Source organism: Hordeum vulgare, chromosome 7H (genome assembly GCF_904849725.1).
Source record: "Hordeum vulgare subsp. vulgare chromosome 7H, MorexV3_pseudomolecules_assembly, whole genome shotgun sequence".
NCBI lineage: Eukaryota > Viridiplantae > Streptophyta > Magnoliopsida > Poales > Poaceae > Hordeum > Hordeum vulgare.
Window position 1 is genome coordinate 85008261 of NC_058524.1, and position 70618 is coordinate 85078878.

Consider the following 70618-nt stretch of genomic DNA (forward strand, 5'->3'; position numbering starts at 1 on the left):
AAACATGTTGCCATGAGCACATTTGGAATGATCACCCAATAATTTTTCAAGGCCTCAAGTCTATTGCAACTTACAATTTCGGTAATTATAAAATCAACTTGAAGTTGAGATCTCATGATCTGACATTTTCATATGCAGATCGGGTTGAAAAGCCCTTGATGCACTTTACATCTTCTTATAATGGCATTACCATTTTCATGGTAAAGAAACATATTATTTCTCAAAATCATCATATTCACCCAATGGGTGCTATACCATTATTTCAAATATTTGCTAGTATTGAGTAGCAAGTCACTGTTCATAAAATAGAACCATGAGGAATTCAAAGTAAAGTGGAGGCTAAAGACAATCGATGACAAAATTATCTTTTAGTTGGGAATTGATCATTTCCAAATGATAACAAAGACAACTCTTAAGGTTGTCAAATGTGTGGTTACATAAATATCGTACATATGATTACCAAACCCTCAAACATATGGTCAAACCACACCATGAGTTTATTAAAAGGCAAATAAGGTCATTGTGGTATTTGAAAATTTGCAAACATACGACCAGAAACTATTCTGGTAAATGATGTTCTTGAATCTTCATCAGAAGGAGAACCAAAAATATAGTGCAATAAAAGAATGATCAATTCGTTTGTGCCTATGATATGTTTGCATAACTCATTTTTCCGTAATATGGGAGACCTCATGTAATATCCCGATTATTCCCAAAATATTGTTTGCCTATAGTCGTACTACTACATGTAGTATAAATGTCAAATATCCTATTTCTTGGACATTATATTTGATAATTTTTGCATGTATGAATCAATTAATACTCAGTTTTGTTGCGTACACAATAATTTTCTAAATCTTACAAAATATTTGGTTTTAAGCCTTACAATCCAGGTTTGGGGTTGTTTAGAAAATTATTGATAATTCTATTGGTCACAACTTAACAAGTTGCAAAATTTCCCAAATTATCAGATTTTATGTGCACCACATGTGCCATAAGGAAAATTAATTGAAGGAACTCTCACCTTACAATTCTAAATGAGCCAACTCATTCTTCCTTGAACACATTCAGAAGATATGTGCATTCTCAACCATTGTGTGGTATTATATAGATACGTCAAGGTACTCATGGAAATATTTATAAAATGATTTCTGGTGTGTCTCTTGTCACACAAACCATGAATGATATAACTAAATTAATTGCTCAAATTCTCAAAGTAAGAGCAAGCTAGTTATCCTAAACAAGGGATAAATCCATTCGAATGGACAACTTCGTTGAACTCATTTCACAAGCAATGTCTGATTATACCTAATACTTTATGTACATAGACATAATGGTTTAGTTCAATATCTTATCAAAGATAGTGAAATTAATAATATGACCAAACTTATAGAATCGTAATTTACTAGCCTCATGCTAGACAAATACGGCATTACACACCGTAAGTATGATCTACATCATACCAACTACATAGCATACTACTTTCCCCTTGTAGTAATTACGTGGAAATCAACAAAGTATTTCCTATCTGCGATAATTCGGTTACATATCGATATCACCACTCCAGCATACATCAATGGGCTCTCACAGAAATTTAGGGAACTATGTGAGGAATAATAATCTATCCGTCAATCAAAATTATTCATAGCCTGTATGTTGATTGCATTAGCAATAAGGATATTTCTGGCATTAGGGGGAGATAAGTACCACAAAGAATGCCAAGAAATAAATTAGGAACGTTATTCACATTCAGTCCTTATATCCATGTACTCAAAGAATCTGAACAAGAAGTTTAGAATCACATATTTGCAACACATTGCAAATCTGCCACATACATTTACTGATGACAAAGGTGTCACTCAATTTTATATTCCTGCAGTAAAGTGTCAGAAAGAGTGGAGGTACCTGATAAACCACTCTTCTCCCAAAATGAGAGCAAGAGGGGGAGAAATCTGACCACACGAGATATAATCTCGCATATGCTTCCGCGGAAATAGAGGAAATCAAATCCTCAACTAGTAAATGTAATTCAACATCAAGTTGAAAGACACCTCACTCGATGCTCATCATCCAAATCCTGACATAAATGTGCACAAATGTTTTGGTGTCGGGACATCGAAACACCTTGACTCCATTCTTGTAGGAAATCACAAGGAGTTAAAAGGAATAAATACATTTCCACAAATTTCATTGATTTCTCCAGAATCATATAACATAAGTCTACTTTGTCGACATATATTTCTTCTCCAAATTGCTAAAACCTTTTTGGGCCCTGAACCAAAATCCATGGTAGAGTGCCTCTTGTACTCATATTGGTTCACATAAAAGGAAGCAAGTAATGAAGAATAGCCTCGCTCTACAAACGAGTGGTATTTACCACAGTAATACCAACTCCTCATAAGTATCTTCCATATGGAATACTAAAAACTTCTCATTCATAGACAAATTCAATGAGGTGGTGAGAAAGCGAGGCTTGTAGCAAAAGGGTTCACGCAGAGACCCGACATCAAATTATGATGTAACATACCCTATTGGTATGAGTGGAATTAAGTTTCGATAACAAATATCATTGGCAGTACAAATAATATTATCCATGTAGTTAATGGATGAAGTGACTACATACTCATATGGGTTACTCATTTCGGAAATCTATATTAAAGTCCCTGAAGGGCTTACATTTCCGAATCCAAAATAAATCGCAACTTATTTGTGTAAAATTTCAGAAGTCACTCTATGACTAGAAATAGTCGTGAATCATATGGTACTATCGACTAGACGAGTTCCTTCTTCAGAGGATTACTCAAAGGATGATGATTGTTTATGTGTTAATAAAGGAATACCAAAATTTTATTTCCTTACATCACCTCAGTGTATATGACGATTTCATCATCAATGTCTCTACAAGACCTAAACATACATAAAATCATCTCAAGACGGAAAATTTGGATTCAACCAAATTTAGCTTAAGTTTACAACTTGAGCATTCTCTCAAGAATACATATGAGTCTACATATATCCAAACATATACGAGAAGTTCAATTTGGATATATCATATCAACAAAAGACATGTATGGTCATACTACCTTTGATAAGGTACAAATCCATTCATACCTAGGGGTGATAATGAAGTGATACTAGGACCTGAAGTTCTATATCTCACTAATGTCAAAGCACTCATATACTTGCAAACTACGTCAGGCCTGACACTGTATTTGCTATCTTTATTCAGAGTGCAACCCCCAACAAAAGGTATATGGTTGATATAAGTAATATCATCTTATATCTGAAGATTACAGTAAATCTTGGATATTTCCATCAAGAAATAGAAGATACGACCATGATATGATGTAATGATATTGGCTCTTTATTTTATCCCAACGATGCCATATCAATGACTGAATTTGCTGGAATAGCCTTCACATGGAAGTCATATAAATGGATTTTAGTGGTTATTTCCAATTATCATTCTAACATAATTGCTTTACCTAAAGGCATTGAAAAATATGCATAACTTAGTAGAATGGTTAACCACACTCAAAATCGTGTGGTTGAGATTCATCAGAATCACATAACTTGATTTATCAAGATACTTCCACTTGTGTTACTCAATACCTATAGGTTATATGAAGAGCAATATCATAAATCACATTGCTCGGAAATTACTTAGCCTCACGGATTACAGAAAAGTGAGGAAATAATTTGCAAACAAACTACTGTTATAATCCAACATATTATACACAATCTCATGTTCATGTCAATGGAATTGGTATGAGACATCCTTCATATTTACAAAGTTCAGGGGGAGTAATCTCCCAAACTATAACCTATTAACAATCATCAGATTGCATATATTGTACTCTTTTTCCCTTGATGAGTTTTCCCTATTGGTTTCTCATAAAAGGTTTTTAACGAGACAATATAAACACAAGTATCTTTATATGCCATATCATTTTCTCCTTGTATTTTTTCCACTGGGTTTTAAAGGAGTTTTCAATGGCATGTACGATTGCACTCTTTTCCCTTATGAGTTTTCTCTCAAGTTTCTCATAATGGTTTTTAGTGAGGCAATACTTCTCAAAGATCATATGTCATACTTTCTATTTTCCCTACCAGGGTTTTTAAAGGAAGTACTCAAGACATATTAATTGTTCTCTAAACTTATCAATGAGTTTTCTCCTTCTTCAAAGGTTTTCTCATATGAGTTATCAAGAGGCAATAATCATTATATGTTGCATCATTTTCTCCTTATTATTTTTCCCACTGGGTTTAAAGGAGTTTTAGCAACATGTCTGCACAATTCTCCTCATATTTTTTCCAGAGGGTTTTTGCAGGAGACTTTCAAGAATATTCAAAGAATTTATGAAGATGATGCATATACTCAAGAAGAGGCGTTGTACAAGGGGGAGTGTTAAGAATAGATTAGTTGCTTATTAATTAAGCTGATTAGGATTAAGTTAATTCTTAGATAGGTTACTTAGTCCTCAAGCAACCATGCACTTCCTTGACTCTCAAGGAAACTGTGTAATAACTTGGCCCTTAAGTAACTTCAAGTTACTTGACTCCCAAGCAACATGTGTACTTCCGCCCGGGTATAAATACCCCATTGCTATCATCAATAAAGACTAATGAATCCATCTCTCTCGTTCTTTACTTTCTATTTCAAACATGAACAAGCCCATCATCGGCACCTCCGGGGCCGTGCCTTTCCTCGTGCACGCGTTCGAGGCTGCGGCCACCAAGCATGTCCGGCACGATGCCCTGCGCTTCTCAACCTCTCCATCACGGCCGGCGAGCGCGACGCACCTGCTGTCCGCGGGGCTCGGGCCGTCGCTCGTTGCCGCCATCGAGGACATGTCAGCGTCGGATTGCCCGCTCCCCGTGCGCAGCAACATTGTGGTCGCCTGCCCAGCCGCACTGTACCTGCTCCTCAACATGGACTTTCGGTTGCAGGTGTGGCTTTCGGCCTTGTCACAGCCGCAGCCGAAAGCCACAGTTGCAGCTGGAAGCCCCTAAATAGAAGCTTTTGGCTTCGAAGCCGGAAGCGGGAAGCTGGTGAAAGCCCAACCAAACACCCGAGATGCAGTGGCGGCGGCGACTTCAATGAGTGGCCTTCATGCCGGTGTCTATCATGGTGATTTATGTGGCCTCTGTAATCACTCAGTTAAAAGCATCTGGAGCCGGAACTTGCAAATCCGGTCCCTCAAATGTGTACGGATGCGCCCGACCAGTGACCGGGCGTGTCCCCTATTTGTCCGTTCGTGCAGCCACACTCCTGATTTTCTTCCTCATATGTCCGTTCACTTACACGCGATTGATAGAGAGGAAGAGAGAGAGAAAAAGAAATAACTGAATAAAGAAAAGAAAAAGGTGGTCCGGAGTAGGGTCGCATCCTATGTGGCGGACTGACCAGGCGCGACCGGGCACGTCCACGAGCCATCATATTCTCCCCATATTTGAGACGGATATGAGGGTTCGCGGACAGCCCGGGCATATAGGGACGATATGAAGGGTCCGGTTGGATCACTTTTTTCCTTCCCTCTCCTATCCGGTCACTTGGTCACTGACCGGGCGCGTCCACAAGCATATGAGGGGTCCGGCTGTAGATGCTCTTAGAGTAGTTATCTTCTAATCACTCATGCAGGCATGCAACCAAACACGAGGTGAAAATTGTTTTTCGATGACAAGACCTCATATGCAGGGACCTAACAACACGCAAATGTTGCATTTTACCCTGTATTTCCTCAAACAGACCCCGTTGAGTCTGTCTCGTTTTTCGATGCAACCACCCCAAAATCGGTGCGACAACCAAACGAGCGTGATAAAATCATCAACGCGCATGACGTAGGGCCATTTCTTTTGGAGTTTCTAGAAGCTTATTGCAGAAATAAGCTAGAAGCCAAAAATAACTCGTTTTGGAGAAGCTAGCTCACCTTATTTGCAACCCTCTTTTCTTCACAATGGGAACAAAGCTGGGGAGAGTAGCTTACATCAGCTTATGACTTAAAATCGAAGGGGTATAGCAAAAGGGCACCGTTCCTCGCTGATATTACAGAGAAAATGCCCCTCCTAGCCCCCCACACACAAAGGAAGAAAAAAACTCCATGACCTGGCCGCGCCTCGATCCCCCTCGCTCTCGCACTAGACCTCGCGCCTAGGTTTCGCCATCGCCTAGCGACGTCGCCGCTCCCAGGCCTTTCGCTCCAGGGCCGCCGCTCCCTTCACTTCCCTTGGTCGCTCTCACCCCCGCCATGGACGGTCTTAGCTAGCCGCCATCCATCATGGTGCTCCACTCGTCCTGCGTCGCCGCTCCTCGCCCTTCCCTCCGGCATCGCTGCTCAAGGCCCTTCAATCTGACGTCACCGCTCCCCGCCCTTCCCTCCGACGCCCCCGGTCATCTTGTCCTAGTTCGCCGCCTCCCAATTCGCTCTCCTCATCCAGGATGCCGCCTCCAAGGTCGAGCTAACCCTGGTCAAGCTCGTGCACTGTATTGATTGAGACTGATCATCGATGACAGGCTGCATTTTTTTGTTGAGATTAAACAGTTTTGATAGTGTGTGATTGTGTGTGCTATGTGAGAATTCTATTATTCTTTTGTGTGCTATGTGAGACAGTGAGCATATTTGAGATGATAACTGCAACTGAACATATTTGATAGTTGTACACAATGAGCATTTCGTTCGTGAACATAGTATTTAACAGCAAATAGTGAGCATTTCGTTTATACGCGAGACAATGACCGCTGCTGATATTTGTTAGTCTAAATTTTGCTATGTGGTGCTTTGGGCAGATTGTGTAACTTCGATTATAACATATTGTGGTGTTTGGAAGTCAAATTTATATTCATATGAACAACAAAATGATCACACACAATTTAATCGGATCAATGATATAGTCAAAGGGCGTTATAGACTTTTCACATACCATATCACACACAAGTTGAGAAAACAGACATTGAAAAACGCTGACTAGCTTATTATTTGAAGTTTATTTTCGTCGAAGCTTATTCACAGCTTATATTTTTATAGAAGGTTATTTTCACAACATGCCTAGTAAGAACTGGCCGTTACCACCCACCATGTTCGTCACTGCCTTGTGGGCCCCGCGGAAATTCACGGGGGTACCCCCACAGCTGGCCCTCAGAAAGGGCGAGAGATTTCGAACGTTTGAACTTTCGAATCCCGCGGCTCTTCGCCTGGGACGCCCACCATCCCAGGACCCAGCCCATGCGCCCGTCCACACCCAACGAACACACCAGAGACCAGATCCCTCGTCGAACGGTCCAGACGCCCGCGGTCCATACACCAGGTCCTCGCACAATCTTCCGCTGGCACCCACAAGCCACAAGTCTAATTTATAGGCCGCCGCAGCTTTCCCCTCCCAATCCCATCCATTCTCTGTTTCCTCCGCCTCCCCCAGCAGTTCAAACCACGAGAGAGAGCGAGAGAGAGAGAATCGAGGGGAGGGAGGAGATGGCCGGAGCGATCGCGTACGAGGAGCAGCGGCGGAGGCAGGTGGAGGAGAACAAGCGGAAGCTGGAGGAGCTCAAGCTGCACCACCTCTCCGCCGCCGTCAGGGAGGCCGCCACCCCCAAGCCCTCGCCGGTCAGATCCGCCGCCCCCCTCCGCTTCGAGTCGTATCCTCGGCCGTTTCTTTGTTGACTCGCCTGGTACTGGGTCGGTGTCGCAGGCCAAGTCGGTGAAGCGGAAGCGGGTGCCGCGTGAGGACGGCGAGGACGCCCCGGTCCGGCGGTCCGGCCGCGTCGCCAGCCTCCCCGAGCAGCCCAAGTACCGATTCGAGGTGAGGCCGCGGAGCTTGTTTCCTTCTTTTTTCTTTGCCTTCATTCGACTGCTAACTGAAGGATGCATCTTTCATGTGATCTGTGCAGGATGTCTTTCATGTCCTCGAGAAGAAGATCAGGAGGTAATGTCTCGCCCAATTCTCCCTCTCCCGCGATAAACCCAATGCATATTCAGTAATCCCCATTTCTTGATTTGCTTCGAGCAGGGGGAGCAGGAAGACGACCAGCACAAGGAGTGATTTGATTAATCGAGTGTACGCTACAGACGTGGCCAGAGAATATGCCATTGCCAAGGCCAAAGAGCTGCAGGCCAAGCTAGAATCCGCCAGTTTTGTCAGGCCCATGACGCAGTCACATGTCACCGGAGGGTTCTGGCTGGTAAGCGAAAGGCTCCCGCCATTTCGTTCAGTTCACTCGCTGATCTTAACCGACGACGTGTTGGTAATTGTGTGGGGTTGTTCATTTGGATTGCTGGCAGAGCCTCCCGATGCCCTTCTGCCGGAAGCATCTCCCGAAGCGTGACGAGAGACTCATTTTGGAGGATGAGCAGGGTGTCGAGTCCGAAACGCTCTACCTTGCGCCTAAGAACGGCCTCAGTGCCGGATGGAGAGGGTTCGCCATCCAGCACGACCTGGTTGATGGTGATTGTCTGGTTTTCGAGCTGATCGACCGGACAAAGTTCAAGGTGAGATTCCGAATATCTACCTATGGAACGCTGTGTCTGGTGAGAATGGATGTGCATTTCATACAATTTCTGCAGAATTCCGTTCCAGCTGCATCTTACAATTCCAGAATTTTTTGAAGCTTTCATGTTTGGTGGTTTGCTGTTGCCATTATCATGAATCTTCCACAATATTTGTACACCTAATGGTGTGAAGTTGATCGAGTTAATTCATGAGAAATTCTTGTTATGATGTTGAGCTGCAGATCTATTTACAAATGAATAAGAACCTTGCGTACGATGTCTAATTATTTAAACAGAATGACAAATTGGATCTGTTTATTGCTGGAAACATTACGATTCAACATCCCTACATCATTCCTTCATTCTAAAAGCAGATCGTAGAATGCTTATAATTACACGCTTCCTTGCATCTTGCCTCTGATTGGAAGTACTTTTTGAAAAGATTACCAGCTGGGAAATCATGTGTGTCACTGCTAACAATGCTGCCTTTGTTATGTAAATGATGCAGGTCTACATTATCAGACAAAGTTCCTACTATGAACCATGACTTATGGGGTGTTAGATACTGAAATTTGAATACGCACTTAGAGCAGGTAAATTGTTCATATCATTGTCCCAGCATTGGTTGAATATTTGAACTGAGTATTTTAAAAGTTCATTCATAGACATTTTTTTCTGTTGGTAGTTCACATGGCTCAAATAATTGTGGAACTTGTTTTATTACCAGTCTGCCTTAACTCTGTTTCCTGCATTGCAGTTAGTTGTGAACATGGAAAAACACAGCTGGCCAATTTTTTTATTTCCGCCATACTACTCCCTTCATTTCAGTTTATAAGTCCGGCACATGTATCTAGGTCGTCAGTTTGACCAACTTAATGAGAGGCATATATTACAAAAAATATATCATTAGAAACTTTAGATGTTCTATTTTTCAATGATATCATTTTTATGTTAACCAATATATTTTATATAAGTCAAATTGACGACCTAGGTACACGTACATGCCTTATAAACTGTTATGGAGGGAGTAGTTAATTACATGCTAAGCATTTATGGAATTTCTATTGGATTTTTTATGATTATGTGGTAGTTCATGTGGTTGAAGTAATTGCGAATCTTGTTTTATTATGATTTAGTTTGCATTAACTCTGTTGCTGCATCGCAGTTAGTTGTATAAACATGGCCAAAATTTTGATTTTCTCTAAACTAGTTGATTACATGCTAGGCATTTATGAATTGCTATTGGGGTTTTTGGGTGGTAGAAGCAGCATGTGTAGGTGCTCTATGCAAGATTATGCTTGTCTTGCCCTCCCCAATAAGGGAGGCATTAATTATACTTTTGCATGTGTACCTGCAGTTCTGTGTAGCAAAATTTATTTTCACAGTTCTTAAGGAAAGGCACACTCTTCGCTGAGAATGACAAAACCACGTCTGTTCAACAAAATCATTTCTGCATTCTAAGTTTTGATATCATGAACGTGCAAGCTCACTTTCTGTGTGCATGGCCAGGGCCTCACAATGTTACCTATGTAGTACTCTCTCTGTCCCAAAATAACTGTCTCAACTTTGTACTAGAGCTGTACTAAGCTTAAGACACTTATTTTGGGACGGAGGGAGTATGTCTTTCGTTTTCATCGGGGTTTTGGTGTGTTCCCCTTGAAGACATGCTGACTCGTACATACTTTGTTCTCTCTTCTATCTTGATGAAAAGGCAGCGTTCCTGATGGTTGCTTGCAAAATAAATTTTATATACATGGCAATGACCACCAGAACTCCTATTTCTACTTCTCCACATATATTTACTATTGTCTAACCTTAACCTTAATTCCCTTTTACAAAAAAATTCAGGTCTTTTGGTCAATTAGGTCTACCTGGAGGAATTGGACAAGTTTGCAAATGGAGACCGTGAACCGTCTTCAGCCTTTCGGGTGACAGACAATGTTCAAAAAATGAGCTTCATGGATTCTCCTAGTAGTAATGTTTGGACTTATATATGGGAACTGACGACGCTTGTAAATTTTGCCTGTGATGCCCCATCCTTATTCCCATCAAACTTCCTGTGATGTCCAATTCAATGTACTATGCAAGCATGCGTAATTTGTGAGACTCCTTTCGTTTCTATGATCATATATGCATGTTGGCTTGAGGCACATTTGACATTATCTTTATGGTTCACAAGTAGTATGGTGTTTGTTTGTTGGAGTGGGCACAATCCCTCTCTCGCTGCTGCCACAGATTCCAACGTAGGTTCAGATTTGTGCTATAGCACTACATAAGGTGAGAGGGAGATGATGATTCTTCAACCTTGATTTGACGGCTGTGAAGGGGTGACAGCAATTTTATGCTTGCCCTATCACTGAGCCAAAAGCTCATCAGTGATCATGGTTAGAAAATAGGTGTTGATGTTCCATTATTGAGACAAGCACAACTAGGGCTGTGGTGGCCTTCGATTGGTTCCATCTATAGAAGACTAGACACGGATATATATAGACATATTTTAGAGCGTATATTCATTCATTTTGTTTCGTATGTAGTCTTCCAGTAAAATCTAGTTGTGGAGCTTCTAGTAAAATCTTTAAAAAGACTTATATTTTAGACCAAGACCCTGTTTGGAATCAGTTGTGGAGCTTGGTTTTGCCGCTCTGTGAAAGTGAGCTGTAGCCCTGGTCTGCTCCGGGAGCGCAGTTGAGGAGCGGAGAGGAAAAAGCCTGGCAGTTTTACCAATTGAACTGTTCGCCACTTTTAGTTTGACCCTGATCCGCTGAGCTGCTCATCCGAGGTTTGCAGTGCATGGAAACCTTTGTTTTGAGAGTGACTATCGAACATAACTAGGAGAGGGCACTCCCCCATCATGTCTGTTAAAACGCTAATGTGATGAAAGATTATATGACGAGCTAACTATCTTTGACTATGTCACTGTTAAAACATGGACGCGGATGTACTAATTTGGTTTGCCTGTCGGGACAAGATCCTTTGCTATGAGATGTGTCGATATGATATTCCCTCCATAAACTAATATAGGACGTTTTAGAGGTGTCTAATATAGGACGCTTTAGATGTGTCTCTAAAATGTCATGTACTCGTATTAGTTTACACTAGCAAAACGGCCCGTGCGTTGCAATGGAAGAAAAAAAATGCAAAAATATATAAAGATGTAATAAACAAAAAAAAAATCGAATCTAGACGTTCGTCAGCTTGTCTTTCGGTGTGACGGTCTGTGACACCTTCAGATTGCCTCGTGTAATTGTTCTTATTCCTTTGTGATTAATTGTATGTGCCTTTGAATGAGAACATATTCTCGTGAGAAGGTATTGGGTACCGCGCCAAGATAGAAGAGAAGGTATTGTCAACTTTTTTTCATTATCTTCTTCCTTCATTCAGTAAGTCCATCTCTTGATCTTCTCAATCCAAGATCTCCACAGCTATCAATGCACATCCGACTCACAATCTATCACACAGATAAAATAAAACAATAAATAAAAATGCCTTTACGTACTCCCTATATCTGCAGTTGTAACACTGCTACTTATTTCTTCTCTCGTGTGATCAACATTTTAAGTGTAATATGTCAATATAGATGTCGATAAAACATGGTCCATGCATGAAACTATGCTCTCAACTATATCTGCACCTCCTACTGCATCATCGGCGCCAAAAGATAAAAAGGAAAAAAGAGGACGCTGGCAGGATTCGAACCCAGGCCTCCCTCTAAGAAGAGAGGAGACTGAAACCACCAGGCTAGTTGATTGTTTTTGACCAGAGAGGTAAGACTACCGTACTCCTCCCAGATATGTACCGGAGTCGATACAGTAATATGTTTCAACAGATCCATCAGCCTGTCCAAATACAATAGTTTCTATAAAAATTAGTGATATACGGTATTTTAGAAGATTCTCTTCTTCCTTAATAATCCCTTCTTCTTACTCTCATGAGACAATTTTTCAGGTAAGACGTAGTGTCAACTTTACTGAAACATCAAACTCCAAGGAGACGACACGACAGAACAGGAGAACATCTGCATTCAGTAGCGCATTTTTTCAGTGGAGACCAGCACATAAATACAGCCGTTACAATGTACAGGTCAAATTCTACAGAAACAATAATCTATTCTGCATAATCACTAACTGAACTAATATATGTACACGAGCTGAAATGGCTACAAAATTTCATTGGCCCTCCTTTGAGGCGCTCCAACTAAGTTCACTCCTGGCTCCTGGCAGATCATTCATTTGGTAGAAGCAGCAATAGCTAATGAGGAAACTGCCCCGGTGTTTGTTCAGAATCATCTGCAATCATTTCTGAATAACGTTCGGTACAACGGTATTGTGATTGGCATATCTTATTACCATTGACTCATGAGATCATCTCTTCTTCACATTGTACAGACCATCATTCAGAAGCAAAGCGAGAAGACCATGAAATCAGATGACAATGACTCACAGTTGATGGGGAGAAACAAAATAAGAACAAGTGTATATAGATATTGTGTGGCCGCGCGAACCAGTTTGAGATATTTCAAACGCGCTCAAGGATAAGCAATGAGATATTTGAAAGATATGTAGATCAAGAAAGAGTACACAATACCGTTGTCAGTAGGTGCAACCATGCAGAAATAGCTAACCTCCAGTTCTACCCCCTCGATTTTGACCTTTGTAAAGAAAAGATCTTCGCCACAACGGTTACAATCATTAGCTCCTTTAGTCTTCATAGTGAAATTGATATGATAGTACCTACGACCATTGCCCCCAGCAACTGATTCCAAGCACACAACATTTTTTAGTCCATATACAAGATCCCGAAATTAAGAAACATCAATCTGATCAGCAACCAACTGTTATATGAATATATGACAACACAATGCAATCTTCTAGAAAAGAAGAAGAAAAATGAGTGCAGGAGAGATGGGCAGAGATCAAACCCCTGAAAGATGGTGCTAATCATTATACTTGTCCACCAAAGTTTGAACCAACTGGCGCTTCCAATCACGCCTTTCATCCATTTGTTGCGATTCTGAAAGTTTCTTCCTTGTGCCATCAGGACAGTAAAGAGATAGTCTTACCACCCTTTCCAGCCGAGAAACGGCTACAACTCTAGGACTGCACCTTATGGAATAGACAGCTGATCTGAACTTCATTGAATGAACATAACCATGGTCCTTGAGCGAATAAAAGCGAACGATGGTAGGCAGTTTTGCACTCCGATCTGGGACGCTTGGCGCCAGAACCGCTCGCCAGCGCCCCGCCGCCGCCCCTGGGTGCAGCGGCGTCGGCGGTAGCGGTGCTCCTGGCCCGGTTCCTGACGAAGGCGCGCTGGAAGCGCCACGGCATGAGCGCCTTGTACCTCCGGCCGCTGGTCGCCCGGTGCCGCCTCCCCGGTCTCCATCTCGCGCCGCGGCCGCCCTCCCGTCGCCTCGCGCATCTTCTCGGACGGGCCCCTCTATTCGGAGGAAAACAAATCTCGTCGGGTCTCAGCACAGATCGAACGGAAGGTGCCAAAGAGGGGGAGAGAGAGAGAGGAGATGGGGTCAGGAGAGGAGGGGGGCGTACCTGAGCGAGGGGCCGGCGGCGGCGGCGGCGGCCTCACCTTCCCACCTCGACGCCGGTGACCGTCGGTGAGGATCTCCTCCAATCCGCCGACAAGGGCGCCGCCACTCACCTTCTCGTGCTCCGATGCGGCTAGAAGAGGATAAGATCAAACAAAGGATCGTGACTGAAAATTTTACAGATGCAGGGGCTTTCTTGCAAATCTGAAACGTTTTTCCACATATCCACTTAATCAGGGACTGCGGGTTGAATCCTCGAAAACGGAGGGGCTTTTTCGCAAAATTTCCACGACGGACGACCAGAAACCGTATTTGCTTTATTATTAGGGAGAGATAGGGACTAGTAGATAAGTGAAGATCTTGGGATAACCGGTTCTATTTTTTGCAGAAAAAAAATGCAAAATACAGGTCCATAGTCAATACATAATGGGGAACTTGCAAACTAAAAATTGTGGATAACCTTTTCTTCCTGCGAAGTTGGGTGCAAAGCAGTTAGGAAAAACTGGGGGCAACCAACCTGCCTTTTTGCAAGTTGTCAACAGGGATCAGGGAGTGGAGTTAGACCTGCAGGCTGCTGCTGATTCTAGTCTTTAGAGAATAATGTTGGATTTAATTGGCTATATACTCCCCCGTCGCTAGGGCAAGCCTCTGACCAACAAGTATCAACATTACATTTTATGTGAGCATGAAATTAACGGTCACTAGGTTCATACTCAAAAATAAGTGTGTCCGTTGGTCAAAGGTTTGTCCAAACAAAACTTAATATGCCATGTAGAGTATTTTGGAAGGGAGGCAGTATACGAATAATCACTTCCATTACATGCCAGAAAAACATTTGTCAATTTAGTATGCATAGTTAAAAAACAAATGGTACACAACAAAGAATTTCCATATGAAAAATAGAGAAAAGAAAACACTGGTCAGTTGTAGGTGTGTAATAAAGAACAACAATGAACATTTGAGAATGGAGGTTCGAGTGGTCAGGTTTGCTATAGCATAGTATTGCATACCCAGATACACAGGAGCGACGCCCCTGCAACAGTTCACAAACATTACAAGATTTAACAAAGGCGGTTAGTTGATGGTGGCTGCTTCTTCTGGATCGACAAAGGACGACGATGTTTCTCATTGGAAGCAGATGTACCTAAACTAATTGGATAACTCCAGCTTCCAGGTGCTACTGGTGCCCACTTGCCTGCACCAACTTTTGTTTTCCTGCACACATGTCAAAGGCTGGTGTCATTGATGCCATCATCTTGTGTTGAACATGAATATTCAGGTACAGGTCTTCTCTTCCACAACCTGTACTTGCAAGTCCTAGGCTTCTGACCGTGGTATATAGCTGAATTGCCGCATTCATGCACTTGTCATGCGACACATACCTGAATGTGTGGATGTTTGACCGTCTAACGATACAGTAGAAGTACCCAAAACGATTTAGTCAAATGATCCCAATCATAATTGTGTTAAAATATAAATATCGTGTTCGTACTATACCGTCAAATGTGTCATATATTCCCGTGTTCAATCATCTAAACCAATTATTTGTTCATGTACCAATCATTTGCAGCACTTCATGGCAAATTTGGAATTGGATAAGATCCTAGCATTGGTACACAAACTCATCAGTAGGTCACCTGTTCTCCCTGAAAATGGATGACAGAGCCTTACGAATGAGAATAGCCTTCTTCTTCAACAGTACTGCAAAACATATATCCAAAGAAAAATCAGTATTTTTCACTTGATTTTTCTATCCGTCAGGTACAAGACATCAGCAAAGTTCTTGGCAGATTATGTATTACAAATGGAACCTACAAGAAGAAGGCAGTTGATGAGAGTTTCAACCTGTTGGAGTGCTAAGTCATGACATATACATGTAGAATATTTATCTTCCATACTTCAAGCTTTTAAGAAGAGTAAAATTTCCCTTCCAATGTGCATTGAGATGACAAACATGATTGCCTTTGCGGCTTTGACTATTCTACATGCTAATTCACATTGATATTTCAGAATGACAAGGATTGTTAGATGTAATGACTAATGAGATCATCGAGGAGATAGGCTCAACCAATTTTGACTGGGACAGTGGGATTCGCTATTTAAAAAAAAACTCAAAACAGAGAATATAATGATCTAACTCTGCAAGTAAACACAGAGACCAAATTGGAATCAGTAACCCAGACTACTTCAAATGAAGCATTCAAATTTATCTCCAGTATGAACCATTTTATATGATCAGACCAGTCCTAATCCTAACTAAGTATATAGTTACCAGGCACAGTTTCTGTTTAATCTACAAAAGTTTTAGAGATGTCCAGAATACCCTAGACACATAACAACCTAGTTAGACAAATTAACCAATAACATACTACTCCCTCTGCACCTAAATAATTGTAGTTGGGGAGAACTAGTCTAGTTCTCCCCAACTACAATTATTTAGGTACAGAGGGAGTGGATGATATAATTCCAGGAGTCAAGGGACATCAGAAAACAAACAACATAAATATATGAACAGAAAGCATTTGTACACGCAGTGAGTTGCGTTGGCCTATATTTCTCAGAGCATCATGCTTCTGTCCAGTGGTGGACATACCTGATTCTGCATTTGTTTATGGACCCAAATAACAGGACAGAAGGAAGACAGACAAGGTGACGAGAGCTCCATGGCTGCTTTCTTCTCACGTTGCGTGCATGGATGGATTTCAGAAATATAAAATCTGAACCCACACCTGGTAAAGCACGTGGAGTGATGCATACCACATGCACGCAAGTAGATAGTAATACCTGGAGTCGGTAGTTACGACTAATCAAGAAGAGACAAGAAAGCGGATTCTCATATTGAGTGTTTTCCCAGTGCCCTCATGTTGTCTCATGGATCCCATGAATCTGAAATTTAGATTTCCATTTTTGTTTAAATTCAAGTTGAAGAGTGATGTGATTTATTGTTTTATCCCCGTGCAATTGTTGGAACTCAGAGCGAACAAGTGACATGATCTGGGCTTCACCTTTTCTCAGAACTTGGTGTTGTCCAGCAAACCTTGTTCAGCTGTTTGCCCAATCCTGTATCCTGCTGATACTCTGATGTAGCTTCACTCAATAATCTGAAGCATTATACGCCACTACGCCAGGCTAGTAGCTAGCAGCCACAAAGTTTCTTGGTTACTTGTTATATTCCGTGTCTTGAACACGGATCCTTCACTTGCTTCATTCAGAGTTTCATTCGCCTTTCCATGTCCCCTATCCTGTGCAATTTCAGCAAGGAAACATAGAGTAAGCATACAAGCACAACAAATGCAAATTTTCAAGTCAAAGCATACTGAAACGAAAGCTCTATCATCCGGTTACCTTCCGCTCCATAAAACCGTACAGGCTCAGATGAAAGGAAATAACCGTGGACCATCAATTATACAATTTGGTGATCGTTCAGAAGCAAACTATCTCATGGAACTATTGTTAAATATCTGCATCTAACAGAACCAAGCGCAAGGTTACAGACATAAAACAACTAGTAGCACAGGACAAAGGTAGGAGGAAAGAAGCAGGTGAGATTTCTGTCGCCATCACATTGTGGTCATAGTGATTGCCCAAATGACCAGCATACTCAAGTCAACAGAACCAAGTGCCATGTTTTTCCTATTGTATCTGTATGGACACAGACAAGACTCCAGCCCAAGACCATGCACATGCAATTGCATGCACCAGCAACAATCTATCTACCATAAAGTGAACTCAAATGCTAAGGGCATATCAGTCTTTTCCATTTGAATGATTATGTCTCTAGCATGGTGTTGTTCCTCTAGGAAGCAGGGATCAGCAAGCCATTATATATAGGAAGGTCTGTTCAGATGACCAGCAACCCGGAGGACAGGAACGCTAAGGTGTGAAGGGGCAGGCAGATCGTCTCGTCTCCCCCATCCTGCCGGCATTGATCTGTCCTATTCTTATCATCCATCAATGGGGAGGCCACCTTCTAGTGATGAGAATGGCCTCAAGAAGGGCCCCTGGACTAGTGAGGAAGACGAGAAGCTCATGAGCTACATCCAGAAGCATGGCCATGGAAGCTGGAGAGCCCTTCCTCAACTTGCAGGTACACATACATGATGGAACTCTCTCTCTTTCTCTGCCTCACGCACATTTCCTTCACCAAGAATGTTTTTCACCATACTTTTCGTGCAGGCCTGAACAGGTGTGGTAAGAGCTGCAGGCTAAGATGGACCAACTACCTGAAGCCGGACATCAAGAGAGGGAAGTTCTCCCAGGAGGAAGAGCAAACCATCCTCCAGCTGCACACCGTCCTTGGCAACAAGTACTAACTGCACCTGCATTCCATTGCATAAATTCCACATGAAAGGTTTTAGCTAATATGTATGTAACCATACCAGGTGGTCGGCTATCGCAAAGCACCTCCCTGGACGGACAGACAACGAGATCAAGAACTTCTGGAACACCCACCTCAGGAAGAAGCTCATCAAGATGGGCATCGATCCAATGACCCACCGTCCGAGAACAGACTTCTTTGCTGCTCTCCCGCAGCTCATCGCACTCGCCAACCTTCGCCAGTTCATCAATCAGCAGCCGTGGGATGACCACACTGCCGGGCTGCAAGAGCAGACAGCCCAGGCTGCCAACCTCCAGTACATGCAGTCACTGCTTCACTCTGCAGCCTCCATTGCCGCCAGCCCCACCACCACCAGCAGCCTCAACAGTCTCAACATGGACCTGGAGCAGATAAACTTCCTGAGCCCTCCGCAGATACTTTCTCCAAGTGCACTTGAGGGTATTGGTGGCATAGACTTAGCAGGGCAGATGTCTCAGAACCAAATGCCTACCTTCGACCACACAATTGGCAACATCAACACGGGTTCACATAACAATATTGAAACCAGTGAGCGGCATTGCAGTGAGGGAGAGAACAGTAGCCAGAAAAGGTCGTTTCTCTATGAAAACTCCCTTCCACCTCTCACTGACATGGCGATAGCGGCCTCCAACATTTGTGCTACCATCAGCACCTCAAACTGCAACGGCGTCAGTAGTCCGTTTCCTAGTTGGTCGGAAATCCTACTTGATGAAGAGCTGCTGAATGAGTTTGCATGATGTAACCTGAATTCCCTAGCTTGAATGGCATACTAGCCTGTGGCTTGCATTTTTGGAATTTAGGCTTATCGTTTACCACTTTTTTATATAGTTTCTTTAGATTTTGTTAATGCTTGCACTTGTAGACTCGGAAAGGAGTCCGTAGATAAGCCTACAAGTATGAGATGTTTTTTTTCTGACAAGTATGGTATGTATGTGTACATATAATATACATGTAAGGTTGCTTTGGTTGTTCTTCCTTTCTCTCTGCCACTATATCTTAGTTCCTGGAGTATTGTTTTGTCCTAGTTGCCCGAAAATAGGTCGTTTTGAATTTTGATACAAATGGCGCGATGATATAGCTTGAGTGACAACACGCGTGAAGGAAAAAATACCGCTCACTGCTACCACACCAGAGGTCATCTATCATATACCAGAAGTAACATAAAGAAAAGCTTGCCTGATTGCACTTTAGGCAGCTTCTAAATGTTTTTCCTGAAGTAACTGTTTGGTGATCTAGAATGACTGAAGCCATCTAGATGCAATTACAGATAGTGTGAAAAATAGAACTAAAAACACGAGCATGCAGAAGAAGTTTGTTGAGTCAGGTAGCAAGAGGATTGACTAAATTCTGTCATGTCAACCAACAGTGACTAAAAACTGGTAGGAATTACAGGAAAATCCCAAACAGCTAGCTGAAAAAACATGCGGAAATATTTAATTGTCATAAACATAAGCTTCTACTCCGTATGAAGGATTGCTAGCGTTTTTTTCTTCCTGTCAGGGTCAGCGTGTCCTTGCTTTAGAGCAGGTAAAAGTTTGCCCACTTTTCCTCCAAGAAATTGACTCCGAAAACATGTATTAAAGAGGTAGCAACCTAACATCAACATCAACACTAAGATGTGTGCTTATATGCTTCCCGAAAATGCGAAAGTGCAAATGTTAAATCATGGTGCATATCTTAATTGCAACCACCAATTACTCCACTTGCAAAATACTTCTTTAAGAGTATAACAGATTCATCGCTACTTTAAGAGAGGGCATACTTATTTAGAAGAGCAAAAGGTCATATGCATTTACATCACCGTATGTTGGACAGAGCAATACGTTCCATGCGCCACTAATAAAAATGAAAATTGAAGTCTAATCATAGGTTTCAACTACTACACCACACCTAGACTTGCGTGTTTGGTAGAACCGGGAAAGAAAAATAGACATGTCATGACCAATCTTATCAGATAAATAGCTTCCACTGGTAAGGAGTAACTAGGCAGTCGGTCAGTCCATATGACACAGAGATAAATAGTTATACAGTAACTTCTTAGTTATGGTCAAATATAGATAATCACAACAGTTTTGCTGTTCCCTTGACACATGCCAACTCTTACCCTCATACTACTTTTGAAGTTGCAAGTATACTCTTTAAGCTGGAGCAAATAGATATAGTATTTTTCTAACTTCTATTTACGCGTCTGAAGTTTAACACGATACAGATAAGAGATAACAATAGCATCTTCAATTTTCAAGCATAGAGCGGATCAGTGGACATGTCGATTCAACGCTCTCTGCAACCGCCAAAGAATCGTGTTACAGACTTCGGCTCAAGTTGTTTAGTCTGGCATATTTTAAGTTTCTCCAGGACACAAAGGTTAACCTATGTGGAACAGAAAATGGTGGGCACACAGAAACATGAGGCATTCTTCTCTTTCAACCTAAGGAGCTAGGATGCTTACATGATACATCAGCAATGGTGGAAAGTGGAAGGACAATCAAATCACAGTGCACATCACCTTGCATTTCCTCCCTACCCAACCAACCAATGCAACCAAATTAAACTGTACACTTCCTCTCTACCCAAATCAATGGACGGAGGCACCAGTCAACTGAATCGAGGTAACCTGGAGGTAATTTTCGAGTGGATTACATCAAGAAAGCACCAGTTTTGGACATAAACACAATGTTCACGAGCTCAATAAATAATATGATTTGCGGAATCTAGAGGAGTGATGAAGTAATTAGAAAGCTCTCCCTCGCCGGTCGTTGACAAAAAGGACATTGTGCCGTATCGTACCATTCAATGCATTCGGAGGGACTCGCCGGACTTGAACTCTTGGTACCGCCATGGATGGGGAGAGCTCGAGGTCCGCCGCCACCTCCACCTGCCCAGCCTCCGTCCGTAGGTTCCGCCGCCAACCTAACAATCTTCGCCCTCCGGTGACCCCTACGAGTGGAGAGGAGGGGGGCCGGAGAGAGGAGGAGGCACGTATAGGCTTGAGAAAAATGGGCCAGTTAGATGGGCTCCGTGTTTTGAACCCAGTATCAAAACTACCCTGAAAGGCTGAAACAGATGTGTCCCCTAAAAAAGATGATGTGTGGAAAATCATCTCTTCTGCCAGTCGCCTGTCTTTGCTAAAAAAAAATGCAACTCGGCTGTCAAAATATAGTGAGGCTGTAGACATAGCATTTCCTGTTCAATACTCCCTCCGTCCCAAAATAATTGTCTCAAGCTTAGTACAACTTTGTACTAGAGCTAGTACAAAGTTAAGACACTTATTTTAGAACGGAGTACTTATTAATTAAAGCATACACGAATGAATGTCATATTATGAACTTGTACTACCCCCTCCGATCCAAAATAATTGTCTCAGTTTTAAGTGTATAATTTTGATAAGTGTTGCTTTTGAATGTTTTGTGAGAAAATAACACATAAATCATGGAGAGACTCAGGGAAAAATGCAAGATATGATTCACGGGATTTCTCAAAAACAAAATAAGGGCTCTTCAGACAATTTTCATAGGAACTTTGGAGGATTATAATCCTTAGAATTATTTTCTATGTTGGTTGTTTGATTAATTGGACTGAATTTCTCTAACCTCTTTAAAGGAATCCTTTCATTTCCTTAAAAACGAATCCTTTTTTATTTTATTTTATTATGCAACCAAACTAACCAAAATAATGTAGGATTGAGATGAGAATGACATTCCAAATTTCCAATCCTATGCCTATTTCCATGTTTTTAAAATCCTGCAAATGAAAGAGGTCCTTAAGTTTTGAGATCATGTGGAGTTTTATATGAAATTGGGGAAAACTTCTTAGAAATTCATAAACTCTAATCCTTTGACCGAATAGTTGTATAGCGGAATTCCCTAAAACTAAATAATTGCCCATATGTTGCAATGGGATATAAGTATTCTTGCCTGTTAGCATGTGATTTACCTTAATGTGATTGTGTAAGTAAATGTTTATCAACCCCTACCCGTGATTTAACCACTAAAATAATTTTAGAATTTTATATGATAAGAACTTATAGGCCTATAAAAAACATAATTTTATTTGGTAAGTCAATAAAAGATGAAACAATTAAAACATTTTTAATAAAAATATGTGAAAAAACCAGAGATAGGAGAAGATAAATCAAAATAAAGAAAGGAAGGCGAGACATACCTATCAGTTAAACTAAGCGCTCTGCCCGGCAGGAAGAGAAACATTGTTCTTTCTAAGAAATAAAATACTTCCTCCTGTCCATATTAACTGTCACTGATTTAGTATGTACTAGTACTAAATTGAGACAATTAATATGGACCAGATGGAGCAGTAAAGATTGAATTATCCGAAGTTTCTATAGAAATTACCGTGCAACTCAATTCTTCCATAGTCACAAAAATAGTTTTTTTTTCTTCTTCTAAAAGACACATAACAAGGATGCTAGACACAGTTTTGGAAAGGACCGACATCAGCTAAGGTCACTTGAACACCAAAGGTAACAAAAAAGAATCGGGTTCATCGACCACATAGTGATGAATACAAACACTGAAGCGAACCCAGCATCCCTTTCTCAATAGAGCTGGATAAATCTTATTGTAGTAGATAGTCGAAAAGTCGTCATGTTAAGATCCCCATTCAAAAGTTTCGCGATGTCATGTTAAGATCCCCATTCAAAAGTTTCGCGATGTCATCTTCCAACTGCTTCCTTTCCGGGAGGGCGCATAAGTGTGATTTTCTCGATGTTATCTTCTTCCTCCTTCCATTCCTCAAGCACACAGGTGGAGGTGTTCAGAGCAACGTAAATCAATTGATATATTCCCCGTACTATATTACTTGTTATTGTTCTCAGAAGGATTGCACCAGGTGTGCATTCTCATATGACATCGGCACAGCGATTCTAGTGTATTATTGGTAAGATAAGCGGAACATGGGGGATGTATACTGGTACATATCTAAATGCTTAGAATTCCAGTACTCTACAATATTTACAAGCACGATCAGGGAGTTGCTCCAGTCAAGTCAGAGAGTTGATGTTGTTTCACCTCCACCTTTTACTTTACCACTTCCAGTCAAACTCTACGAGGCCTATATACTTACAAAACTGTACAAGCCATCAGCATAACACCTGGCATCCAGTCTCAACGGTTCCGAAAAGCTGTGAACAGTCACAGATTCCAAATCCCAGGTTTCTCGGTGCGGCAGACGGTGAGCATCTCATCATACCTGGAAGCATTGACGAAGCCCCACAACTGCATTGGAAAACGTTGTTACTCTCATGTTTCATCATGAGGAAACAGGGATGCTGAGTATTGATCATGTACCTCAACATGTTTGACTTCAAAGTCCTGGGAAAGTGACAGGCATGGGTTGTTAAACGTTTCTGAGGTGGAACTTGAACCATTCAGGCTGCACAGATCAAACCGCAAAAGTGAACATGTGACACATGATCAACAAGATGCTAAGCTGATGACACTTGCAAAGAAGGGCGTAAAATACAGCTTGTGACTGAAAGTTGGCATACTGACACATTAACATCAGAACGAAACAAAACTATGCGTGACAAGGTGGGAGAGTGGGATAGAGATTAGTAGATTACAGGTCTTCACCGAGATAAAGTGCAAAGTGACCACCACCCCCCATGGCCAAATACTCAGGGGAGCAAAACGTGAAATAGTTATTAGCACCTGCAATTGGAAAATTAACAGTAATCCTAAGGAAGCAGGAAAATTAGGAGCACAAGATTGATATTCACTTCTAGAAATACGAGAGGTCCCAACAGTAAGGCAATAAAGTCATCACAACATTTTCTCTAAAGAAACATCAATTACTATAGGATCTACAACAACATATAAAAATGTATTAATCTTCTGATCCTATGTAAAGGCGCATCTCATGGTTTGTACCAGGGAGCCACCTTAGTGCCAATAGCACGTTCGCCCGTATGGTTGTTATAAGATGGAAACAAATGCAGAAAAGAGTTTATTTCCCTTATGCAATGCAAATCCTGTCAAAGTAACAGATAAGTACCCGTTGGACGATATATAACAGGGCGACCAGCTACATTGGTGAACACGAAGCAGTTCTTGGTCCCCTGAAAGATGGCGTAAACTACAATCAGTGTAATCCTGTAAGGTAGAATACACATCCAAGAAACACCATAAGAATATGTGAAGAAGTGAAACCTGATACTTCCTTTGCATGATCGGCCGCAAAGGAGCCTCTACTAATCCACCAAAAACTGCTCCCTTTTTATCCCCAATTATCTGCCAAAGCACGAATAGGGAGATGGAAGCGAGCAACTAAAATATACAAAAATCAAGAGAAGCATTGTTCTAACCAAAACAAAAACAGTACCTACAGTACTCTCTATATAGGAATTTCTATAGCTCCCCCCCCCTCCCCCGCCCCCCGGGTTGCAGTGTCTAAGCCTATAAGGACCAAATCAAACGGCACAAAAGAGCGAAATTGTTTGCTCAGAAAGTCAGAAGCTAAAAATATGTATGTACACAAATCATCTTTTCTTCTGGTGATCCACACAGTAACTTAACTTACCGACCTCAATACTGCTCAAATTGGAACTAGACAATGAGCTCCCCTTGTGTTCATGACTACATAATGTTTTCATGTTCTAAGTTTCCAAACAACCTGCTCCTTCACTCCAGGGGATTATGTAGACAGAAATTAGGAAAATGCATATAGTAAATTATAACAACAATGTAGCATCACCAAAGTCAGCTAAATTTTAAGATGCATGTATGATCCAGGTTCTATAGAACATGGTAGAAGGTGAAGTACGCAAACAAAGCAAGTTTGGTGCTCAGAGCCTCGGACCAAAGACATATTGTTGGGAAAGTTTCGTATGCACCAGCATGTCCTAAAAATTCTAACGGAATAGCTTAGGAATGCGAAATTAACTGGGTGAATGAGAAGGTTATATAAACCTGCCAGTGCTACTTGACAAGCATGTATCTTTCGATACTGTATTGAGATGACATTATATTTGCACATGAGGGCATGAAAATGGAAGTTATACAAAAGCACAGTATCGACTATGAAGCATACCAGAAGTGAATCACCAGCACAAAGCATGCTCCTTCTGTACAGAGTAGATAGAGATGTCCCGTGCCTCCAGGTACTGCATAATTATGAACATAGACATGAGATAATCAATTGCATTGGCAAACTGATAATAATCAGTACATGTTTGGATTCAAAAGATAACCTGTAAACCAGCATCCAGTTCTTTCCTTGAACAAGAACAGGAAGAGATGGATAAAGAACATTTCGCATCATTTCTGATAAAAGCATTGATGGTTCAGACATAGCTGGCAACTTATGGTTTGAAGCAGACTCCTTTGATACCTTGGGTCTGAAACCGGACGAAACTGACTCTATTTGACTTGCTATTTCACCATCAATGATGTGGCTGGGTTTTTGCCTGAAACCACCAAGTCTACCGGCCTTGTTAATAATCTTTCCAATGGAATGCTTGCCTCTACTAAGCAACCCCTTCCTTTCCTTGTTTCCCCTGCCAACGGGTGTTAAAGTTGGGTATTCCATGTCCACATCCTGCTCAGGTATGATCTCCATCGAATCATCGCTAGAACTTGATGCGGACATAAATGACATCAGAAATGCTCTAAACGAAGATGTGTCAGGGCCATTAGGAATTTCAGATTCTTCGTCATCATACATATTTTCCTGTCCTTCCGCGGCCTCCTACAAGATAGATATGAAATGTAAGCTTCTAGCCCAAGCATGGTTAATAAAATGATAAGCAGTGGATGCCATTCTAGTTGCCAATTACTCCTAAACAAGTTATCATAATTGACAGGACCAGTTTATTTTCCTTCCACGAAACTAACAGACAAACAGGACCTCAAAGTGAATGTGCACTAGCGTGAGGCCCTTGTCAGGTCTCCACCCAAGCCCTCACGCAGTAGGAGAAAATATCCATTCTCCAATCCCAGAAGGAGAAGGTTCCATCTGAATCTTTGCCTTTGGCACTTGACAAATTGCCAGTAGCCAGCCGTGCATCTCAACAGAAAGGGGAAATAACTGTAAACACCACAAACCAAACATCACATCACCCTAAGTTTGATAGTATTTAAACCAATTAACCTTTCTTGTCAGGGTTCTCTGAAGTCCAAATACACACATGATAACTGGAATAGGCAGCAATTCATCGGTCGAAACTACATATTGGTTGGTCAACCGCGGAATACTACTCTGGTTTGCTTGTGTAGCTCTACTCCAAACTGATCGACATGCTCCCGCAATTTACATTTCACCAACAGCAACCTCAAAACATTCAGAAGAAGCCAACAGTGATCCTGGTTTTACCGGGTCAGCCAATCCCAATTAGCAGCACGTACAACAGCAAAGGATGCCACAAGCCGTAGGAATTGTGCACCGCGTAGTCCCAAAACATGCAGATACCATCTCTAAGTCGAAGCCGTTGGCCGATCGAGCGGATTACGAGTGACAGGCGCAGAAATGGGACCAGGGAGGAGGGGGGGTGCTCACGGGGAGGTGGTGGGAGGAGCGCTCCCGCTCGTGGCCGGAGACGGGGTTGAGGATGACGGTGGCGAGGTCGGACACGAGGTGCGCCGCCTTGCCGCCCAGCGACGGCAGGTACCCCATCCCCGCGACGCGCGCGTCCTTGAACAGAGCCTAGGGGCCGGCCGAGGCGGCCACCATGGGCGGGCGGCTCGTCCTCGTCCTGCTCCGGCCGCTGGCCGCTGTGGTAGATCGAGGGCGGGCGAGTGGACGTCGGGGCGGCGTCGGAGGCGGGGGCGCGAGGAGTGAGGAGCGGCGCGTGCCGGGGTGGATTTGGGGGCGACGACGAGGAGGGCACGTGAGGCGAGGTGCGGTGCCCCGTCTGGTTTGCTCTCTTGGCTCGGCGGTTGCTGCCACGCGGCAGGGCGGCAGCCGAGCAGGGCACTGCTTTTTTTCTTTTCTTGAGGGGTGGCAGTGGTGACTGGTGAGTGTTTTTTTTTTTTAGAAAAGGGCAGTGGGCAGTGGTGACTGGGGAAGGCGCTGCGCGGGTGCGGCGCCGTGCGAGGTGTTAGGAATTAATTAATTATGTTAATTAAACGGTTAATCCCTGCTTATGTCCGTTTCATTTTTGGGAACCGCTCCTTTGTAACCGCCTTTGTACCAGGGTATATATACCCACAAATTCATCAATGAAAGCAACCGTTCCATCATTTGCTCTCTCTCTTTCCTTTTGCTTTTTACACGTTATCAGCACGCTCACCACTGGGCGATTCCTTCGGTTGCACGACCCCGCCGCCGCTGGGATGGTGCGTGGTCCATGTGTGGGGACCATGTCTCCGTGGTTTGCTTGCGACCGTCGTTGTCGATCCCGTCGGCCCTGTTAAGGCGGCGCCGTCGTCTTTAGAAGACAAAATCGATGACGACAACGGCGATTTCCATCCCGGGCCACCGCGCCGTTGGACACGGCCACCACGCTGCCCCCGTGCAGCGGTGCGCCTCACCCCCGGTCGGGCGCCATGGCCTCGCCGCCCGCGCCCGCTCCTGGCCATGGTCGTGCCAGATCTTGGCCGCGCAGGACCGTGGTTGTCCGTGCCAGGATGGGCCCGCGCCCGTCAGCGCCTGGCCATGGCCGCGCTCCGCCCGGCCCCGCATGCAGTTGTCGATGTCGTTGCGCCGCCGCGCCTGTGTCCTCGACGCCCGGCCCCGCATGCAGTTGTCGATGTCATTGCGCCGCCGCGCCTGTGTCCTCGACGCCCGACACTCAGCCCCTTCACCGCAGTAGGCGGCACCTCATGGCCTCTACCTTCGCAGCGTTGAGCAGCCGCTCTTCCCGCAAGAGAACTTGGAACCGGCCGCGCTCGGGCTCGCAGCCTCTCCAATGACGCCGCACCTGGCATCCGCTTCCCCGACAGGGAAGAGCGCGGTGGGAGCTCCTCTCGTCACTAGTATTGTGGGTGGACGGCCATGGGGGGCTCCGCCTGTGTTGGTCTCAGGCATGTGGATTGGGGATCGAAGGTACTGTGGTGTGTGGTCAATTCTATCCCTGGATTGCTCTCGGCATCTCCCTTATCCGATTGCTTGATGCGGCTGGCTGGCTGCCTAATTTGTCGCATCTGCATGCGTATTGGGCTATCAGCAGCCCTTTGCTGATTTGCACCATAACTACTTCTATATTTCAACATTTTCAACACATAAGTCATCTAGCAATAGTTCTAGCAATGATTTTATTCGTGTGTTAGACCTGTTGAATTCAGTACATATATTTCAGTATTGTTTTTTGTTGAGTACCGATGTATTTTAGATCCTAAGGTGATGTAATATATTTTCACGTTTTTCACGTGTCAAGATTAATTATGTCTATTTGCAAGAGTACTGGTTTGCGATTGAGAATTTTTTTCTCTCACAAAACAATCTCATTGCGATTGAGATTAATTTTCTCTCACAAAATATTAATTCACTTTGCTGAATTATCTTGCAACTTGATACAATATCATCTCATTTAATTTGAGGTCCTTACAATTCAAGTTTTCACTTGAACATCACGTTTGCAACACCATTACTATTTATTACAATAGTAGTGTATTTCTCTTGAGTACGATGTATTCCGAAGTATATGTATCTCCATGTTCGCTACATGTCGAGATTAATACGTTTATTTGCAATTGGGATTTTTGTTTTCTTGCAAATGAAAATCAATTCATTTTAATTAAGCATTTGGCTTGATACAAGCAAGGATTGATATGCAAAATTCTAAGTGTTGTTTTTCAAATTGATGTTTTGGGATCACAAGGTAGTGTGTAGATCTACTGCACCATTTGCAGATTATTCACCATTACTGTGAGGTCTACATCTTGTCAATTTTACAAGATGATTACCTTCAAAGTGCTCTTCCAAATATTAATATGTGACTACCTCTAGATATCATAGGGTAATATTGGCATCGATTGTAAAAATTTACAAACTATCCACTATTACTGCAAGGTCTACATCATGTCACTTTGACAAATGATTACCTTCAAAGTGATTTCATACATTTAGCATAACATAAGATAATAGAATTATAAACATCTAATGACAATAGTCATACTATGCTTTCTATTACTCTGAGATCTACACCATATTGGTGATTATCTTCAAAGTGTTATCGTACATAAATTGAGGTCTACACATATGGCTATAAGGCATCAGCCGTACTAGAACTTGCTCCTCCGAAGCATTCATTGTTGTTGTTCACTAAAATATTTTACTCTCATAGTAAATATTGTTCTTGCACATTTTGCTTGAATATATCATAGGAAACCATGAAAATATTTGCAAATACATGTGATTACCTTCTATTACATTCGTAAAATGCATGGTAATGGAGCCTACATCACTATTTCTAATTATAGTGTCATCCATCCATCAAGATGGATACCATAATTTATAAGGAGTGTCTCAAACACTATTGCAAGATCCACATCACATTCTGATTGTTATTTTCATAGTGACTAGGCAATGTTAAAATTGCAAAGTCTATGTTTTGGCCGTGACTCTAAAGTCATACTTTTCTCACGAATGAAGCCCAAAACATTAGCAACGATTTATCGCATGCACTATATTGAAGGTTTACACCCATGTTCACCAAGCATCACCTTGGCGGATTTTGCTCAACAGAATCATTTCATCCATATATCTTATTTTACTCCAAGAAGTAAATTAAATAATGCATGATCATTTCATGTAACACATGGCTATTCTATTGATGCACATATGCATTTTATATGTCACCAACTTCACTTGGTTCTCAAACTAAGTACATAATGGATGAATATAGATTCACCTTGAATATTCGCTTAAGAGAAACATCCTGCCATGAGCACATCGCGAATGATCTCCCATTTGTTTTTCAAAGACATCAAGTCTTATCGCGGCTCACAATTCTGTCACCTTAACCAACTTCAAGTTGAGATTTCATGATCAAGATCTTCATATGCAGATCCGATTAAAAATTCATTAATACACTTTACATCCTCTAATGATGGTACTACCATTTTCCATGATGAAGGAACATGGAATTTCTTAAAATCATCAGACTCACCCCACAGGTGCTATATCATCATTTGAAAATCTTGCTGGTAGTGAATACCAAGTCAGTGGCGACGAAATATATCCATGAGGACTTCAAAGTAAAATGGTGGCTAAAAGACAATCAAAGACATAATTACCTCTTAATACGAATAGATCATTTTCAAATGATCACAAAGACAACTCTCAAGTTTGTCAAATGTGTGGTTACATAAATATCGTACATATGATTACCAAACCCTCAAACATATGGTCAAACCACATTGCAAATTTATTAAAAGGCAAATAAGTTCATTGGTATATTTGAAAAATTGCAAACATACAACCAGAAAATATTTTGGTAAATGATGTTCTCAAATCTTCATAACAAGGAGAACCAAAAATATAGTGCAATAAAAGAATGATCAATTCTTTTGTGCCTATGATATGTTTGCGTAATTCATTTTCAGTAATATGGAAGACCTCATGTAATATCCCGATTATTCTCAAAATATTGTTTGCCTATTGAAAAGGACGTGGATGTCGCCTAGAGGGGGGGGTGAATAGGCGCTTTAAAATAGTTAAGGTTTAGGCTTGAATAAATGCGGAATAAAACTAACGTTTAATATGTCAAGCACAAAACCTACAAACAACTAGGCTCACCTATGTGCACCAACAACTTATGCTAAGCAAGATAAACAACTAAGTGATAGCAAGATATATTACAATAAACAATATGTCTATCACAAAGTAAAGTGCATAAGTAAAGGGTTCGGGTAAGAGATAACCGAGGCACGGGGAGACGATGATGTATCCCGAAGTTCACACCCTTGCGGATGCTAATCTCCGTTAGAGCGGTGTGGAGGCACAATGCTCCCCAAGATGCCACTAAGGCCACCGTAATCTCCTCACGCCCTCGCACAATGCAAGATGCCGTGATTCCACTAAGGGACCCTTGAGGGCGGTCACCGAACCCGTACAAATGGCAACCCTTGGGGGCGGTCACCGAACCCGTACAAATGGCAACCCTTGGGGGCGGTCACCGAACCCGTACAAATGGCAACCCTTGGGGGCGGTCACCGAACCCGTACAAATGGCAACCCTTGGGGGCGGTCACCGAACCCGTACACGTGGCAACCCTTGGGGGCGGTTACCGGTACCCGTACAAATTGCTCGGGGCAATCTCCACAACCTTATTGGAGACCCCGACGCTTCTCGGAGCTTCACACCACAATGATTGAGCTCCGAGACACCACCAAGCTTCTAGGACGCCAAAACATCCACGAAGAACAATATCAAGGGTACTAAGTACCAAAGGTAGTAAGCTTCTCAACTTCTCACTTCCACGTATCACCGTGGAGAACTCAAACCGATGCAACTAATGCAATGGCAAGAACACACGAAGTGGTCAAGTCCCTCACACTCAAATCCCTCCACAACAACAAAAGCTATGGAGAAATATGAGAGGAAGAACAAGGAGCTCACAAAGAACTCCAAGATCAAGATCCAAGGGGTTCCCCTCACATAGAGGAGAAAGTGATTGGTGGAGATGTGGATCTAGATCTCCTCTCTCTTTTCCCTCAAGAACAAGCAAGAATCATTGGAGGGATAGAGAGTAATCAAGCTCTAAGAATGTCAACAATGGAGATAGAACAAGAGCTCAACCGATGGATAAGGCAAGGGGGAAGAAGACCCCCTTTATATAGTGGGGGGAAGAATCAGACCGTTACCCCCACTCTCTGCCCGAGCTCCAGCGGTACTACCGCTGGCTGCAGCGGTACTACCGCTGTCACTCCAGCGGTACTACCGCCAACTAGCGGTACTACCGCTAGCTGCAGCGGTACTACCGCTGGCACTCCAGCGGTACTACCGCTGGCCCCTGGTAGTGCAAAGGCACTACCACCGCCAAGAAAGTCTTCGCAAAAAGGTCCGTCCACGAACAACCGCTAGGCAGGCGGTACTAAGCTCCTGGAGCGGTACTACCGCTGACCAGGGGCGGTACTACCGCTAGGGCCAGCGGTACTACCGCCAACTCTAGCGGTACTACCGCTAGGTCGAGCGGTACCACCGCTAGGTCCAGCGGTACCACCGCTAGGTCCAGCGGTACTACCGCTCGCCACTGAAACAGCCATAACTTTCGCATACGAGCTCCGAATCGAGCAAACCCAAGCTTGTTGGATTCATGACGACAAGGGCTATCCAAACAGCGACTGGAAATCTTAAGACCATGCGGTTATGAATATGCCAAAGATATAGAGATGTGAGATCTCTATGAATGAAGAACCGGCAAAAACTCCAACATCGAAAACATCATAGTAGATGCATATGGACTCCGTTTTCGATGAACTCGAGCTTGTCATGAAGATGACCATAAGCTCTAAAACTCACAAAGAGAAACACCAACTAAGAACCAAGAAGTATGATGCAAGGATGCAAATGGTTTGAGCTCTCAACGAACGATACGATCAAGCTACTCACTTGAGAGCCCCCCTTGATAGAACAACAATCTATCCTAACCAGAAAACCTATCAAGGGCAAACCTATACCTTGCACCTCATCCTCTTGAGCTAGATGATGATGATCTTGGCTTCCTCAAGATGGACCACCTTTCTTGATTGTGTTGGCTTGATGAATACTAGTTGATTGCTCCCCCATACTCACTATGGGTGAGCCACTCTTCAGCATATCTTCACAAGTCCATTGCCACCATAATGGACGGCAAGCTTCAAGCATGCTATCTTCGTGCTGATCCACTTGAACTTGCACGTCTCAATCTTGATGACGATCACAACTTGACGTCATACTCCATGGGTTGTATGAGATCTTCCCTTTGACGCAAGCTCATGGAAACACACCTAACCCCCCCATAGAACTCTCACGAAGACCATGGGTTAGTACACAAACACGTAATGGACAATGCTTACCATACCATGGGATCACTTGATCCCTCTCGGTACATCTTGTACGCTTTGTGTGTTGATCATCTTGGTTTACTCTTTGTCTGAGATCTTGATCAACCATTGATGATGATCACAACTTGACGTCATACTCCATGGGTTGTATGAGATCTTCCTTTTGACGCAAGCCCATGTAAACACACCTAACCCCCACATAGAACTCTCACGAAGATCATGGGTTAGTACACAAACACGTAATGGACAATGCTTACCATACCATGGGATCACTTGATCCTTCTCGGTACATCTTGTACGCTTTGTGTGTTGATCATCTTGATTTACTCTTTGTCTGAGATCTTGATCAACCATGTCTCTCTATGACCATTCTTTGGATAATACCTTGGATACCATCTTGGTCATCATATAAACTCCTTGAACCCAACAGATGGACTTCAAGAAGTGCCTATGGACAAATCCATACCATGGGATCACTTGATCCCTCTCGGTACATCTTGTAGGCTTTGTGTGTTGATCATCTTGATTTACTCTTTGTCTGAGATCTTGATCAACCATGCGTCTCTATGACCATTCTTTGGATAATACCTTGAATACCATCTTGGTCATCATATAAACTCCTTGAACCCAACTGATGGACTTCAAGAAGTGCCTATGGACAAATCCTATAAATGTAACTTAAGGCAACCATTAGTCCATAGGAATTGTCATCAAGTACCAAAACCACATATGGAGATATATGCTCAATATATGCTCCAACACCTATACTTGTACTACTGCATGTAGTGCAATATCCAATATCCTACTTCTTGGACGTTATATTTGATAAATTTTTGAATGTTTGAATCAAATCGTACTCAGTTTTGTTGCATACAAAATATTTTTCTAAATCTTACAAAATATTTGGCTTTAAGCCTTACAATCCTGGTTTGGGATTGATTAGAAACATTATTGACAATTCTATTGGTCATAACGTTTTAAGTTATTATATTTTCCAAATCAACAAATTTTATGTGCACTGCATGTGCCATAGGGGAAATAAGTTTTAAGGCTCTCTCACCTTAAAAATTCAAATGAGCCACTCATTCTTACTCGAACACATTCATAAGATATGTGGATTACTCAACCATTATGTGGTATTATATAGATACTTCATGGTACTCATGGAAACATTTATAAAATGATTTCTAGTGTGTCTCTTGTCACACAAAACCATGAATGATATAACTAAATTAGTTGCTCAAATTCTCAAAGTAAGAGCAAGTTATCCTGAACAAGGGATAAATCCATTCGAATGGACAACTTCGTTGAACTCATTTCGCAAGCAATGTCATATTATATATAATATTTTATGTACATACCGAGAATGATTTAGTTAAATATCTTATCAAAGATAGTGAAATTAATAAACATGACCAAACTGATAGAATTGTAAATTTACCAGCCTCTTGCTGGACAACTACGACCTTACACACCTTAAGTATGATCTAAATCATACCAACTGCATATCATCCTACTTTCCCCTTGTAGTAATTACGTGGAAATCAACAAAGTATTTTCTATCTGCGATAATTCGGTTACATACCGATATCACCACTCCAGCATGCATCAATGGGCCCTCACAGAAAATTAGGGATCTATGTGAGGAATATTTTTTTTCATCAATCAAAATTATTCATAGCCTGTATGCTGATTGCATCAGCAATAAGGACATTTCTGGCATTAGGGGGAGATTAGTACCACAAAGAATGCCGAAAAATAAAATAGAAATGTTATTTACATTCAGTCCTTATATCCACGTACTCAAAGAATCTGAACAAGAAGTTTAGAATCACATATTTGCAACACATTGCAAATCTGCCACATACATTTACTGATGACAAAGGTGTCACTCAAATTTATATTCCTGCAGTAAAGTGTCAGAAAGAGTGGAGGTACCTGATAAATCACTCTTCTCCCCAAATGAGATAAAGAGGGGGAGAAATCTGAACACATGAGATATAATCTCGCATATGCTTCCGCGGAAACAAAGGAAATCAAATCCTCAACCAGTAAATGTAATTCAACATCAAGTTGAAAGACACCTCACTGGATGTTCATCATCCAAAGCCCGATATAAATGTGCACAAATGTTTTGGTGTCGGGACATCGAAACACCTTGACTCTATTGTTGTAGGAAATCACAAGGAGTTAAAAGAAATAAATATATTTCCACAAATTTCAACGATTCCACCAGAATCATATAAAATAAAGACTACATTTGTCGACATACATTTCTTCTAAAAATTGCTAAAACCTTTTGGGCCCTGAACCAAAATCCATGGTAGAGCGCCTCTTGCACTCATATTGGTTCACATAAGAGGAAGCAAGTAATGAAGAATAGTACTCGCTCATCAAAGAGTGGTATTTACCACAGTAATACCTACTCCTCATAAGTATATCTTCCATATGGAATACTAAAAACTTCTCATGCATAGACAAAGTCAATGAGGTGGTGAGAAAGCGAGGCTTGTAGCAAAAGGGTTCACGTAGAGACCCGACATCAAATTATGATATAACATACACTCTTGGTATGAGTGGAATTCAGTTTCGATAATAAATATCATTGGTAGTACAAATAATATTATCCATGCAGTTAATGGATGCAGTAACTACATACTCATATGAGTTACTCGTTTTGGAAATTTATAACGAAGCCATATGAGTTACTCATTTTGGAAATTTATAACGAAGTCCATGATGGCTTATAATTCCATATCCAAAATAAATCGCAACATATTAGTGTAAAAATTTAGAAGTCACTCTATGGCTTGAAATAGTCGGAAATCATATGACTACCGACTAAATGATTTTCTTCTTCTGAAGGATTACTCAAAGAATGATGATTGTTTATGTGTAACAAAGGAATCCCAAATTTGAATTCCTTATATCACCTCAGTGTATATCGATGATTTCATCATCAATGTCTCTACAAGACCTAAACATACATAAAATCATCTCAAGACGAAAAATTTGGATTTAACCAAATTTAGCTTAAGTTTACAACTTGAGCATTCTCTCAAGAATACATATCAGTCTACATATATCCAAAACATATACGAGAAGTTCTATTTGGATATATCATATCAATAAATGATATGTATGTTCATACAACCCTAATAGGATACAAATCCATCCATACCTAGGGGTGATAATGAAGTGATATCAGGACCTAAAGTTCTATATCTCACTAATGTCAAAGCACTCATATACTTGCAAACTACGTCAGGCCTGACACTATATTTGCTATCTTTATTCGGAGTGCAACCCCAAACAAAAGGTATATGGTTGATATAAGTACTATCATCTTATATCTAAAGATTACAGTAAATCTTGAATATTCACATCAAGAAATAGAAGATATGACCATGATATGATGTAATGATATTGGCTCTTTATTTGATCCAAACAACGCCATATCAATGACTGAATTTGCTATAGTAGCCTACATATGGAAGTCATGTAAATAGGACTTTAATGGTTATTCCCACTTATCATTCTAACAAAATTGCTTTATCTAAAAGCATTGCAAGATATGTATGGTTCGGCAGAATGATTAACCACACTCAAAATCATGTGGTTGAGATTCATCAGAATCACATAACTTGATTTATCAAGATACTTCCACTTGTGTTACTCAAATACCTATAGGTTATATGAAGACCAATATCATAAATCACATTGCTCGGAAATTACTTATCCTCACGGATTATAGAAAAGTGAGGAAATAATTTGCAAACAAAATATTGTTATAATTCAACAGATTATACACAATCTCATGTTCATGTCCATGAAATTGGTATGAGACATCCTTCATATTTGCAAAGTTCAGGGGAAGTAATCTCCCAAACTATAACCTATTAACAATCATGAGATTGCATATATTGTACTCTTTTCCCCTTGATGAGTTTTCCCTAATGGTTTTTCATAAAAGGTTTTTAACGAGACAATATAAACACAAGTGTCTTTATATGTCATATCATTTTCTCCTTATATTTTTCCCACTGGGTTTTAAAGGAGTTTTCAATGGCATGTCAGATACACTTTTTTCCTTTATGAGTTTTCTCTCAAAATTTCTCATAATGGTTTTAGTTGAGGAAATATGTTATCAAACATCATATGTTATACTTTCTATTTTCCCTACCGGGGTTTTTAAAGGAAGTACTCAAGACATATTTATTGTTCTCTAAACTCAAAGATGAGTTTTATCCTTCTACAAAGGTTTTATCAAATGAGTTATCACGAGACAATAATCATTATATGTTGTATCATTTTCTTCTTATTTTTCCCACAGGGTTTAAAGGAGTTTTAGCAACATATCTACATTATTCTCCTCATATTTTTCCCACAGGGTTTTTGGGGGAGACTCAAGATTATACAAAGGCTTTCACAAGATGAAGATGATGAACATTCTCAAAGGCGCATACAAAGAGAAGTCTTTATCAAGATGATATATATTGATAGAGAAGCATTGATTAGGGGGAGTGTTAGGAATTAATTAATTATGTTAATTAAAGGGTTAATCCCTGCTTATGTCGGTTCTACGTTTGAGAACCGCTCCTCTGTAACCGTCTTTGTACCAGGGTATATATACCCACAAATTTATCAATGAAAGCAACCGTTTCATCATTTGCTCTCTCTTTTTCCTTTTGCTTTTTACACGAGGTAGGCCGGGGAAGTGGAAGAAGAAGGCTCGGTCGCTCTCGGTCGGCCTCGCTCGCGGCGACGGCCCAGCAGGCGAGCCCACGACGTTAACGGCTTCTGCTGGTCGCCCAGAGTAGCCTTCAGCCCAGCCAGCGTGTACGATGGCTACCACTTCACCAGGAGCTTGTCTCAAAAAAAAAGGAGCGACAAAACGGTCGCGACCATTCATACGTGTTCATGGTGTACCGGCGACCCACCAACCTCCAAGCGAGTGCAGTCCAAATGACAAAAACAGGGTGAAGCACACATGGCTGCCCCTCAGACCTCGGCCTCCCACGCCCAAAATGAGCTGTCGTCTTTATTCACCCCCATCATTTTCTTATTCACCACGAGCTGTTTGCCTCAGCCAACTCCACGCTAAACTAAATCACACATTTCCATTAATCATCATCCCATCTCTGCTGCAGACTTAGCGCCTAAGAAAGACTCCGACCCCGCGAGAGATGTTTCCAGGACAGCAGGCCGGCCCCGTGGATCACGCGCCCGTGCACTGCTGTAATCCAGATCGGGCAATCAGTCAGTGGCACCCCACTAATTACACGGCAGATGGCACCCCACCCCACCCACCCACGCAGTCGCATTCCTTAAACCCCTCTTCTCCCCGTCCATTTTAATAGCCCCGGCCCCGCGGAAACGCGCAATCCATCGTCCATCCATCCCTTCCCCCGCCCGACCTCGAGATCCCGCATCGCGTCGCGCGTCCGACCCCCCGGCACCGGCAGGCAGGCACCCGGTCCCGATGGCGACGCTCAAGGTCCCCTCCAACGTCCCCGCCCTCGCCGACGACTGCGACAACCTCCGCAAGGCCTTCCAAGGTACTCTACTCCCACCCGCCGCTAGCTCTCACCCCCGCGCGCTTCCGCCGTGCTCCGTGTGGCGCGGCACGACCGTCTGATCTGTCTGTCGGTTTTTTCTCTCTGTCCGTGCGCGCGTGCAGGGTGGGGCACGAACGAGGCGCTCATCATCTCCATCCTGGGCCACCGCGACGCCGCGCAGCGCCGCGCCATCCGCAAGCACTACGCCGACACCTACGGCGAGGAGCTGCTCCGGAGCATCACCGACGAGATCTCAGGCGACTTCGAGGTACGCCTCTGACCAGCATGCCTTTTTTTTGTTCCCTCGCGCGTGTCCCCGGGCCTTTCCAGATCCCTGACCGATCGGGTCGTTGGGAGCAGAGGGCTGTGATCCTGTGGACGCTGGACCCCGCGGAGCGGGACGCGGTGCTCGCCAACGAGACCGCCAAGAAGTGGCACCCCGGGAACCCCGTGCTCGTCGAGATCGCCTGCTCGCGCGGCTCCGCGCAGCTCTTCGCCGTCAGGCAGGCCTACCATGACCGCTTCAAGCGCTCGCTCGAGGAGGACGTCGCTGCGCACGTCACCGGCGACTTCCGCAAGGTACAGCGTGTTGTCCGCTTCGTAGATGCCATGCTCTGCTACTATTATATACCAGCGCGTTCCTAATAAAATTGGGCTGCAATTACCCTGTGATAAAAAAATCACTCCGCTGTCATTTACAATGGATCTGCTCAATGGCAGTAAAAGGTTTATGGATCCAAATATTCACTGGTGTGAAAGGAAATTACTGCGGATCCTTTTGTTGAAGGCTATGATCTGCTCTTCTAGTGCAAAAACGATATGATAGTGCTCCTTCTGTTTTGCATGCTGTTAGTGTTAAATCATGAACCCTGAAATTTGAAAATTCAAAATGCATTATCCTATCCCTTTGGGCTATTCGGATCAAATTCAATTGCGATGGTGACTTTGCTTACCTTGTTCCTGGACATTTGTGGAGATGGAAATTTGTGCAGATGTAGATAATTTTGGCGAATTGAGGCCTGAAATTTCTTTATTCCTTTCCAGCTCTTGGTGCCACTTGTAAGCTCATACCGCTATGAGGGACCAGAGGTCAACACAAGGTTGGCACATTCAGAGGCCAAAATACTGCATGAGAAGATCGAGCATAAGGCTTACGGTGATGATGAGATCATCAGAATCCTCACCACCAGGAGCAAAGCTCAGCTGCTTGCAACACTCAATAACTACAATGACACATTTGGTCACCCAATCACCAAGGTGCATACATATCTTATGCCCTGTTTTTTTTTTTACCTCTGTTAACTCTTCATTTCATTCTTCTATAGTTAAGTTAAGTCAACCAATAATGAAGATTAGCCTTGACCTGCTCTGCCAGTTAAGAGCATGTGTATTCAGGAATACTTATTCTGCTGTTAGTCCTCAGCTGAATTTTTGATAAATTTTCGTGTGAATGCTGTTTGGTTGGGCCGCTGTTGGTTTCGTTCTTCAAGACGGATGCATAATGTCGGTCCATGTTTAATCTTGTTAAACTTGAATATATTTTCCCGCAAAAAACTTGAATATATTCACATTCATCGCTAGAGTTTCTGCCAGTTGTTGCTATTAGATTTATACCGTCATTCTGCTGTCTTGTATAGTTTGGGAAGTTGGAACTTAATAGTGTGTGCCTGATGATTTGGCATATTTTACCAAAGAGAGTAGCCAATCTTGTAAAGCTTCAATATCATGTGACTGGCCCAATCATTTGTATAGATGTTCTTTTGTGCTATCTCAGTTCTTCTGTTTTGTTCTTACAGTTGGTGATATTTAGCCAAATTGCACCTATGACTTGTGTCAATATCTTGTTTAACCAATTGTTTCTAGTTTTGATTTATCTACCAAAGGCCTGCTTTCATACAATCTCTACAATGTATCTTGCTTAACCAAAGACCTGCTTTCTTACAGTTTCTGCAATATATGTTGCTTAACCAATCATTTATAGGTCTGTTTCATCCACCGAAACCCTGCTTCTTACAGCCTCTGCTATTTACAGGATCTGAAGGCTGACCCCAAGGATGAGTTCCTCAAAACCCTCCGGGCGGTTATCCGGTGCTTCACCTGCCCTGATAGGTACTTTGAGAAGGTTGCCAGGTTGGCCATTGCAGGGAATGGAACCGATGAGAACTCCCTCACTAGGGTCATAACGACCCGCGCCGAGGTGGACCTGAAGCTGATCAAAGAGGCGTACCAGAAGAGGAACAGTGTCCCCCTGGAGAAGGCCGTCGCAGGCGACACCTCCGGCGACTACGAGACCATGCTCCTTGCCCTCCTGGGGAAGGAGTGAGCCTTGCCTCTGTATCCACCCCCTGTTATCCTTTTCATATCTCAAATCAGAGAATAAACCCTGGTATGCAAGGCCGTTTTCAACGCTGGTTATGATCTGCTGCGCCTTGCATAACGGTGAGAATAAGATAGAGAGAGGTGTGCTTTACGATGAGTCATGCATGGTGATACGTTTTTGTACTAGCTTAGATGTTCATTCGCGTGTGAAATGCAGTGGAGATGTTAAAAAAGTGAGTTTTCTGTAAGCCTGAAAAATCTGAATTGCATCTGTATTTTGCTTGAATTGAATCGAGTACATCAGTTCCTAAATCTTTTAAAGAGGGAGAAGGTTATACTCCATCTGTTCCTAAATATAAGTCTTTTCAGAAGTTTCATTAAAAGACTACATGCGGATGTATATAGACATACTTTAGAGTATAGATTCACTTATTTTGTTTCGTATGTAGTCCTCTAATGAAATATCTCTCATTTGGGAGATGGAGCGAGTACGCAACATTTTGTCGCCGCTTCCAACCACCCATGATTGTCTGAATTAGTTATGCTTGAATTTGATGGAACTATTTTTTTTTGTAACGTAGACGCAGATGCTCATATGTATGCACATACACTCATCACTATGAACACACTCATCACTATGAACGTAACGCATGCATGCCCTACCCTTTCAGTAAGCATTTCCCAAAGACTGAACTAGTGCATCATCTTGAAATTGAAGAAGTCGTCACATACGCTTTTGTAGTCGACGAAAACATTTTCTTCCACTGAACACATCGCTGAAAGGATTGAAATAAATCCAGAAATATATAAGCACCATTGTCAAGTTTAGGATTTGAAATTGGCGGGTTGGAACTAGTTTAGCTTGTACTTCTTCTAGAATGTAGTAGGCTCAAGACTAATGTAGTTTTAATTAGCAAAGCCGATCAAAATCCTTTGTAACACTAAGCTCTTTATATTTAAAGAGCCCACATTTAATTGGGGTAATTGAAATCGGGTTATCGGATTTTGATCGGGTCAACAATTTCTTAAAGCTCTGTCATTCAACGAAAATCCATTTCTGAGCCCAGGCTCATCTGCACCCGCGTTGAATAAAAACATCAAATCAAGTATTAAAAGAATTTTAAAAAATCCATTTTTGCATGGTAAATAATTTGATGTGTAAGGTCCACTCCAACTGTTGCATCATTTGGACTTCTGAGAAGCTCTCGACAAAAAAGACAAATTCACGACCTCTAAGAATGTTCAGTGTTCATGCATTTTTTGATATGATTTGTTTTTTTTTTAGTTGAGAGCTGCTCAGATGTCCTTGTCAAGCTGGTAGTTGGGGACTTAGTCCTCAATGTTATCAGCGCGTATGCCCCGCAAGTAGGCCACAATAAGAGCACCAAGAGAGAGTTCTGGGAAGGCCTGGAGGACTTGGTTAGGAGGGTACCTATTGGTGAGAAGTTCTTCATAGGAGGAGATCTCAATGGCCATGTGGGTACATCTAACACAGGTTTTGAAAGGGTGCATGGGGGCTTTGGCTATGGCATCAGGAACCAAGAAGGAGAAGATGTCATGAGCTTCGCTCTAGCCTACGACATGGTTGTAGCTAACACCCTCTTTAGAAAGTGAGAATCCCATCTAGTGACGTTCAGTAGTGGTCTACACTCTAGCCAGATTGATTTTGTCCTCTCTAGAAAAGAAGACAGACGCGCTTGCATTGATTGTAAAGCGATACCTGGAGAGAGTGTTGTCCCTCAACATAAGCTTGTGGTAGCTGACTTCCGCTTTAGGATTCGTGTCCAACGGGATAAGCGTGCCAAAGTCGCTAGAACGAAGTGGTGGAAGCTCAAGGGGGAGGCATCCCAGGCTTTTAGGGAGAGGGTCATTAAGGAGGGCCCTTGGGAGGAAGGAGGCGATGCAAACTTGATGTGGACGAGTATGGCGACCTTCTTGCGGAAGGTCGCTGTAGAGGAGTTTGGGATGACCAAGGGAAGTAGAAGGGAAGCTAAGGACACCTGGTGGTGGAACGATGAGGTCCAGAAGGTTATTAGGGAGAAGAAGGACTGTTTCAGATGCCTATATCTGGACAGGAGTGCAGCTAACATGGAGAAGTATAAGGTGGCGAAGAAGGCAGCAAAGCGGGCGGTGAGTGAAGCGAGAGGTCGGGCGTATGAGGACCTCTACCAACGTTTAAACACTAAGGAAGGCGAAAGGGACATCTATAAGATGGCCAAGATTAGGGAGAGGAAGACGAGGGATGTCGGCAAAGTCAAATGCATCAAGGATGGAGATGATCAGCTTCTTGTGAAGGATGAGGCGATCAAGCGTAGATGGCGGGAGTACTTTGACAACCTTTACAATGGAGAGGTTGATAGCTCTACCATTGAGCTAGACGACTCCTTTGATGATACCAGTATGTGCTTTGTGCGACGTATCCAGGAGTGTGAGGTTAAGGAGGCGTTAAAAAGGATGAAAGTAGGCAAAGCGATGGGTCCTGATGGTATCCCCATCGAGGTGTGGAGAGGCCTTGGAAACATAGCGATAGTATGGCTAACTAAGCTTTTAAACCTCATTTTTCGGTCAAACAAGATGCCCGAAGAATGGAGGCGGAGTATTTTAGTACCAATCTTTAAGAACAAGGGGGATGTTCAAAGTTGTACTAATTACCGTGGAATCAAGCTGATGAGCCATACTATGAAGCTATGGGAGAGAGTCATTGAACACCGCTTAAGAAGGTTAACAAGCGTGACCAAAAACCAATTTGGTTTCATGCCTGGGAGGTCTACCATGGAAGCCATCTTCTTGGTACGACAGCTGATGGAGAGATACAGGGAGCAAAATAAGGACCTTCATATGGTGTTCATTGATTTGGAGAAGGCCTATGATAAGATACCTCGGAATGTCATGTGGTGGGCCTTGGAGAAACACAAAGTCCCAATAAAGTACATTACCCTCATCAAGGATATGTATGATAATGTTGTGACAAGTGTTCGAACAAGTGATGGCGACACCGATGACTTTCCGATTAGAATAGGGCTACATCAAGGGTCAGCTTTGAGCCCTTATCTTTTTGATTTGGTGATGGATGGGGTCACAAGGGATATACAAGGAGATATCCCATGGTGTATGCTCTTTGCGGATGATGTGGTGCTAGTCGATGATAGCCGAACGGGGGTTAACAGAAAGTTAGAGTTATGGAGGCGGACTCTAGAATCGAAAGGTTTTAGGCTTAGTAGAACTAAAACTGAATACATGAGGTGCGGTTTTAGTGCTACTAGGCACGAGGATGGAGAGGTTAGCCTTGGTGGGCAGGTGGTACCGGAGAGAGACACATTTCGATATTTGGGGTCCATGTTGCAGAAGGATGGCGATATCGATGAAGACGTGGGCCACCGAATCAAGGCTGGGTGGATGAAGTGGCGCCAAGCTTCTGACGTACTCTATGACAAGAGAGTGCCACAAAAGCTAAAAGGCAGGTTTTATAGGACAGCTATCCGACCTGCGATGTTGTATGGCGCGGAGTGTTGGCCAACCAAGAGATGACATATCCAACAGTTAGGTGTAGCAGAGATGCGCATGTTGAGATGGATATGTGGCCACACAAGGAAGGATCGGGTACGGAATGACGATATACGAGAGAGACTTGGGGTAGCACCGATTGAAGAGAAGCTGGTCCAGCATCGTCTCAGATGGTTTGGACATATTCAACGGAGGCCATCGAAAGCGCCGGTGCATAGCGGACGGGTGCATAGCGGACGGATAAAGCGTGCTGAGAATGTTAAGAGGGGTCGTGGTAGACCAAACTTGACATGGGAGGAGTCCGTTAAGAGAGACCTGAAGGTTTGGAATATCGACAAATACTTAGCCATGGACAGGGGTGCGTGGAAGTTAGCTATCCATGTTCCAGAGCCATGACTTGGTTTCGAGATCTTATGGGTTTCAACTCTAGCCTACCCCAACTTGTTTGGGACTGAAAGGCTTGGTTGTTGTTGTTGTTGTTGTAGAGTTGCTCAGATGTCTAAACGATCGGAAAATTGGAGAGGAACTCACGCAAGAACTTCTCCACCATGAGAAAAAAATGATTTTTTTATTTCTTTTAGTATTTGTTTTAAAAAAAATTCTGATCGGGTGCAGATGGGCCTGGGCCCCGAAACGCTCACTACTCACTCAATCCTTTTATACTATATAATATGCTTTCAAATTTTAAGGCCTCACAATTAGTTGAGGTATTCAATTTAGAATTGGGTCATCCGATTTTGATTGGGCCAACAATTTTTCAAGCTCTGTCATTCAATTCTTTTAATTCATTGTGTTTCCCTAATTTTGAAGCTTTTCGATTCAATATAGGTATTCAATTTTGGATTTGGTTTACAGTTTTGACTGGCCAATGATTTTTCAATCAATCAGGAGCATCCGACCTATAAAAACATATCAATTCTACGCACCCTACCACCACCTAGAAAAAAGAAGCGCCATCATGTGATATTGTAAGACCAATATAGTACATGCAACAGCCAACACTAAAAGTTTTCCACATAAATATACGTCGATTAGCGGATAACAAAGACCCATCAAATCACCGCACTATAAATAAAATAAAACACACTCTATCATCTCCCCATCCATCAAACTAAGTATTCTACAAGTTCCAAAATACAAGGGGTATTACCTTTTAGGAAAGTCGAATTTCTTTTGACCAAGTTCACTACTCAACCGTAATTGCTTTCAGTAAACAGTAACTTTGAACATAGTTCAGTTTCGTAAAAGAAAAATGACATTATCTCTTGGTGTACAGAATGGAATATAGATGCACAACTACCCAAAAAGTGTCTATTAGAAAGGAGATGCGATGTCAGCTTTGATTGTGATGCTTGAGTCACTCCAAAACACAAAAATGGTGTAGATGTCGTCTCCGACGGCATGGTGTTTCCTTCTTCTCACTTCTGATCTTCTCACTCCCTCTATTATAACTCAGGGGAGAAAACTCACCAGCAGCTAGTGGTGTCAAAAATTCAGCAGTAGCCACCCCCCCGAGACCTCATCAGACTACAACATCAACCATCTAATTATCAATCAATAACTGTATAGCAAATGGGCAAACATGCCACATTAGCGCGCACAATGATTCCAATTTCAATGGGGTGTATATCTAAAGGATAGTGTTACGATGCCGTCTTGCATGGCCGCATGGGAAGGAGCTGCTTGAGGGGTTCCGGGAGCGCGACAACGAGCACATTCTGGTGGCCCCGTCCAGGCCGACGCCAATAGCACAACATAGGAATACCATACCAATTAAAGTAGCCACACACCCCTTGAATATAGCATTAAAAAACCCAGGAAATTTCAACTCTGGAATTTTGGGATTTCAAACCTGGGTGCTCATTGTACACCCATGTTCAGTTTTAGAATGGGTGCCCGTGGTAATCTCGTTAAAAAACTCAAAAAAAAATCCAATGTATAGAAAAAACTATTTGGATGAATCGTATGCCGGACCGTATTTCCTTCGCCACGGATACCATGGGCACCCATTCCCCACAAAACTGAAACCGGGTGTACAATGGGCACCCAGGCTTAATATCCCAAAATTTCAGATTTTTTTGAAATTTCCTGGTATGTTTTAAAGTCTATATTCATATAGGTGTGTGTGATACCTCGGAGCTCCAATGCATTTCCCCTACTAACTACTGCTTGTTGTACTCTACGTTGCTACATTAGGTCAACAGTTGTAAACATGGGAATGTCAGACTGCAAGTTGAGTACAGGGATGATCTAGATACAGTTATATATGTTACAGCTTAGTTGCAACTGACTGGGTTAAGCATCTCCGACAGTTGCAGCGCAAGAAAAAAATACCTTGACCAATACAAATGGAAGGCGGATGCCATTGACGTTCTCTGCTGAGCTTTGCAGTGTTTCGTTATGTAACTTGATGTTCTGCAGATCATCAAACTTTAAATGAACAAGAAAGAATCATCAGGAGATATCAAATACAACGGTATATATAATAGTAGGAGGCAGCAAAACCACAGAAAAGTGCTGCATAGTGTAAACAACTTACCTGTTTTTCGATTTCCTGGAGGAGTGCCTTCTTGTGCCTAATCTTGTTGACGAGTTCTTTGCGAACTTCCTTTTAAAAAGAAGATGGTAGCAATCAAATAATAGTCATATAGGAATGGATTACTGTCCATCTAGCCTGAAAACCAAGCACGAATACCGACCTCCAACTTCTTTAGCTTTTCATATCTGTAATTTGAAAGGCCCATCCACCGTATCTCCTTTTTTTCTTTTGCAATAACACGAAGTGCAATGAGAACGTTGAAAGCATCATACACTCCCCGCCTAATATTCTTCTCATCAAACTACAAAAATAAATTTATTTTTTGTTAGCACGTAAGTTTTGCACATATGATTCTGTTTTTTACAGTTTGATGAGAAATGAACTTGAAAGTTCTCGGAGTGATGTCGACATTTAGGTTTGGTCCCGATCTTCTATGTTTGATGTTTGCTGTAACTTACTTGTCCAGTTTTCTGTTAGGTTGGTGTGTTCTGCCGTCGTAGTTGCAAAGACAGTAAGGTGACGGTGCTGGTTAGAGGTTCTACAACGTATGCATGTTTGTAATAAGGTGTCTGGACCCATGACATTTGGCGGCCGACACTCTTTGTACTAATTCCATGCCAAATGAAATTGGGAGCGATGCTTCTTAATTCGAAAATAGATAAATAAATGCAGAAAGGGATCAGAGAAATCCATATTATACAAATAATAGGAACAAACCCCTTGACCAATATGTGCCATGGATTTCAGCTCTGAATAAATTTCATCCGCAACCTGTAATAGACAGTAGCTTGTTGAGGTAGTTAATGACTCAAACGGGGAGAAAATAAATCAGTTCCCAAGCATATATCTTTGAAAGGCATGTTATGTATCGAAAAAATGGCCATGGCAGCAATGTAATAGAAGTATTGACTTTTATGCCTTTCAACATATAAATGACAGGATAATTATTTTTCGTTGGCATTCAGGATACCCTTTGTGCTTCGTAAGCAGACTGCACAATTACAGTTTAGATAAAGACATCCAAAATTACAGCAAAACTTCATTGATATTTAAACGTAGCATTCAAGGGTGATGTATCATGGCCAATCAATGAAGGGTACACGTGTTTGGACTTTAGAGAATACCTCATTGTATGTTGTTCTTCCTTTGGCTTCAACTTTCTCACAAACTACAAAATCATGTCAAATGCACATCAGATAAAAGTACAAGTGTGTTAGTAATTTAACTTTACATTCTCGCAGAAAAAAAAACTCACATGAAAAAGGTTATAGCGAAACATCTAGTACAAGGTATAACCCTCTATTGCACAAATATGACGTCGATGACCTCGAACCCACGTACCGACCCGTTGTTGGACGTCGCCATCTTCTCCCCCTGGAAGCTCGCAGTGTCGTCCAGGAGCAGCGACCCGTCGCAGCCCTGGACGAAGCAGTCGTGGAAGAAGAGGCGGAGGATGGATGCGCCCATGCACGACTCGTTCGCCACGACCGACTGCACCACCGACGCGACTGCGCCCAGCGCGCCCGGGACGAGCTCAAGTAGAACCCCGTGGACAGCTGCGCCGACGCCCCGCCGTCCGCCATGACGGTTCGGAACAGATCAGATCGGGGCACGAGGCGACGGTTCTAAGGCGGGGGGGGGGGGGCTCCGCCCGAAACTTACGACGTTGCCGAGGACGACGGCGTTGAGGAAGTTGGACGGGCGCCTGGGCACGAAGTCGTCGGAGGGGCCATCGGCGGCGAGGAGCGAGGCCGCCTCGCGTATCGACTCGGAGAGCTGCGACAGCTCCTCCATGGCCTCCATGGTGGGTCTGTACCGCGCCGGCGGGGGGCGGATCTCGCGGGATCAGGCGCGGCCGATGGATCGAGGGGAGCGGCGGCGGCGGAGACCTGGCCCTCGTCGACCTGACGCGGGTTTGAACCGCCGTCGATACGGGAGAGGCGAGGCGAGGCAGAGAGACGGGGTGGGGTGGGGGGGGGGGAAGAGAGGGACGAGGCGGTCAGCGGTTTTTTCTGTATTTAATCGATCGGTTTATTGAGGGATGGAAAAAAATCGATGAAACTGACAGTGCTAGCGTGGGGATCTGTCGTGGTTGAACCATCTGTGCTAGCGAGGGCGAGGATTGGATCGAGGAACTCCTCGACCTCGATAATGCTTCGTACGCCATCGTCTTTGTGTGATGGCGCTGGTCACAGGCTCGGTCTCGGACAGGGCCGGCCCTGGGGGGGGGGGGGAACGGTGCGGCTGCCCCGGGCCCCCAAAAGTCAAGGGCCCCCTGCTAGGTATCAGGTACATGTATAAGTATAGGCTGACTGGCCGAGCGTCCGACGGTCCGACGAGAAAAACAAGCTACGTGAAAGGCAAGTCAGGACTCAGGAGGTGAAACAAATCGCTTGATTTTCGGTTTCAGTTTCCTTTTCTTTTGGATCTTCGTCAGACCTCTATTTGGCAGGTCCTGCGTAAGCTGCGTTTCTACCGCTAATAAGCTGACCCCAGGTGCCTCTCTGTTCTTCGTCTAAACGCCGACTCGCTGTCTCGCCGAGACGCCGACTCGCCGACTCGCCGACTCGCCGTCTCGCCGACTCGCGTCTGCTGGTCTACAGCCTGCGTTGCGCAGCGCCCTTTGCCGGCCTGTCTGACTGTCTCGAAGCACGAAAGCAGTCAAGCAACAGCCAACAGGTCTGTACTCAGTACTCTGTAGGTTCAGAAATCTTATATAGTTATATTGTCCGTATTGATTTCTTAGTTTAGAAATCGCATCTAATATTTGCATCTTCCCAAATCAGAAATATAAGTAGGTGCAGGTCTGCAAATCAAGAAATCTGCAGTCTAATATTTTAATTAGATTTATGCTAATTGTAAAAGCTAATTGTTCCTTTCAATTTCAGCAAGGTCATGTCGGGTTCGGGTAGAAAGTATCCATCCGGAAGTTTTAAAAGAAAAAAAAAGCAGCAACAAGATGAGGAGAAAGAGGCATTGAGTGGATCCATTTTTAGATATTATAAGAGCAAGACGAGCACTTCAAGAAATCCAGAGGAGTTGGCGATAGTTCTTGCGGATGACCAAAATAATGTCAATCGGGAAGATGATGGCCATACTCCTACAGAAGACGATGTTGACATCGACATGGATGATACCAATGTAAGTGATCATGATCCTATATTTAATTCATCAGCGGCAGAATCTGCTAGTGTTGATGAGGAACCGGTTATTACTGTGGATATTTATGATCCAATCAATTGGGGTAGTCTTGATAACAAAGCGAGGGATATATTAGTGGAAAAGGGGCCTAAAAGGGAAGAGGAAAGTACTAAATATCCTTTGGATGAAACTTCACGACATTTTTCATACAACCATTACTCAAGAAAAATGAGCAATGGAGAGGTGCGTGACAGGAGATGGTTAGTTTTTTCAAAACAAGCAAATAAAGTGTTTTGTTTTTGTTGTAAAATTTTCAATTTCGATAAATGCAAGAGTGCATTGGGGCATGATGGTTTTTGCGATTGGCGGCATATCAGTGAAAGACTGAAAGAACATGAAGCTAGTGTCGACCACATTACCAACATGAACTCTTGGAATGAACTGAGAATCAGACTAAGCAAGCATGAAACAGTTGACAAAGAGATACAGCTGCAAATCACAAAGGAGAAGGAACGCATAAGGCAAGTTTTATTAAGAATAGTTGCCATTGTGAAATTTCTTGGTAAGCGTAATTTGGCGTTTAGAGGATCCAGCGAGCAACTTTATGATGATTCCAATGGCAATTTCTTAGCTTGTGTGGAGATGGTTGCAGAATTTGATTTGGTAATGCAAGATCATCTTAGGCGTATTCAAAATAAAGATATTCATTACCATTATCTTAGCCATAAAATTCAGAATGAGTTGATTTCTCTTATGGCTGTTGACATTAGAAATTCTATCATCAAGATTGTCAAAGTGGCCAAATATTTCACTGTTATCCTAGATTGTACCCCAGATGTGAGTCATCAAGAACAAATGAGTTTATTGGTTCGATGTGTTCATATGTCTGACAGAAAAATACAAATTATGGAGTACTTTCTTGGTTTCTTGGTAGTGGATGACACATCTGGTTTGGGAATTTTCAATGTATTGGTTGATTCTATGAAGTCATTCGATCTTAATATTGACGACATTAGGGGACAAGGTTATGACAATGGATCCAACATGAAAGGAAAATACAAGGGGGTGCAAAATCGGTTGCTTGGGGTAAATCCAAGAGCTTTGTATATGCCATGTGCTTGCCACAGCCTCAATCTCACTCTTTGTGATATGGCTAAATCTTGCGGTAAGGCTGTTTCTTTCTTCGGAATTGTGCAACGTATATATGTACTATTTAGTGGTTCTACTAAAAGATGGAAAGTTTTTGTTAGCCATGTGAAAGATTTAACTGTGAAATCTTTGAGCAATACTCGCTGGGAGAGTCGGATCAAAAGTGTTAAAGCAATTAGATTTCAAGCTCCTAACATAAGATCTGCCCTACTTGAGTTAAGTGAAGATAGTGGTACCGAACCCAAGGATAGGAGTGATGCAAAAAATTTGTTTGATGTGCTTGGCAGCTATGAGTTCATACTTGGCATGGTCATTTGGCATGAAATTCTATTTGCTGTAGATACAGTGAGCAGGAAGTTGCAATCACCATCCATGTGCATTGAGGCTGCCTTAACGCACATAGATGGTATGAGGACTTATTTCGACACTTATAGAGAGGAAGGGTTTGATTTTAGTGTGATAACTACCAAAGAAATTGCAGCTGAAATGGGTGTCGAGCCATTATTTCCGATAAAGCGTCGTGTTTCTAGGAAGAAACAATTTGATGAAGATGACAATGATGAAGCAATGTTCGAAGCTGAGAAGGACTTTAAAGTCAATTATTTTTTGGTCATGGTTGATAAGGCGGCGACTTCGCCAAAAATCAGATTTGAAGAACTTGAATCATTCAAAAATATTTTTGGATTTTTAATGAGTTCAACAACCTTGAAGTCATTGGATCATTGTGAACTCAAAGAGAGTTGCACTAAATTTGCAAGTTCATTCTCCTCAAGTGGTTCATCTGATGTTGATTTATATGATCTGATTTCTGAGTTAACTGTTATGCAGTCAACTTTGCCCGATAGAGCAATGTCTGCTATGGAGATTTTCGAGTTTGTTCGAGAAGCAGATTGTTACCCCAATATTTCTATTGCATATCGGATTCTTTTTACTATGCCTGTGACTGTGGCATCAGCTGAAAGAAGTTTCTCAAAGTTGAAATTATTGAAGAACTACTTGAGATCTACAATGTCGCAAGAGAGGTTAAATGGCTTGGCTACTTTATGCATTGAGAAGAAAATGCTTGATGGAATTGATATTGATACTATCATTAGTGATTTTGCATCCAAAAATGTTAGGAGAAATTTTTAAAGGTACGTTATGGAATATGCACACTGAGATATACTTAGTTGTTTTATTTAATAAAATTATATTTATATATTATGTTTACTAGTTAGACATTTATACTAAACACCCGAAGGGCCCCAGAATATAGTTTCGCCCCGGGCCCCTGAAAACTCAGGACCGGCCCTGGTCTCGGATGGATTTTTCAAACTCAGGTCCGGAAGAAGATAGTAATAAGTCGCTCCCACTAAGGCTAATAATCCCAATTTATGGAAATGAGCAACAAAACCAAATCAAAATTGTTGGAGGCTGAAATTGAACAGTGGAGAGCAAGGAATTAAATAGAGATAGGAGGAGTAATATTCATCCAAACACAAATCAGCCAAAGGTAGGTGCTCCCGCTAAGCCGTGTTATCCCAGTTTCTGGAGAATCAAAAATAAGACGCTTTGTATATTATAACTGTGCTGTGCAAACCAAAAATCTAAATTGGAAGGGGTTGAATTATTATTATCCAGGTGAAGACTGAAGTTGCAGGTTGGTGAGGCCCAAAGCTTGATCATCCTGGAAGAACTGACCGCTGAACTGGAACCAATCATTCATCCAAATAACTATAAAGAGAAATCAAATTTGCACCCATCTCTGCTGTATCAAAGCTTGATCATGAAGAGAACTCCGCTGCATCATCTAGGATGAGAGCACAAGCGCATACCTAGATTGGCGGGTAAAAACGGAATCTACGGGGGCCTCGAATCCATATCGTATATTATAACCGATGACGCCGGGGCTCGTGACGAGGGTGCTGGATCGAGAACGGGACGCGCGCACGGGCGAGAGCCGTTCAATTTTCATCGAATCTGAAATCACCGACGAACGCACGAGGGCGACGGGGCCATGGAAGGAACTGATCTGACCTAGCGCGAGAAACTGAACTTGCTTCGGCCGTCGGGTGACGCAAAATTAAATCAGAGGCGGGACGCGGAATCGACGCGGGCCTGTCTTCTAGCTGGGGTGTAGTCGCCGGTGCCGACGACGGCGAAGATTGGATCGAGGGACTACGCGGTAGAGGAGATCTCACCTGGATGCGCAGGTAGAGGCGGCGCCTGTAGAAATCCTCGTACCCCAGGCAAATGGGCGCGCAACCCTGCGGAACCGACAGCACGAGCAGCGTCAGCACCGGGGATAAGAGCACGGCGAATCTGAAGTAACGGGACGAACCTTGAGGTTGCTGAATTTGCCGGCGTCGAGGATTCGGCGGAAGAAGTCGCGGAAGTGGCCGAAGGCGAAGAGGAGGCCGTAGCTGAAGGGCGTGGTCAGCGCGGTCAGGTACGGGAGCCTCACCATCCTCGCCCTCCTCACTCCCTTCGACGCGACACGCAGCGGGCGGCGGGGGGCGGGGGCGGGAGCGGTGTTTATTGGCCGCCTGGACGCGCGATGGGGTCGTCAACGGCGGCGTGGGGTGGCGGCCGGCCAATGGTTTCCGATGGCGACTGGCTAGATTGGAAAAATTGGAATCTTTGGGATTAGGGTGGGGGGTGAGACTAAGGGGCGGTGGCGACGCGCGTTTGGGGTAGGCGGCGTGGCGTGGTTTTCGGCGGGGCTGGGTTCGCCGGCGGCGAGGGGGGCGGGGTGGGCGGGGCGTCGTGCGGGCTGGTGGGGCGGGTGCGGGGGTGGGCGGGTGTGGGGCTGAGCAATGGGGAAGACGTGCGCGAGGTGGTGGGGGTTATCGTTTCGTTAAGACAGAGGGCTTTTTTATAAACCGTTTTTTTTATTTAATCGCCTGGTTTATAAAGGAATGAAAAAAATTGATGAAAGTGTTAGCAGGAGGAAGTGGGAATCGTACGAGGTCGAACCATCATTGTACGAGGTCGAACCATCACGACGGCAGATCCTAGAGATCCGTTTAAACGATGAGTAATATGGATTGAAGTACAAACATATCTAAAGAAAAATTAAACAAACTGTACATGATAAGATATATAGAGAAACAAAAAGGGCTCCACGAGCGATCGTCGAACAAAAGCGAAAGATGGCTTTCTCTCAGACGCACTCCCTCCCGAATCCGATCCCATTTCCCCTCCCATCTCGCGGAGGAGGCGGTGGCGGAGACCCCGGTCGGACCGATCCCATTCGAGATCGATTCTAGCCGCCAAAAAGCTGAGCTTGCTCAAGACAGCCAGCCGCGAAGCTTCGAGCGGCGGGGGCGAAATGGACGCGAGGTTCCCGTACTCGCCGGCCGAGGTGGCCAAGGTGCAGCTCCTGCAGTTCGGCATCCTCAGCCCGGATGAAATCGTAATACCTCGCCTCCCCCACCGCCGCATCTGTTTTGTTTCTGTTCTCCCTGCCTGAAGTTGGAGCTCGAGCTAGTTCGGGTGGGCTTGGCTAGTTCTGAACTCTGGATGGATGGTTCAACTGTCATGGGGGGTACTGGATGTTATAGCTTCAATCCGTGGTGTTGTTTGGTTGGCGGACTGGCTGAGTTTGATCTGACAACTAGGTGTTGTTGAAGCCGATCCACTGTAACTTTCCACAGTTCCGACACAGTGAACTAGTTAAACTTTGAGCAGAATGCTAGTTAAGCCTGGGGAACTAGTTAAACTTTCAGCAGAATGCTAAGTCTGTACTCCGGTTTGAGTTAGAGGTTGTACCTCGTTTAATACTATTGGGGTGTGATATTTGGTCAAGTTGAACTTGGCAGTTGCATTACATGTACATCGAGTTTTGACCGCTCCAACAAAATGCCAGTGTCATCATTACTCGTGCGGTACTTGGATTACTATGAGCTTGGCAGTTTGGTTGTGCTTAGCAGTTTGCACAGTTTGTCTACTATTACACATGATTTTATAGTGCTTTTTTTTTTGCGCAGAGATTTTATAGTGCTTTCGATTTGGGTCATGTTCAGTTCAATAGAAATTGAATAAGGCTACACACATCTGGTTGCTGGTCTTAATTACACTATAGATTCACAGAGTATTTCTAATAAGCTGGATTTGAGAGGGTTTAATAGTATGATTTATTTGGTTGAAATGACCACGGACCGTTGTACTGATGGTGGGAGGAGTGCCTCCTTAACTGGTTCTTATGGACTGCCCAAAGAAATGTGGGATCGAATTTGATTGATTTTGTGTTGCTTTGCTTCTTTGTAGAGACAAATGTCAGTGGTGGTGATAGAGCATGCGGAGACTATGGAGAGGGGAAAGGCGAAGCCTGGGGGTTTGAGTGACCCTCGTTTGGGTACTATCGACCAGAAGATCAAGTGTGATACATGCATGGCTGGGATGGCCGAGTGCCCGGGCCACTTTGGCCACCTAGAGCTTGCAAAGCCAATGTTCCACACCGGCTTCATCAAGACTGTACTCTCCATAATGTGCTGTGTGTGCTTCAACTGTTCCAAGATTCTGGCGGACGAGGAGGATACCAAGTTCAAGCAGGCTCTGAAAATCAGTAACCCAAAAAATAGATTAAGAAGAATATATGATGCTTGCAAGAGCAAAAACACTTGTGCTGGGGGTGATGAACTAGATATTCAAGATCAGCAGGACACTGATGAGCCAGTGAAAAAAAGAGGTGGTTGTGGTGCTCAGCAGCCAAATATCACAGCTGATGGTATGAAGATGGTTGCAGAGTTTAAAGCAACAAAGAAGAAAAATGATGATCAAGATCAACTCCCTGAACCAGTGGAGCTAAACCAAATTCTCTCTGCCGAGAGGGTCTTTAATATTCTCAAGCGTATAAGTGATGAGGACTGTCTTTTGTTGGGCCTGAACCCTAAATATGCTCGTCCTGATTGGATGATATTGCAAGTCCTTCCAATTCCTCCACCGCATGTGAGGCCATCTGTCATGATGGATACTTCCTCCAGAAGTGAGGATGATTTGACTCATCAGTTAGCGATGATAATTCGACATAATGAGAATTTGAGGAGGCAAGAGAGAAATGGAGTCCCAGCTCATATTATAACAGAGTTTGCTCAGCTGTTACAGTTTCACATTGCAACGTACTTCGGCAGTGATCTGCCTGGACAACCAAGGGCCACTCAGCGTTCTGGAAGGCCTTTAAAGTCAATTTGCAGCAGGCTGAAAGCAAAAGAAGGTTGGATTAGAGGAAATTTAATGGGGAAGCGTGTTGATTTCTCAGCTCGTACTATCGTCACACCAGATCCAAACATCAACATTGATCAATTGGGGGTGCCATGGAGTATTGCTTTGAATCTGACATGCCCAGAAACTGTCACTCCATATAACATCGAGAGGTTGAAAGAGCTAGTAGAATATGGGCCTCACCCTCCCCCAGGGAAGACAGGTGCAAAGTACATTATCAGGGAAGATGGTCAGAGATTGGATCTTCGCTATGTTAAGAAAAGTAGTGATCAGCATTTGGAGCTGGGTTACAAGGTGGAAAGACACCTCAATGATGGAGATTTTGTTCTTTTCAACCGGCAGCCAAGTCTTCACAAAATGTCTATCATGGGGCATCGTATTAAAATTATGCCCTACTCAACTTTCCGCTTGAACTTGTCTGCCACATCACCGTACAATGCAGATTTTGATGCGGATAAAATGAATATGCATGTTCCTCAGTCATTTGAGACAACAGCTGTAGTTTCAGAGTTGATGATGGTGTCAAAATGTATTGTCTCACCTCAAGCGAGTATACCTGTTATGGGTATTGCCCAGGACACACTTCTTGGGTGTCAAAAAATGACCAAAAGGGACACTCTTATTGAAAAGGACATATTTATGAACATGTTAATGTGGTGGGAAGATTTTGATGGGATGGTCCCTGCCCCTGCCATTTTGAAACCAAGGCCGATTTGGACCGGCAAACAAGTTTTCAACTTGATTATCCCCAAGCTAATCAGTCTAATAGGATTTTCAGCCTGGCATGCTGAAACAGAATGTGGATTTGTTACTCCTGGTGATACTATGGTCCGGATAGAGAAGGGACAACTTCTGTCTGGTACACTTTGCAAAAAAACACTTGGGACCTCAACTGGAAGTCTTATTCATGTTATTTGGGAAGAGGCAGGGGCGGATGCTGCACTGAATTTCTTGGGTCATACACAGTCTCTGGTCAACTACTGGCTTCTGCAAAACGGTTTCAGTATTGGTATTGGAGATGCAATTGCAGATGCAGGTACTATGGAGAAGATTGATGAGACAATTGGAAAAGCTAAGAATGATGTGAAGGAGCTTATTAAGCAAGCACAAGAAAAGAACCTGGAACCCGAGCCAGGACTCACAATGATGGAATCATTTGAAAACCGAGTAAATCAGATTCTCAACAAGGCTTATGATGATGCTGGGAGTAGTGCTAAGAAGGGTTTGTCTGAGAGCAACAATTTGAAAGCAATGGTCACTGCAGGCTCCAAAGGCAGTTTCATTAATATTTCACAAATGACCGCTTGTCTCGGACAGCAGAAAATTGAGGGCAAGCGGATTCCGTTTGGTTTTGTTGATCGTACATTACCCCACTTTACGAAAGATGACTACAACCCTGAAAGTCGTGGATTTGTTGAGAACTCTTACCTTCGAGGTCTGACACCACAGGAGTTTTTCTTCCACGCTATGGTTAGTAGAGAACGTTTGATTGCCACTGCTGTGAAAACTCCAAGACAGCATTCAGCGGAGGGTCGTGAAATGTGATGGTGCTGTGCGAAATTCACCGGTTGATGTTGTTCAATTCTTGTATGGAGAAGATGACATGTATGTTATTTGGATTGCATCACAGAAATTGGACTCCCTGAAGATGAATAATGCCGAGTTTGATAGTGTAATATTTGGTTATGAACTCGACGATGAGAACTCGAGGCCTACTTACATGTTGCCTGACCATGTTGTTGTTGTTGTTTTTTACTTGGAACTGTTGCTATTTATTCATGTTCCTCGGACATGTCCAAGTTAAAATCATCCGTGATACAATACAACCCAGAGGCACACGAAGCCATGTCTTACATAGATCATTACAGCAACCTTCCTTTGCTAATCTGTGAGAAGCACCGCTCGCCGCGCGCCTAGACCATTACACCTCGAAGTCATGGATGGAGAGCAGCAGCTTCTTCACTTCTTCAGGGAGACAAATCCTTCTCCTCTACCTTCAACTTATTTACCACCCCCACACAGTCTCACTCCAGCACTGGTTTCTGGACACCCATCTCGATGGCCATGGTCACCGCACGCCGGCACATGTTGATGATTTGAAGACCATTAGTGAATTCAGAAATGTGTTTGAGGCAGAGGTTCGGAAATTAGAAGTCGACAGATTACAGATTGGGACCGAAATTACCACAAACTGGCGACTATACAATACATGGCCTATGCCTGTCAACTTCAAACGGCTTTTCTGTAATGCTCAGAAGACTTCCAAGTTTCAAGACTGATTGAAGAAGACCTTCTGATATGCAGCCAATGGAAAAGGAGCGCAAGGTGGCACTATCTTGGCTTACTAGGACACTCATCAGGGAACATTTATTCTCTCGCGCGCTAAGCTCCGACCAGATTCCACAAGAAGTGAGCATCAGTCCATCACCAAGAGATCAAGAGATCCGAAAGTGCTCTTCTGATCCCGAGCTCACATGCGCCCATATAAATAGTAAAATCCAAACAAAAGTAAATAATTCAGAAATCTGAATTTTATTGGCAACAAACATCCCGAGTCGCCGCCCGTCTGGCGGTCGGAAGGCTCTAAGAGCATGTCTAGTAGAACTCTCAAACTCTTAAATCTAAAACCAGTTTTAAGGGTTGAGAATTGGCCATTCTTGACACTTTTAAGGGTTGAAAAACAGGGACAAAGACTAGAACCCTCAAACCCAACCCTTATAACGGAATATTCCTGTGGATCGGCGAGGAGAGCTCGGGTGGCCTCTTGCTGCGGGAGGCGGAGGGCGCGGGGGGTGGCGGAGGCGGCCGGGGAGGTCGAGGCGGAGGCGGGCGGCGGACGGGGAGGCCGAGGCGAACGACGGCTGGGGAGGTCGAGGCGGGCGGGAGGCGGAGACGGCGGCTGGGAGGCCGAGGCGGGCGGCAGCGGCGAAGGTCGAGGAGGCAGCGACGACGGGGGAGGTCGAGGCGGGCGCGGGGGGGGGGGGGGGGGGACAGCGGCGGCGTCTCGGGAGGTGGAGGGGAGGCGTCCGGGGGCGGGACGGCGGCAACGGCGGTCGGAGAGGCGGCCGGCGTGGGCGCGGGAGGTAGTTGGGATGGGAAATTTCCCTCCCGCGCTAGGATGGAACGGTTTGAGGGTTGGGGTAGATTTTTCTCCCCAACCCTCACTTTTACAGGTTGGGAAGGCGTTTGAGGGTTGGACCTCTAATTTTTTTACGGGTTTAAGAGTTTAAGGGTTCTAGTCTACACCGTTTTTTCGACGAAAACTGTAAAAAAGCGGTTATTTTTAAGGGTTTAAGAGTTTGAGGGCTCTACTAGAGATGCTCTAAGATCTCATCGACCAGACACCCCCTCTCCTCCTCCTTCTCCCTCGTCGCTGCCCAAGGGCGCGACCAAGCGGTGGCGGCAGGGACTCGGGGTCCTCCGCTCGGATGGGCCTGGTGTGGGCCGGCGCTCCCGAGCCGGAGCGTGGCCTCGGCCTGGACGTCACCACGGGTGGTGGCGGTGTTCCGACGATTTCATTCCTCCGCATCAAGCGGCTTCGCGGTCTAGTGCGTCACGGTCGCCAGGTACAACGGCTACATGACCAGATCATTCGACGGTGACGGGCCTTGGTCCGTGGATTGCGGTCGGCGTGGTGGCGGGTGCGACACGTCGGCAGATGGGCAGACCCGTCGGGATTCTATCCTTCTGTTCCACGACAATGCGGGCAACTCTGGGGGAAACTCTATATCTTTTTGGGATTGAGCGATAAAGGTGCTTTTGCGTCATAGTCCTTCTTCAGGGGATCGTTTTGGAGTTTACTCCGGTTGAAGGGATCAAAGACGTTGGCGGCGCACGCCTGGTGGCATAACTGCCAATGAAAATTGCGTCAACTGCAGTCATGGCGGATGATGGCGGCGTCTTTAATGTCGTTCCCTTGTCGAGTCATCGTCGTTGCAGTTTGCGTCATCAGGCTTGGGATGTTCTGGGGAAACCCTAGATTTGAGTCTTCCGGATTGAACGATGATGGCGTTCACAGTATCGCCTTTTCTCCTTGGGGGCATCATTTCGGAGTAAATGATGGCTAGATGGGATAAGAGGAGGAGCGGTGTTGCATCTACCGCAAGGCTGATGACGGATCACGGCAGCATGTAGCTGCAGAGTATTCGGTGATGGGTGCGTGTGTATGGACACGTGCAAGACGGTGACGTTATCTGGCGCAGTGGTGGCGTCGATGATAGGCCAGGCAAGGTCGATGCATCAGTTCCTCCTCTCGAGATGGATCGGTAAAAGATGGAGGCGACAGCTTCTCAGAGTGCGCCTAACCGGTGTGGGACCCAGTCCCGGTATGTGGCTGGGCTAGAGCATCCGGCTATAGATATTAGGGTTTGGTGCGACGTCCGTTTGGTATTAGGCCCGGATATTCGACACACCTTCATCAAAGGGATAGAAGTAGCAACAGGTGTGCTTTAGACTATTGATGTATTATCTTGTATGCTTCTTGTGAATAATTAATCAAATGGCTACATGCATCGTATGCTGAGGCCGGGGGTATATCCTCCTTTTCAAAAAAGAAATTAGCAACAAACAACGATGAGTATTTCACACGTGGGCAATTTTTTATGATGAAATGACATTTGTGAAGGCCTCAGAAAAATCGATGCTTCAAAATGCATCAAAAATAGCCTTTTAATCATCCACTTTTTCTTTCACACAGTTGAAACATCAATATTTATCACAAAAAAATTCAGATTTTTTTTTACTGTTTAACAGTGTGCATATGAGCTCGAGATCAGAAACTTTGTGCCCTCAAGAGATCACTCTACCTAACTAATTAAAGAAGTTTAGAGTGTGCATCAACATTGTTTGCACTACGCTAACGTGCTTGATCTGGTCGATGTCTATGTATGCCCTTAATATGATATCGGATACGTAATGCAACATATAAATCCCATGCTGATGTGATGTGTTCAAGCACCCACCATGCATGTCGGTTTATTAATGCAGCTTTAGGCCTTTAACTCAAAGCTTCTCTTACAAAGCCACAAACTACTTCACTGGACCACACACAACGAGACATCTATCTTGCTACAGATTAGAAAAGAAAAAGGACATACAGTAGCTGATGTGATGATCAATGGAGCTGGTTACTAAAGTATGTGCATGTGTGAACAGATCTACTCCTCCGTTTTTAAATATAAGTCTTTTAAACGATTTTATTATGAATCTACATACAAAAAAAATGATTGAATCTACACTCTAAAATATGTCTATATATATCCGTATATAATCCATTAGTAAAACCTCTAGAAAAACTTATATTTAGGAACAGAGGGAGTAGCTGATAGTACTTCAGCATCTTAATTAATGAATTAACTGTTCCCCAAAGTATATAGCACAAAACAACCTCAAAACTATTCGCATACAGCTGCTTTTGACCTCAACTCAACTCATGATTTAGGCTCAAAAGATATATGCACTCTAGCTCATTAGAGCATCTCCAACATGCGCGCTATACAAGCGCCGCGCCGTAAAAAAGGCAGTTTTAGCGCGTGCGCAACGCGGTGGGCAGCTCCAGCGGGCGCGCAAAAACGGCGCGCGCGTCATTTTCAGTTCAGTGCGCTGGCCGAAACGCAATCCCGCGCCCCTTATTTGGTGCGCCGGCTCCCGCGCGCGCGACTCTCGCACGCTCGCTCCTGCTCTCTCCCACGCTCCCGCGCTCGCTCCTCCACTCTCACGCCGCCCCCATCCTACCGCGCCGCCGCCGCCGCTCGCGCCCCCGGCGACCGTTCAGCGGTTCCCCGGCCTATCCCCGCGCCGCCGTCGCCGCCTGCGCCCGCCGGCGACCACTCAAGCGCTTCCCCGGCCTGTCTCCGCTGCGGCCGCCGCCCGCGCCCCCCGGCGACCGTTCAGGCGCTTCCCCGGCCTCCCCGCGCCGCCGCGCTTCCGCCCCACCCCCTCCTAGTCCGTCCGGCCCTCGCGCGCCTCCGACATCCGAGGAACAGCGCCCGAGCGCTCGCTGCCGCGCCGCGCCCGCAAGGTGTTCGACAAAACGCCTACAAGGTATGTATTGCTCCAAACTTATGAATTTGGTGCATGTTTTGAATTGTAGTTTTTATAGTATTGTTTGAGTTGTAATAACTATTTATTGTTGATTTATTTTGTTTGTTTGATCGTTTTTCTTCCATTTTTTGAAATGTATATGTGGTTTGATCGTAAATACACTTTTTGGGCGCGGCGCAAAGCGCGGCTGTTGGAGATGCTCTTATAAAACTCAACACAAACGGTGCAACCAAAACCTAGCTACTCCCCGCCCCCTCTTCCATTGGTCGATGCAGCCATTCGTCTCTCCATGTCTGGTTTGGCCAGTGGAAGCGCCATCCAAGTGGTGGTAGTGACAGGGCATCTCTAGTGATATACTTTCTCCGTCCTAAAATTCTTGTCTTATGTTTGTCTAGAATTGAATGTATCTAAATATTAATACACGACTAGATATATTCATATCTAGACAAATCAAAAACAAAAATTTTAGAACGGGGGAAGAATTTTTAATGCAGCGATCGATCTTGGGTTGGACACACTGGTGGAGAGTCCCTCAAATCGGGTTGGGGGCATAGAAGGATATAATGGCACGCCAAGACTACACGCGTAGTTGTGGGTATTCCACCGTCGACCAAAGAAGGGTTGGATGGTATCGAGGTCGGTCATGCGTCGTTGGTGGTCAAGAGCTCTCCTTGAGCTAGGTCAAGTAGTCGTGGCAACATGCGGCATATGTCGGTGGTGGATTCCCTAGGGGATGTTCTTTGCTTGGCAAACCGTGATGTAACATGTGGCTTTACCAACCCATATGGGGATCACAAGAAAAAATCCAACTCCTTATTGTCACTTCCCGACTTAATAGAATGATAAACTACTCATATCAACAAGATGCACCTTCTTTTCTGGGAGTCCGTCTGTAAGGTATCCCAAAGTTAAGCTTGCTTGGATTGAAGCAATTTGAGGAAGGGTGACCGCTTGGAAGTTGATCCCGAGTGTGCATGAGTGAGGGCGGAGTGTGGAACAAAGACTATAATGTTGGTTTGTGGGGGACAGTCTAGATCCTAGGTCACTAGTGGAAAATGGGTCATTAGCCCCGGTTCCAGAGGTCCTTTAGTCCCGGTTCTTCAACGGGACTAAACAATCGGGACAAAAGATCGAAACCTTTAGTCCCGGTTGTGTTACGAACCGGGCCTAACATTATAGGAATCATGCATTTTGTCATCAGTACACTACGAACGACAAAGAGAGAATTACAGACGGTAAATTTTTTGTCGACAACCCATGACGTCAAAAAATATCGGCATACACCATGTCCGCAAAGGGTAGTTTTGCCGTCAGCTGACAGGAAAGCGGGCGACAAATTGTTTGCCGTCAACGAAAATTGCCAGACGGCAAAAAAGCGTCTAACAGAACGACGTGACTAACGGACGACGCCGGGCCTTTGCCGTCAGCGAGAAGCCTTCGTTGCCGTCAACCTCAAACATCATAGACGGCAAAGATTATTTTTTTATAAAAAATATCAAAGCTATGAGAGGGGAACGAAGTGTAGTGAGGAACTAATTGATGAAGACCACCACAATATCTAGTGTTGTTCCAATCAATGACGAAGGGAATAATTTCACTATACTGAACTATTCATCACCACTTGATGATCCAAAACAAAACTACTAACAAGCAGAGCAAATTATACACGAACGATTACACTGCACTATACATCGTTTGATCTAGAGTACACCCACGCGCTACCGACGCCTGAGGAGCTCAAGTCGTCCGCCGCCACGCCGGAGCTCGCCAACCTCGTCCGAGCGCTGGATCCATTGGACCCCGCCAACTCCATCGGCGCCAAGACCCACCGTCGGCAGATGAGAGCAGAGGAGGTGGAGGCCCATGGCACAGGAAGGCGGCGACGCAGGAGAGCAGTGGAGGCGGAGGCGGGTGCCTGCTGGTGGTCGAAGGCGGACGGCGCGTGAAGCCGGGCGTCGCACTGAGGACATCGGTGACTTCTCGGGGCGACGGGGGCCGGGGTGAAGAGGGGGAAGGGGCCTGGGCCGGTGGCGCTGGGGAGTAGGGCCACCCACGTGCGGCGCTTCAAGGCGATGAGGGAGGGCTGACGGTGCCCTGGCCACTCGCTTGTGGCTTCTCGGGGCGGTGGGGCAGGGTCCACCCCGGCGACGCCATGGCTGGCCGCGTGCGGCTACTCGGGGCGATGGGGGCCGAGGCCGAATAGGGGAAGTGGCCAAGGCCCGCGGCTGGAGGTGATGTCGGAGGGCAGGGCTATGGGGTAGGGCCCGGTCCGGTGGCGCCATGGCCGGTCGCGTGCGGTTACTTCGTGCGTGATGGGAACTGGGAGGTGGGGGCGCGTGTAGCCCACGTGTTGGGGCGCGTGTATCGTGGGCTGGGATAATGAGAGAGAGGGTGGGGTCTATTTTGGGAGTGTGTGCATCGTGGGTTGATGCTTGTGTGTGACGGGCATGGTGGGACGGGGTAGGCTCGTGTTTGTGAGATCTTGCCACGTCATCGATCCACGTGATCGACCCGTGTGTTGTGCTTCTTCTTTGCCGTCATCAGTTTTTATTACACATGGTAAATACATCTTTGTCGTCATCCTTTTTTTACTGAGGGCAAATATGTCTTTGTCGTCATCCGTTTATTTTTACACATGATAAATATGTTTTTGCGGTCATCCATTTATTTTTACAAACGGCAAAATATTTTTCCGTCTGCAGTTTTTATTATAGAAGGCAAAATATGTTTACGTCGTCAGTCATTCTTTGCTGTTAGGAGGTGACGACAAAAGTGGTCTTTGCCGTCATCCATGATGAAAAGCTGACGACAAAGATCTTCAGAGACGTCAAATTACCTGATTCTTGTAGTGTAATGGTGTTCCACGTGGCCGTTGTGGGGGCGTGAGGGCATGAGCAACTTTAGTCTCGGTTGCTAATAACAACTGAGACTAAAAGGCAACCACGCGTCAGCAGCTGCGAGACGTTCGCCTTTATTTTTGAAAGGAGGGGTTTAGGGGTTTCATATTGTGTTCAACCCTTTTCTTTTTGTGTTTACCCTTCAATTCTTTTACATTTAGGGTTTCATTTTTATTTTACGTTGTTCATTCAAATTGACGCTAAGCCCATGCATTACACATATTGACACTACTAGGGAAAACCCTAGTAATAGCGTTGGTTTTTGGAGTATCACTAGCGCAGGTGCCCGTGCTAATGCTAAGGCACTACAGCTTTAATCAAATATTATGTCATATAACTCATCATCATCTTACTCATACCAAGTTAAAATCGTATAAAGCAGAAAAAACATTATAAGAATCATCATCCTAATTGATCATGGCAAGTTAATATAAACTAGAAAAACTTCTCTCTCATAGGACCTAGTCCTGTCTCCTAGGTAAAATATCATAAAACAGAATAACACCCATGTCTCCGTGATGAAGCAGAGAGATCCAACAGTCTCCAACTTGTGGCTTGCGATCCTTCTTTATTTCTCTCCATGCTTCAATTTGGAGCCTTCCTTGAGATTTACGCTCACTTGAGTATGGAAAATCAAACTGAACCCTCATAGGGCTTTTAATTATCATATGACCTTTGCCATGCATCAACAGAGGCACACCATCATTTGGCAGTTTTGGTTGAAGAACATAATAGTAACCTAGTTAGGAATGTAATCAACACCATTTACGCAATAGTAGTGTACTTAATTAACAACTCTTACCAAGATATTTGCACGAATGTCATCAACCCTCAACCTATGCACTAGTGCCATGTATGAAGTATAATTTATGTCAGGTCCCATATTATACGGGAAGTTGTCCCTACCAAACAGGACACGAATAACAAAGGTGATAAGAACATCCTTCTCCTTCCAAGTTAGATGTGATCCATAAGTGTAGTGTGTAGTGTGTCGTGTCAACTATGTTCTGTGTTTCACTCGAAGAAAGAAAGTAAGCTGTAAATTATAAACTAAAAAATTTAGTACGGACGAACACCAACTTTTTTAAATATAGAATGCAAAGTACTTGACAAATATGGTTGACAAACTCACATGAAGGTAAAACTGGAAGCATATCGACATCCACCCAAATGTCGATATTACCTTCAATATGATCTCCAGGACGAAGATCGAAGGTTATTTCCATATCCTCATGAAATACATATGCCTTGGCTAGAGCTTGCCAATTTGAGCACCCTAATTCTGTGTTATTAAGTGCATTCATTACTTTGACCAGAAATGTGTGACCATGTTTAGTCCTGAGGTTAACTCTCCTCGTCTCCACACTCTCGTGGTCTTCGAAACCGAGCCTCTCCAAGACATACATTCTTGCATGGCAGGGGAGAAACTAGTCGAATTGTATAAAATAGAAATTACACGTTGAAGCAAAGAAACATAAGTCATGCTTAATTACGAAAAAACACTTGTCATCATTGCGTACCATACAAACATCGAAGGTCTCGTCAAGCTTGATGGTGAAGAACTTGTCGTCTCGCAGGTGAGGCGTGTCGCACACACCCCGATAGTCACGGCAGAGTTCACACTCCCAATAATCGTCGTCAGACATTTCTTGTGTTCATGTATTAATTGCAATGAAGTCAACAAGATGCAAACATGCTTTTACATATACAAACTTAGTGAAAATATGCAGTGTAGGTGCTAGCAGAACATTGCCAAGCAGTTTTGTCATGGATGTTACACTAGGAAAACAAAATCCAAAGAGAAATATAAAGATATGCAACTACAGTAGACATGCCAGAGTTCAAAATATTCCATGGTGCAAAAACATATGATGCACGTATCAATTACAAATGAACTCACAAGTGGCAACTTACTGTTAACAACAAAATGTTATAATTAACTTGACTCTTTAGAGAAAGTTTAGGTCATGCTAAAGTTGCTTTACAAGGCAACAAAAGGCATGGCATGAATGTATTGGTAAAGCATGGAAAACATGTTTACTGACCATGTTAAGAAAACTTATAGATTAGTGGGAAACATCATGGAAACATGGCAAGTTTTAATTCTGCGAGTTTCACGTAGCAGATTTTTGTTTAGAATATATTCCAAATATTGAAATGTACCAAGCAAACATGCAGAAATAACCAGTTTGTGTGCACCATGTAGCCACTATAATTGAGAGTTTTGTTTGGAATGTATTCCAAATATTGAAATGTACCAAGCAAACATGCAGAAATAATTCTATCATAGCATAGCACGTAAGGAGTTAGATTGACTAGTAATAAAAATTCATATCATGCAAAAAAATGCATGATCAACTTTGCTTCCAAATCACAAGGTTATAATCATTCCATCTGTCCAATCAAACAATTATGGACGAAATGTTCCCAATTTCATTGATTGTGCAAAGATAACTACAGGTTAGGGGTGCGGCGGTTGTGAGGGTTGAATAAGTTTGGATCCTAATTAACAAACATTTTCCATTTTGTGCCTTTGGGGAAGGGAGGAAGGAGGCAGGAGAGGGGTGGGAGAGAGGAGGGAGTATACCAGCCAACTGTGGAGCGGCGACGCCAGGGTAGGGGCGCGGCGACATTAGGGCAGGGCAGGGACGCGGGGAGCAGCGGCAGCGGGGCAGGACGCGCGTCAAGGCAGAGGGGCAGGGCGAGGCGAGGGCGTCGACGGCGAGGTCCGGCAGCATCGCGACGTCGAGGTGGTCATCGACGCCGTCGGAGGAGAGGAGGAAAGATCGAAGAACTGGATGGGGATTGAAAATTTCCCTAATTGCGCTGCTTATATACGCATCCCTTTAGTCCCGGTTGGTGGCACCAACCAGGACTAAAGGACCCTTTAGTCCCGGTATGAGCCACGAACGGGGACTAAAGGGTTGGGGCTCTCGCCCTTTGTGCCGGCGAATTTCACCAACCGAGACTAAAGGGGGCCTTTAGTCCTGGTTGGAGGCATGAACCGGGACTAAAGGGTTAGGCTCCCACCCTTTCGGTTGACGAATTTCACCTTTAGTCCTAGTTTGTAGCTCCAACCGGGACTAAAGGCCTGGTGCTGGCACGACCGAGGTGGGGTGGAAGTTTAATCCCACCTTGCAGCGGTTTATAAGCCCCGCTGCGGCTACCGTCCCGAGCTCCCCTCTAAAGCAGGTAGTAAATGCCTAAATTTCACATCTCTCCTGTTGGGCCTACTTGCTCCGCGGACCTCCATCGTGGCTCATGTGTAGAGGGGTTTCTAGTCGTATGGAGGCCATGGCTGCCTAGTAGGCGGGCGTTTTTTTATTTTTCGTATGTATCTTTTTGCTATTAAAGTTTTTAATAAAAAATAATTTATGAATATTTTTTGGTTATTAAAGGTTATAACAAAAAAACTTTGATAATTTTAGTTGCATAAATTTTAAGTTAATATTATTTTGAACATAACAAGAGGTTTATAAAAACTTTTTAGTTGATTCTTTTTGCTACTGAATAATATTATTTTGAACATAACTAGAGATCATAACAAAATATTTTAATTGATTCTTTTTTATATTAGAGTTTTATAAAAGCTTTTAGTTGATTATTTTAATGAGTTTTTGAGCTAAATGAGTGTGAAATTGAAAAGCACTACGAATGAATAATATTATAAAATACTTTTGTTAACCTAATAGTGTTATATTTTTATTTCTGTTAAGTAATTAGTTTAACCTAATACTTTTTGTTAACCTAATTTATTTTGACGCATAGACACATAGTGATTTAAAAAAGGTGCCACCATTGTTCTATGTTAAGGAGATAGACCCTTACTACGAATCTTGAGTTCCATATCCTTAAAAAGGATGCAATGGCGTAAGAAGCTTATCCCTTTTGGATGACCCGGATATTTAGTTTAGTATTTTCTATTTTTCATGTATTTAATGATTTTTTTTTAGCAAAATGACACTGAAATTGAAAAGCAGTGCAAATGAACTTTGAAAAGGTTGAAACTTGCTATGGTATCATAATTTCACCCACATGGCATGTGCTAAAAAGTTGAAAGGGTTACGGCAAAAACTGGATGCACTTCGTGTACAAACTGGACAATCTCTTTCGAAGTATGAGGGTTTCGGACGAAAACTCATCTATTACAAAGGGATTTCATTTTTCTAACATATTTTAACTCTAGACCGTTTGAGCGTTTAGTATGCACTATTCAAAGCCACACAATCAATTTTCAACCCTTTTCTGACTTCATTTCCTATTTTTCATGCATTTAATGATTTTTTGAGCTAAATTGCCTTGAAATTGAAAAACACTACAAATAAAATCTGAAAAGATTGAAACTTGGGATGGTGTCATAATTTCATCCAAATAGTATTTGCTAAATGGTTTTGAGGGTTACAACAAAAACTGGATGCACTTCGTGTACTAACTGGACAATATCTTTCGAAATATCAGGGTTTCGCATGAAAACTCATCTATTACAAAGCGATTTCATTTTTTAACATATTTTAATTCCAAACTTTTGTGCATTCATTATGCACCATTCAAAGCCACGTAATCAATTTTCAACCCTTTTCTAATTTTATTTTCTATTTTCATGCATTTAATGATTTTTTTGAGCTAAATGATCCTGAAACTGAAAAACACTACAAATGAACTCTGAAAAGGTTAAAACTTTGCATGGTATCATAATATAACCCGTATAGCATGTGATAAAAAGTTAAGAGGGTTACGAAAAAAATTGGATGCACTTCGTGTACAAATTGGACAATCTCTTTCAAAGTATGAGGGTTTCGGACGAAAACTCATCTATTACAAAAGGGATTCCATTTTTTGACATGTAACTGCAGTGGTATTGTAGATCAAAGTTTGGATAATCTTATTGCTTATTGCGCCGTAACCATGGTTAATCTTCATCGTTTAACATGATGCTTAGGTCAGTC

The 70618-nt window shown here is 43.5% G+C and overlaps 5 protein-coding genes, 1 long non-coding RNA gene and 1 pseudogene across 9 annotated transcripts; 4 read left to right on the forward strand and 3 right to left on the reverse strand.

Annotated features, from left to right (window-relative positions):
• The first annotated feature begins 7382 nt into the window (after positions 1-7382).
• Positions 7383-10645, forward strand: LOC123412799 (B3 domain-containing protein Os06g0194400). Its single transcript, XM_045105743.1, has 7 exons — positions 7383-7601; positions 7687-7797; positions 7886-7920; positions 8005-8176; positions 8277-8483; positions 8992-9076; positions 10332-10645. Exons 1-6 carry the CDS (start codon positions 7470-7472, stop codon positions 9028-9030), a joined length of 696 nt encoding a protein of 231 aa, XP_044961678.1. The 5' UTR covers positions 7383-7469; the 3' UTR covers positions 9031-9076; positions 10332-10645.
• Positions 10646-14823: 4178 nt separating this feature from the next.
• LOC123412800 lies at positions 14824-21356 on the reverse strand. Of its 4 annotated transcripts, XR_006613608.1 has the most exons (5): positions 21170-21354; positions 17031-17267; positions 15523-15726; positions 15328-15431; positions 14824-15240 (listed from the first exon to the last, which is right to left on the reverse strand). It is a non-coding gene; the product is annotated as an uncharacterized LOC123412800 (long non-coding RNA). The 4 variants fall into 4 exon arrangements; XR_006613606.1 differs by having other exon boundaries at positions 14824-15431; positions 21170-21356; XR_006613607.1 differs by lacking the exon at positions 21170-21354 and adding an exon at positions 17371-17464 and having other exon boundaries at positions 14824-15431.
• Positions 17884-19619, forward strand: LOC123412798 (transcription factor MYB93-like). Its single transcript, XM_045105741.1, has 3 exons — positions 17884-18112; positions 18202-18331; positions 18408-19619. The coding sequence occupies exons 1-3, from the start codon at positions 17980-17982 to the stop codon at positions 19117-19119; spliced, it is 975 nt and encodes a 324-aa protein (XP_044961676.1). The 5' UTR covers positions 17884-17979; the 3' UTR covers positions 19120-19619.
• Positions 21357-23242: 1886 nt separating the features above from the next.
• LOC123412797 (nuclear receptor coactivator 7-like) lies at positions 23243-27303 on the reverse strand. The gene is made up of 8 exons (XM_045105740.1): positions 26891-27303; positions 25587-26083; positions 25427-25499; positions 24547-24627; positions 24392-24455; positions 23961-24048; positions 23686-23770; positions 23243-23613 (listed from the first exon to the last, which is right to left on the reverse strand). The coding sequence occupies exons 1-8, from the start codon at positions 27005-27007 to the stop codon at positions 23530-23532; spliced, it is 1089 nt and encodes a 362-aa protein (XP_044961675.1). The 5' UTR covers positions 27008-27303; the 3' UTR covers positions 23243-23529.
• Positions 27304-38681: 11378 nt separating this feature from the next.
• On the forward strand, positions 38682-41510 carry LOC123409817 (annexin D2-like). Its single transcript, XM_045102690.1, has 5 exons — positions 38682-38879; positions 39002-39147; positions 39240-39458; positions 39924-40136; positions 40912-41510. The coding sequence occupies exons 1-5, from the start codon at positions 38804-38806 to the stop codon at positions 41200-41202; spliced, it is 945 nt and encodes a 314-aa protein (XP_044958625.1). The 5' UTR covers positions 38682-38803; the 3' UTR covers positions 41203-41510.
• Positions 41511-45873: 4363 nt separating this feature from the next.
• On the reverse strand, positions 45874-54489 carry LOC123408358 (formin-like protein 5). Its single transcript, XM_045101483.1, has 8 exons — positions 54477-54489; positions 53852-54319; positions 53712-53777; positions 48366-48409; positions 47959-48012; positions 47402-47542; positions 47242-47310; positions 45874-47132 (listed from the first exon to the last, which is right to left on the reverse strand). Exons 1-8 carry the CDS (start codon positions 54487-54489, stop codon positions 46998-47000), a joined length of 990 nt encoding a protein of 329 aa, XP_044957418.1. The 3' UTR covers positions 45874-46997.
• A 142-nt stretch (positions 54490-54631) lies between these two features.
• LOC123411176 lies at positions 54632-58575 on the forward strand (annotated as a pseudogene).
• The last annotated feature ends 12043 nt before the right edge of the window (positions 58576-70618 follow it).

What these genes read in the sequence shown, in the direction of transcription:
- LOC123412797 (XM_045105740.1), bottom strand. Translation starts at nt 27,007, where the DNA reads ATGGGGTACCTGCCGTCGCTGGGCGGCAAGGCGGCGCACCTCGTGTCC. An exon ending in GCTCCTCCCACCACCTCCCC is followed by an intron (nt 26,084 to 26,890) that starts GTGAGCACCCCC and finishes TCTATCTTGTAG; the next exon opens with GAGGCCGCGGAAGGACAGGA. An exon ending in TCATGCAAAGGAAGTATCAG is followed by an intron (nt 24,456 to 24,546) that starts GTTTCACTTCTT and finishes GCCATCTTTCAG; the next exon opens with GGGACCAAGAACTGCTTCGT.
- LOC123412799 (XM_045105743.1), top strand. Translation starts at nt 7,470, where the DNA reads ATGGCCGGAGCGATCGCGTACGAGGAGCAGCGGCGGAGGCAGGTGGAG. An exon ending in CCACCCCCAAGCCCTCGCCG is followed by an intron (nt 7,602 to 7,686) that starts GTCAGATCCGCC and finishes TCGGTGTCGCAG; the next exon opens with GCCAAGTCGGTGAAGCGGAA. An exon ending in TCGACCGGACAAAGTTCAAG is followed by an intron (nt 8,484 to 8,991) that starts GTGAGATTCCGA and finishes TAAATGATGCAG; the next exon opens with GTCTACATTATCAGACAAAG.
- LOC123408358 (XM_045101483.1), bottom strand. An exon ending in AAAAGCTAAAGAAGTTGGAG is followed by an intron (nt 47,311 to 47,401) that starts GTCGGTATTCGT and finishes TCTTTTTAAAAG; the next exon opens with GAAGTTCGCAAAGAACTCGT. An exon ending in TCCAGGAAATCGAAAAACAG is followed by an intron (nt 47,133 to 47,241) that starts GTAAGTTGTTTA and finishes GTTCATTTAAAG; the next exon opens with TTTGATGATCTGCAGAACAT.
- LOC123409817 (XM_045102690.1), top strand. Translation starts at nt 38,804, where the DNA reads ATGGCGACGCTCAAGGTCCCCTCCAACGTCCCCGCCCTCGCCGACGAC. An exon ending in TCACCGGCGACTTCCGCAAG is followed by an intron (nt 39,459 to 39,923) that starts GTACAGCGTGTT and finishes ATTCCTTTCCAG; the next exon opens with CTCTTGGTGCCACTTGTAAG. An exon ending in TTGGTCACCCAATCACCAAG is followed by an intron (nt 40,137 to 40,911) that starts GTGCATACATAT and finishes TGCTATTTACAG; the next exon opens with GATCTGAAGGCTGACCCCAA.
- LOC123412798 (XM_045105741.1), top strand. Translation starts at nt 17,980, where the DNA reads ATGGGGAGGCCACCTTCTAGTGATGAGAATGGCCTCAAGAAGGGCCCC. An exon ending in AGCCCTTCCTCAACTTGCAG is followed by an intron (nt 18,113 to 18,201) that starts GTACACATACAT and finishes CTTTTCGTGCAG; the next exon opens with GCCTGAACAGGTGTGGTAAG. An exon ending in CACACCGTCCTTGGCAACAA is followed by an intron (nt 18,332 to 18,407) that starts GTACTAACTGCA and finishes TAACCATACCAG; the next exon opens with GTGGTCGGCTATCGCAAAGC.